This window comes from Pagrus major, chromosome 23, assembly GCF_040436345.1.
Source record: "Pagrus major chromosome 23, Pma_NU_1.0".
In the NCBI taxonomy this organism is placed as follows: domain Eukaryota; kingdom Metazoa; phylum Chordata; class Actinopteri; order Spariformes; family Sparidae; genus Pagrus; species Pagrus major.
Window position 1 is genome coordinate 11470510 of NC_133237.1, and position 69153 is coordinate 11539662.

At 42.2% G+C, this 69153-nt stretch overlaps 7 protein-coding genes across 9 annotated transcripts; 4 read left to right on the forward strand and 3 right to left on the reverse strand.

Annotated features, from left to right (window-relative positions):
- The first annotated feature begins 4415 nt into the window (after window positions 1–4415).
- On the forward strand, window positions 4416–5755 carry ppp1r27a (protein phosphatase 1, regulatory subunit 27a). The gene is made up of 3 exons (XM_073495345.1): window positions 4416–4851; window positions 4953–5103; window positions 5635–5755. The coding sequence occupies exons 1-3, from the start codon at window positions 4416–4418 to the stop codon at window positions 5753–5755; spliced, it is 708 nt and encodes a 235-aa protein (XP_073351446.1).
- Window positions 5756–7378: 1623 nt separating this feature from the next.
- mcrip1 (MAPK regulated corepressor interacting protein 1) lies at window positions 7379–11379 on the forward strand. 2 transcript variants are annotated; one of them, XM_073495299.1, is made up of 5 exons: window positions 7379–7456; window positions 8154–8247; window positions 8457–8575; window positions 10432–10536; window positions 10624–11379. In XM_073495299.1, exons 2-5 carry the CDS (start codon window positions 8240–8242, stop codon window positions 10686–10688), a joined length of 297 nt encoding a protein of 98 aa, XP_073351400.1. In that variant the 5' UTR covers window positions 7379–7456; window positions 8154–8239; the 3' UTR covers window positions 10689–11379. The 2 variants fall into 2 exon arrangements, with proteins under 2 accessions (XP_073351400.1, XP_073351401.1); XM_073495300.1 differs by having other exon boundaries at window positions 7382–7456; window positions 8207–8247.
- A 588-nt stretch (window positions 11380–11967) lies between these two features.
- alyref (Aly/REF export factor) lies at window positions 11968–15089 on the forward strand. 2 transcript variants are annotated; one of them, XM_073494531.1, is made up of 6 exons: window positions 11968–12329; window positions 13763–13921; window positions 14037–14184; window positions 14319–14382; window positions 14464–14656; window positions 14779–15089. In XM_073494531.1, exons 1-6 carry the CDS (start codon window positions 12090–12092, stop codon window positions 14791–14793), a joined length of 819 nt encoding a protein of 272 aa, XP_073350632.1. In that variant the 5' UTR covers window positions 11968–12089; the 3' UTR covers window positions 14794–15089. The 2 variants fall into 2 exon arrangements, with proteins under 2 accessions (XP_073350632.1, XP_073350633.1); XM_073494532.1 differs by having other exon boundaries at window positions 11970–13305.
- A 1783-nt stretch (window positions 15090–16872) lies between these two features.
- Window positions 16873–31851, forward strand: arhgdia (Rho GDP dissociation inhibitor (GDI) alpha). Its single transcript, XM_073494205.1, has 6 exons — window positions 16873–16954; window positions 27370–27565; window positions 28790–28873; window positions 29474–29550; window positions 29692–29755; window positions 30137–31851. Exons 2-6 carry the CDS (start codon window positions 27376–27378, stop codon window positions 30334–30336), a joined length of 615 nt encoding a protein of 204 aa, XP_073350306.1. The 5' UTR covers window positions 16873–16954; window positions 27370–27375; the 3' UTR covers window positions 30337–31851.
- On the reverse strand, window positions 30717–38438 carry cdr2l (cerebellar degeneration-related protein 2-like). Its single transcript, XM_073494204.1, has 5 exons — window positions 38133–38438; window positions 36001–36113; window positions 34764–34912; window positions 34075–34239; window positions 30717–33662 (listed from the first exon to the last, which is right to left on the reverse strand). The coding sequence occupies exons 1-5, from the start codon at window positions 38209–38211 to the stop codon at window positions 32741–32743; spliced, it is 1428 nt and encodes a 475-aa protein (XP_073350305.1). The 5' UTR covers window positions 38212–38438; the 3' UTR covers window positions 30717–32740.
- A 1050-nt stretch (window positions 38439–39488) lies between these two features.
- recql5 (RecQ helicase-like 5) lies at window positions 39489–52523 on the reverse strand. The gene is made up of 19 exons (XM_073495190.1): window positions 52416–52523; window positions 52080–52201; window positions 51435–51956; window positions 50066–50162; window positions 49863–49974; window positions 49625–49787; window positions 49449–49531; window positions 45091–45309; window positions 44912–45011; window positions 43632–43668; window positions 43490–43548; window positions 43055–43125; window positions 42861–42954; window positions 42603–42788; window positions 41862–42514; window positions 41678–41723; window positions 41381–41602; window positions 41221–41293; window positions 39489–41139 (listed from the first exon to the last, which is right to left on the reverse strand). Exons 1-19 carry the CDS (start codon window positions 52510–52512, stop codon window positions 41015–41017), a joined length of 3081 nt encoding a protein of 1026 aa, XP_073351291.1. The 5' UTR covers window positions 52513–52523; the 3' UTR covers window positions 39489–41014.
- Window positions 52524–53450: 927 nt separating this feature from the next.
- Window positions 53451–58918, reverse strand: LOC141019245 (uncharacterized). Its single transcript, XM_073494101.1, has 10 exons — window positions 58714–58918; window positions 57222–57304; window positions 56109–56207; window positions 55851–55952; window positions 55602–55736; window positions 55364–55501; window positions 55212–55263; window positions 55100–55126; window positions 54447–54473; window positions 53451–54360 (listed from the first exon to the last, which is right to left on the reverse strand). Exons 1-10 carry the CDS (start codon window positions 58916–58918, stop codon window positions 53804–53806), a joined length of 1425 nt encoding a protein of 474 aa, XP_073350202.1. The 3' UTR covers window positions 53451–53803.
- Between the last annotated feature and the right edge of the window lie 10235 nt (window positions 58919–69153).

Below are 69153 nucleotides of genomic sequence, written 5' to 3' on the forward strand. Positions count from 1 at the left end.
AATTTTCTAGTTTTAAAGAGTGCAGACTGAATATTAAGGTCAGCGTGCCTCATTTAAACTTTGAATCTCTGCTTCCCAACATGGAACCAGCTCCACAGCTGCAGGCGTCTGATGTCCCTCTTTCTCACCGAACGACAGAGGATTACAAGCTCCAGATTTAGATTCCAACTCCTCTTTTTCAGCCCAACACGCGTGCCGTAACCAGATACTTTTCTAGCCCGAGCGAGTAGCTCATCTCCTGCTGGGCCCGTGTGGGTCCAGACAGAGACTAATCCCTCCAGTGATCCAGGTGTGCGTGTTAAGAAACATATCACCGCTCCTGTTGTCACCCATGGGACCGCATGTGACATCAGGGTGGTTTCTGGGAAAAAGGTTTACAGAGCCTCTTGAGAGGGGCAGCAAAGATCAGGTGGTGTTTTTGTAAAGATGTACCTTCTGTTTGCTCTACTTCTGTTTGAGATTCCTGCTAAGAGTCCTCACAAAGCTGTGAAACTACAACATGTTCATTCACACATATTGATTGTTCTATCTGAATTTTCTCAGATACATCTGACCTGTGTTACACTGACCTTTTTAGACGTCAAAGTTTACGAGGATGGCAGCCTGCATTCACAGCATGCTATACGGACAGGACGGTTCGCAGCTCTTATTTTTAGGCCATGGAGTCACCAACCTGAATCCTACCTGCATCATGAGAGCCAGTTGAGTGTTAAGGAATGCATAGCTGGCTTTTTTCTAACATGTATAGCCGAGTGATAAGCCTCAGTGACAGGTCGCTATTAAAATTGTCATTCTTTTGGTTTCGGCTTCATGAGTCTGTTTGTCCTGTACTGTTTATCCCTGAATAACTCGGTGCACGGAGCCAAGGAACTGCAGCAAAGTGACGCAAATGGATCACCGGTGGAGCTGTCAACGGTATTTTGTTGATAATAAGTCAGCATTTGAGTTTTGATTGTTAAAGGTGCACTGTTTAGTTTTGGTTGAGAATTTATATTGATATTATGACATTTTAAACATTTGATATGAGAAGAAATTCATATTGTAAAGTCAAACGTGTGTCCATTGTGTTCATGTGTCCATATAAAAGTGAAAAAGAGTGTGTGTAAGCAAGCATGCATATCAGTAAATGCTCCAAACAAAGTAAATAAATGGTGGGCCTTTACTCTGTCAACTACTTGTTGTGTTTTACATGTTTTCTATGTTCACTGAGAAATGTGTTTCCTGTGTGAACTCTCTGAACTAGGGAGCTGCAGCAGGAGGGAAGCAAAAAGCTTGAGAAGAAGAGTGCTCAGGTGCCAAAAATCAATCCTACTGACGCTGGTATGGATTGTCGAAGCAAGACTGAGTCGATCTGCCCACACAGCGGGCTGCAGCTCCCATTGAGACCACTGAGGTCACTGAGGTCATGTCCTCTGTATTTTTTAGCTATTTTTTCAGGGAATGTGAGTTTTGTTAACATCCCTTGGGGGAGTTTACATCCCGCCATTAACAATTAGCAATTAGTGGATGTTTTATAAGCTAATTCCTGCACCTTTTGTTCCCCTCCCCTATGTTTGTTGCTAAAAACATAAAAGGCCCTCATCTAGAGCCACTGTTTGGTTTGTCCTTGTGGGCCACTGTAGAAACATGGTGGACTCACTCCCTCTGTCCACAATGAGGGCTCATACTAAGGTGACAAAAACACAACAATACTAGGTTTGTTGTGATTATACACTAAAGAAACCTTCATCATGTTTAAACATTATTCATAATTATGAATATGATATTCAATTTCTGCTGATAGATCCCCTCAAATCCTACATAATGGACCTTTAAATCTGACTCTCTAAAAAGGGCTTGGTAACTAAATCTAGATTAAATTAAGTCTCAGATTTGGCCCACCAGGGGAAAAAAATTGGGCACCCCTGCTTTAGACACATTGACCATACAGACATGGTCCTGTATAAATAAAGCAGGCATCCTTGCAACACATGCTTGGGACCATATGGAGTAACTGAAAGGTCACATTGAGGGAGCTGATATTGTTGCAAACAATATCTTTGGCGTTGTTCCACACACCTGAGCGTTTTCACCCCTGACTTCTTGGTAATCTGACAGATCATAACATATACCCTGAAGGCCTGCTGGGGAGGGGGGGGGGGGACAGCATGGCACTATGTATAGCAGGAAGTCCATAACGTGTGAGACCTCTCTGGCATTTGACCGCAAGAGTAGGCCTTAACACCAGGCTGTGACAGAAAAACATTTTCCCCACGCTGGGGTTCTTCTGGTGGGGAAGTCGCTGTGGAGAGGAGCGATGGAATCTGGAAGGAGTATCACCGTTGCTCAGGGACGCCCCTGCACCCCCTCAATACCATATAAGAGACTGTGAAACCCGATAGCTGCTTCTAAAAGACTCTTCCTCAAGCTGTGAACATTCAAATACTCTCACTCCAATTTGTCTAGACATTAGCTCTAAGCCTCTTTCCCCCCGTTCCCCATGTTTAGAGACCAGTAGTGCGGGGAGGTGATGAATAATAAATCGTGTTGTTATTCAGAGCCGGGGTCAACTCTTACCATGAGAGAAATTAATTGATCATTTCCTGCTGGGATAATCTGAGTCATGTGACTTGCCTCCTCTGGTTATATAACACAGAACTGGAAATATGTATAAAGTGTGTTGTTGTGAATAAATGAAGATTGTTGAGCAGGTGCCCTTAAAGTAATTCATTATATGATTGGATGTGCAGCAACGCATTAGAGTAGCTGCAAATTACAAGAGAGGGGATCAGTTTCTGGGGCAAGGTCATACCTTAAGTGTTTGGAGTCATGGTGAGAAACAAAAACTTGAGGATGGCAGCTACGCTATTTCCTCTGTCACATTGGCAGCGTCTGTGAAATGCCCAAGTCCTCTTCCAAAGGTTTTGAGAACCAGTAACAACCAGCTCGGCCCATCGAACAAGTCAGTCAGGGGACAGCTGGTGCCACCAGAATGAAGTTATAGCACCATTGACATGTGCTCAGTGATAAAAAATCTGTTATTTTTATCCTTATTCTGTAGGATTTTAGCCGTATCTGCATCATATTTTTAAATATTTTGTCATTTCCAATGTTTCCAAAGGTCAGTTTTGTAAATAGGCTTCTTTCTGGCAACCATGTGACTTTTCAGTGGCATTTGAGGGAAGAGGTTACATTTTAGTGGCTTTGCCCCCTCAGTTTGGTCCTGACTGCACTCCCACGCACAGCCTCCTCAGCAGACGAAGTTTATTGGTGTATCTGATGCAAAGGGCAAGTGTCACATGACAGACCTGCAGGTCAGCCGGGAACACGAAACAAGCTGTTCTCAAAGGAAAATAAGGTCCCCAGAACACTGTTTGAAACTAGAAAGGTGGCAGGGTCCGCCACATATAAACAAAGTATAATAGTATGAAATTGTGTTGTCCTTTAAGGTCAGTTTGTTTATTCAGTTTATGCAGTCATGAAAACAAAGAGAGTTTGTTTATTTAGTTTGTTTAAACTCAGTCAGTGAAGATCCTTCTTAAAACTACATAGTGCACCTTTAAAGATCTCCTCTTTCTTCTAACAGTAAAGAGTGTGTGTTTTTGATATCAACTTCTCACGTCTTTCTTAAGACATTATTGCAACATCAGGAATGACGTACGCAGAAACAAATCAACAACACATGCCAAAAGGAAATCATGTGCCATTGCTGTCTGCTGTTGTTTATGTGTCCATAAATCTTTTCCATTAATAGCACCAAAATAACGCCACTCACAGAAAACTGACATGTATAACTGCTTAGAAAAGCTCAAAATAGCGAAATAACTAAGCTCCAAGTCTTCTACACATTCTGGCAAAATGTAACTCTGATAATAATCATGGTTGTTTAGATGTTTATGTGGGAAGATGTGTCTCAAGTCGGACTCAAAGGGAACATTTTGGTTGTCAACATTTTTTATGATCTGGGGGTGGGTGCCGTGTCAGAGGGCATGTGACTGCACTGGGGGAGTGGCCGCACAAGGGCCACTCATTTCTAGGCTGAAGTCACTGGATCTTAGGCCCCAAAATAGCCCGACAGAGGGTATATAGGGCTCCTCTCCCCGCTTGCCCCATCAGACAACGGTTCTGTGCAACAGCAAACACACAGTGTGAAAAATAATTTCAAACTCAGATGGGAGAGACTCTCAGCGGGCGAGAGAAAAAGGAGCATACAAGCTAAAAGAAGGATTGAAGTGTTTGTACTCTACAGCCACAGCAGGAGACAACCCCAGCTGGAAACTAAAAGGATAATAAGCAAGCGAGGAGGAGGGTGAAAGGACCCAGAGCAAAGGATACTGCTCTTTGTTTGGATTGGTGTGTTCTCTCTCTTGGATTTCTCTCTTCCCTCCTCCTGGGCTCACGGCAAAGGGGGAGGCAGACTGGCAGCCACCGCAGGGATGAAGTACAACTACCATGTGCCAGTGTCAACGTACACACGCAGCTCACAGTACACACCAACATACCACACACCATCTTATTACACCCCCTCACACTACACACCAACGCACTACACATCCTCATACACCTCCACGACAAAGTACACACCTACACAGTACAGCACGACACACTACACACCATCGCATCTCACGTCCACCTACAAGGCCGCGTCAACGTACGTCCCTTCGTACAGCAAGGGCTCACGGTACAGTTCAACACAGCGCACGCAGGCACAGGAGCGTCCTGCGCCTGTGATCCCTGTCACGCCTGCAAAGAGGACTGTGCACTTCCCCAATGACATCATCTTCCAGGATATAGTAAGGCGGGGGGATATGGAGCAAATTGGTCGGTTCATGAGAGCGAGGAAGGTGCGCGTGGATACACTCTTCCACTCAGGTGAGCAAAGTCTCCACAGTGTTAACTTTGAAATTAAGAAGAATAAGAAATAGGCCTAATGTCAGTGCTGCAGCAGAGGAGTGACGGAGTCTTGTGTGCAGGTATGGCGGCACTGCATGAAGCCGTGCTGACAGGAAACCTGGAGGTGGTGAAGCTGCTGGTGAAATATGGCGCCGATGTTCATCAGAGGGACGAAGATGGCTGGACGCCACTTCACATGGCCTGCAGCGACGGCTACCCAGAAATTGCCAGGTGACACATGACTTTTTCAGCTTTAGGTCTTGACTTGACTCTACTTGCTTCGTCAGCACGGAAAATAAACCTTATTCCTACAAAACACATCTTTAATTTTAATACAGCACAGATAGAGGCATGTGAAACTGAAATGTTGCTACGTTGCATGCACATATTAACTCATTGCAGTGACATTAAAAAAAGGTGTATCTGGATACAGTTTGGCTCTGAACAATGAAACGTGAAACTGTGACATAAGCAACCAAGACAATACATAAACATGGTATTCAGCAGTGAGCGTAAAGAGATTAAAACGGGAAAATGTCAAAATATTAGATATTTTGTGTTGAATTATATCCATAAGGACAAATAAATGGATGCACAATACATGTAGTTTAACGAATACCACTGAATTTTGGCAGCTCTCTGAAACGGTAGAATTTTTTTAAAATAAATAAATAAAAAGATTGGTCGCAGTAATGATAAACTGCACAATTGTTCTTTATATCCGAGAACTTCTGTGTAACGATGCTCTGCTTCATTCTTCAGGTATCTGCTGGCGATGGGAGCCAGCACAGAGGCAGAGAATGAAAGTGGAGAGAAGCCTGCAGACCTCATCGACCCAGACTACAAAGAGCTGGCCAAACTGTTTGAGGCGGGCTGTGTGTGATTGGACACCGAATGAACCCGGGAGAGAAAGAAAGAAAGAAAGCCAAGCAGACACTTGGAGAGGAAGAGAAAACATCTGTAAAAGTGTACAGTATCAAAGAAACTTGTAGCAAGTTGGAAGAAGAGATAACGTCATGCCACTGATCCTGTAAAGCAAGATGGTGGTTCTGATGGTTACTTACAAGAGCGCAGCACAAGTTGATATGAGATTATTATTTTTTTAATAATAGCTTTAAAACAGTACTCCATCCAGCTGTAGTTATCTTTTTGGTTGTTTTAATCTAATTTTGTTTTACTTTATTTTGTGCATTTGTGTATTTTTCATAGCGCAATCAACAGATGTCTCCCTGTCTTCACTCTCCACCTATGTAACACCATACCAACAGTGTGTCCCTGAATCAAAAAGTCATCTTTGCTTGTGTGCACAGTTCATTTCTGAAGAAATTACCTGATACAGTTACATATCTTCACTGCTGGGCAGGAGGATCAGCCATTGTAAATATCTGATACTCTATTGGTCAAAATATCAACTTTATCCTCTACAAACTCTTCTAATGCTGCAGTTTTATCCCCTGATGTATCGCTGCTGTTTTCTGTAGTAGAAATACGAATGTCAGCAATGAAAGTCTTATACTTTTCTCTTCAATAATTATTTTTGTACGTTTTCATAAATAAAGAGACTTTTTTATAAATATGACTGAGTTGCTTTTGTATTTTCTGTTTAGGGGAAAAAAATAAGTGTGTGACAAGAACTGGAGACCACCATCACTTCAAGAGCTTTTCAGCCATCCTCTTTATTTAGAGCAATATTACTATGTTCAAAGATTTTTTATCTGTGTGGCAACCTGCGTAGCAAATTGTGATAGTAGGCCAGCGAAACTGGAATGAAAGTGGTTACAAAAGATATCCTGATGGACTGTTTCCAGACAAATGTGGAATTAAAGGACCGTGGCAGCAACAAAAAACATAACTGTGATGTTGTATTTTCATTAAAGGAGAGATTTTGGAAAGAAGTATATGAGAGTAGGGGGAAACAAGACAATGTAAATCAATGTGTGTGTGTAAAAATATTACTTTGGCAAAAGTGACAGTCACCCATACGAATAGTTGCCAACTCAAGTATCTGATATTAAAGGTACTTAAGTATAAAAAGTAATTTCCTGGCAATTAGGTATGAAAAGTAGAACATTCAAACAAAACATTCTACATTTACGTGTGTATATACTGTATACTATCGGTTGACCAATTATCTGGCTGGCTGAATATTGATTACTTAATGTCTTATGCCATCTGCAAAATAACAAGTAACTAAAGTAATCAAATAAATGTAGTGGAGTTAAAGTAGAATACTTGCCTCTAAAATGTAATAAAGTATAAGTAGCCCTCAAACTAGTAGCTCAAAATTGTACAAAAATAGCCTACAGTACTTGAGTAAATGTACTTAGTTACATTGCAACAGTATGTGTGTGGTGATTATTATTATTATTATTATTATTATTATTATTATTATTATTAAGGTTGTTGTTGTTGTTATGTAAAGCAGTGTAATATTTCAGGTCCTGTGTTGTGGATGAGAGCCTGAGAGCTCTTTCACTTCCGTGTCTTTTACCGGAAATGATTGGTTGGCATTGGCAACGTTTTAGCCAGGTCTGACGGCGTACAGTCTCTGAATAAAGAAATTGAAAGGAAGGGCCACAAAAAGGTTTGTTGAATAACTTAACACTTTGTCCTTTACTGGACATTTTTACATTTTTTAATAACTGCACCGTGTGTCTTTCTAAATATTATCTGGGACCAGTAACGCCGGCAAAATATTAGCTGGTTTAAGCTAACGTTACGACAAGACAATGCAAATCACCAGCTAGCGAGGCAGCTAGCTAGCTAAAGTTAGCCGAAATTATTGTGTCAGCAAATTTGTAGTTAGCTGTCCCTCGGGTCTAGGCTATAGGGGGACACGAATCCGAAAAAGCAGAATAATTGTATAGACAATACACATTTTTATTCACGGAAATCTGAGCAGTGGCTAACTTACTGTGTTTGGCTCTGTAGCTTGCTGCTAACACTACTGAAGTAAAAACGTAAACAAAAGCCTCTTGGCTAGCTAACGTCAATATTTGTTCATGTATTCCAGACGCACGACGTACCTTAGCGATATAGATGTTAATTAACGCTTCCAAATATGAGTTAACAACACTCGTATTGTTACTAATGTTATTTACATCAGAACTAGTCAGTTAATTGTAAGTGACTAATAAGTAGCTAGCGAAATGAACTGTGTGGGCTAACCAGCAGTGACACTAGTTTACTGTTTCTAATAGATCACTTTGGTGTATATGTAGTTTCGTGTAATGTCATTTAGAAACTGACTTCTTAGATCAAGTGGTTGTTGTAATTGCTAGAATTCAGCTGAGGACTTCTGAACCTTTGTATTCTTCAAATCCACTCACCATAGAGGAGCGAGGAGCGAGTACAGACTGCAAACAGAATGACCAGGTCTGTAACAAGTTGTGGCACACAAGTACAAATGAGTCAGTGTTAATAGTGATATTTACAATTCATTATTTGTAATTTTACGTACTGCTTTGGGCTTTAGAGGCAGACGTTTTTTTTATGTGAAGTTTAGTTTACAGTAAACAATTAAGTTAAAAGATCTGTGGATGTCTTGTTTCTGCTGCTAATGTTACTATTTCATGTTTGTTAAGCTCATCTGCTACCAGGATGGTGAATAGTTACAAGCGGACTTCAAGCCCCCGATCCCCTACTAACAGTGGGGAGCTTTTCACCCCAGCACATGAAGAAAATGTGCGCTTTATACATGATAGTAAGTACCCTTTCTCACATTGAGGTCTTGAATTTTCTTTCAAAGTAATTTAAGCATTTTTCCTTTATGATGATCAGAATAATAGACTTATTTCCTGTAGGCTGTTGACATTTGCAGAAACAGCAACAGGAAAACAAACTTTGACCTGTGTAGATGTTTTATATTTGAATGTCTGAAATTCATTTTCAGACATTCTGCACTTTCTTTCCTGCTTCATTTCAGCGGGTGATTATTGATAGGTCTGTTGTGGACGACTCGCCTTCTCCTGTTCCACAACCCCAAAAGTAGTATGTTCAGGCACAAAATGTTTAATGCAGACCTGTTAAACATATCTGACTGTGGTGGGCTTCTAGAGTATATTGTTCATTTTCATTCTCATGCCAGTTAAATTGGCACATGTAACTGCAGTGTGTATCTCTTAAATCGACAGGTACACTGTTATCAGTAGAGCGGTTGATGCCATAAACTGAACAGAAGCCTTTTGGTACTTTGTGCCATTGTCAGTAGAATACCTGTTAAATTCAATAACATGAGTGTGTGCATCTTTTACATTATTTTATGTTGTAGGTAATACTAAACAGAACATTGGATCATAATGGACTCTGATTTAATAAGATAAACATATTTTACAGCAAGAAAACAGGTTGTGTGTCCACTCGAATGTCAGAACACGACTTGTAAAACAACAATGGTATTACTGCTTTAAGCCTGCTGGTCAGCTTTCCCCCTTCACAACGCCAGAGGCCACACTATTGTTTGGGAAATTAAGGGAACCACACCTTGTTTATTGTGTGGATTTCAAAGGTGCCCTGTGGAGTTTTCTTCCAAACAAACCAAAATTATGTTACTCCCTAAAACTCATTGTGTGTATTCTTGAGGTCTGGCAAACATGTCGAAAGCAGTTCCTTCCTTTAAAGAAAAAAAGACAGCATTTGCATCTGGGGAAGTTACTGCCACTGTAGAGTAATGGAATAAACTGAAACCAATAGCAGAACTATGTGCCATGCAGGCACTTGCATGTGTGTCCACGAGATAAAAAAAAACAGGGACCCACCCCAAAACATGCCCCATAGAGCTACTAGAGGTCAAAAACAGGGGTTCCACAGGAAACCTTTTAGTCTTGAGCATTCTAGTGTCAATAATGTAAGTCTGAGTGCCTGGGTTACAGGCAACAGCCAATGAGAACAGCCTCTCCTTTCTTTCTGCCTCCTTCCTCCTCTTCTCTGCTGTCATCCGCAGTAGCTCTTTGAATCCTGTCTTGTCATGAATATATTTGTCTGGAGTGCGCACAATAATAGCCTACAGTTTCTGTCGTGTAAAGAGACGCAAGCTTTTCAGTATTTGTAAATGTGTTTTCCTTGCTGAAGTTTTCAGTGTGAAAATAATCCTTGCTGCCCACAATCCTAATCTATCTCTCACCAAATGATTTTCTTTTTCTTACTTGTTTTTTATGCAAATCTGCGCTCAAATTTGGACTGCTCGGACAGCATAGTTCCTGTGTCACCTCTCGCGTGTGTGGTCTTGTAATGTGTGACCCCCTGTCGCTGATCATTCATGAAGTGTGCAAACTGCAAGACTCCCAATGACGAGAAAGTCATGTAGTCTGACCAAGGCATTCATTTGCTCAGTACAAGAACAGGCATTGAAGCACTTACTTTGAAAAGCGTTTAAGAATTAGTCTACAAGTTTCCACATGCAAGTAAACTCAGATGCAGTGATATTGGGATTGTCTCACCTTCATTAAGTTGAGCTTATTTACCTTCAGCCTGTCTTGTCATGCCATTGCTAACGAGTGTGCAAGGTAGGAGGAAGACTTTCTAATTGTAAAAAGCATGTTGTCTTTTACTCTTTCACAGCTTGGCAGTGTGTGCTTAGAGACATCAGATCAACACAAAATAGTGAACGTAATGACCGTGGACCACAGGAGTATGTGGAGAAGAACCCAAATCCTAACCTACATTGTAAGTTACAGTGTGGACAGTGGATTTTATTTGAGGATTAAATTAATCAGAGGCCAGTTAACAACTTGTTTCTGTCTTCTCTTGCAGCTTTCACACCAGTGGACCTGAGTGACCTCAAGAAACGCAACACACAGGACTCCAAGAAGTCCTAGTCTTTCCCATGATGGTCGAGTCGCTTTTTTCCACCCATTATCCTCAAGAACTTTTCCTCCATCAGCCAGAAAGTCAGCCCTGTTGGCCCTTAGCACAGAATGCCAATCTCATTTCTAAACTCTGGACCATAACAACCCCTGTCTCTTTCTTTATTCTCAACAATTGACTAAGAAGAAAAGAAGTGGGATTCCAGGGAGCACAAATTCTCCGGTCTCTTGGTTCATGTTTTCGCAAGTCATAAAAATCTTCATATGTTCATTCTTTATGTGGACGGGACTGATGCAAACTGTCATCAAAATTTGCTGACATCTGATGCTGAGGTACAAACTGTTGACACTCTCCACAGGACACAGAAGACTGCAGTCTTAAATACAAACCCTGTTTTCTTTACTTATATGACTTTGGAGGAAAATGCGAGAAGGGCTGACTTCTTTTCTTTTTTCAGTTTGTTTTGGAAATTAGTTGGATCAGTAAATTGTAGAGGTAATGTAAGGATCACATTGGATACACACTTTATGGGCAAGTTTTGGAAGCCAAATACAATGTAGAAGGCCAACATTTTTATTATAAATTTTCTTGCCCTCAAAAATGGACTTTACTAAGTAGAGACCTCCCCGAGTATGCTGCCCTTGGTTAACTTCCCTCCCCTAAGCCTTGAAACAAAATGTTGAATAAAAGACTTTTACAGTACTCCTGCTTGTATTGATCCTACATGAATAATGTTTTATGGAACGTGGAGAAAAGAAACCAAGTAAAACGTACACTGACGTTACACTGGTGGGAATTTCATGAAGCCAGATAGTTGGGCGAATGTATGCTGTATCCTGCTTGTGCTGATTTTAGAACTGCAGCCAATGATTATATTTCATGATTGTTAATTTTAAAGTTCAAGTCATTTTTAAAAACTTAGAGCCAAAGTTTATATATTTAAATTGCTTGTTTTGTCTGTTGATTGATATTTAGTATGATGCCATTGAAGGATCAAAAAAAGAAAATAATATTCACATTCAAGAGGCTGGAACCAGCTAAATGATTATCAAAAAATCAATTTTCTGCGATTGATCAACTAATTGTTTAGCTCTAATTAAACCAAAAGTTTAAGCTATATGAGTTCCTGGGGAACACGGTCCAATCATGCATGCTAATTAGTGCTGATAGTACATTTTGAAACCGTAGAATGGAGTTGCTGTGTCTTTGTCACGCATATTACGTGATGACGTTGTGTTTACGTCCGGTACGCACCGAACCAGGTTGTCTACATACTGCGAGCGTCGGCTCATTGTGTCTTCTCGTCGGTGCGGAGAGGGTTGATCTGTGAAAGGACAAAGAGAGGGACCAATCGAGGCTAGGGTGTATTTTTTTATATTTTGTTGAAAGTTTAGCACTATTGGGGCAGCATAATGGCCGATAAAATGGATATGTCTCTAGACGACATTATCAAACAGAACAGGCAGCAGAGAGGTGGAGGCCGGGGAGGAAGAGGTCGAGGCCGCGGAGGCTCAGGCGGCGGCCGAGGAGGAGGCGCAGGACGTCTTGGAGGCAGCAGCGGAGGATTTGGAGGCCGAGGCGGCGGATCCGGCCCCATGAGGAACCGACAGAACCTGAACCGCGGTAGAGGCAGACCAACGCCTTACAGCAGGGTATGAGAAAATTTGAGGAATGGGCAGAAAAAGGAAAAAACCTTCGGCAAACCTGAAAATGCCTGGGTAACATCCTTCTATTCTCCAATAGGCTTGCTAGCTAACCATCTAGCCAGTTTGCTAGTCAAGCGAATAAAATGATTGCTATAACCGCTGAGTGTCCCTCTAATGAGAGCCTCATGGTTTGCGGTTAAGCATTAATGGAAGTTGTATGCATAGTGTGTCCTTTCTCCCACAACCCATATGTGTTGCATCATTTTCCAAGAAGAGTCCCTTTGGAGAGAGTGAGAATGTTAGCCATATTGGCTAACTAGCTAAAGTTGGATCGCGAAGGCCTTGGCGGCGCCATTTTGAATCCAGCAGCTTACGTTAGAGCTAGTCGACCGGTCTATAAGAGAGCTTTCCATCCCAAGTGTCAAAATGATGGTGAGAGGAAACCAGTTCATCGAGAAAGTTCACCCGCAAGTGATTTTTTTTTTCTTCTTCCACCACTTTTGGGAGCATAGTAATCCGGTTCAGCGACCAGGCGGCCTTTTGTTCGGGAGTGGCTGGCGGGTTTCACAACAAGGCCTGTTTGGTGGCTTTTCAACCAGTGTGGCTGTTACTTATGGATGGATCAGTGGACTTCAACCCCCCCTGATAGTATTCCAGTTAAGGCCTATCATCACCCCTTATGTGTGAATGAGTATTTAGACGAGCCTAACACAACCTCAATCAAAATGGCGTGGTCTCAAAATGGACGCTATAAATCCACGCTCGCATAGAGGGGGTAGCAGGCCCTAGTTGTTTTTCCGATCCACTTCTCCCTCATCTAATGGACACTTTCCCTTCATGAAAGCCCCTTTCGTGGCTCGGTAAAGAACTTTTGGGCGGGCCGGGAAACATGGTGCAACGCTGGAGGCAACTGCTTCAGATGGCGACTCCCTGTGTACCCGAGGATCTTATCTGGAGAGAGCGTTTGGTGGAGGCACAGATGGCAAGAAAACAATGGGCAATGTTGGTAGTTAGCTGGGGAGGGCAAGTTGTACAGGGGCTAGTACAGAGATTGTGGGTGGGTTTGGGATAGTTAACTGCTGAATTTTGATTTAGTAGTCTTGAGTAAATCTACAGTCACAATAGATGCTGCTAAACCTCATATTGTTTGAAAATATATGCATTGTGTGTATACAGAGGTGACTTACAACACATCCCCTTGCTGTTTTAGTTAAATTGTTTGTCATGTGCATGTCCCTCTGTGTGTGAACTGATAAACCTGCTTGTAGTGATGGGGTGGGCAGGGAATATTGGGGACCCTCTTGGGGGGAGTTGTGCACCCTGGCCCTGTTGGAAGTGGAACCCCTGCTTGCCCCAACACCCAGCCGTGTGGACTCTGTGATTGACAGAGGCAGGGGGATCCTGAAGTCAGCAGGTGCGTTCTCTTTCGTCTGTTGCAGCCTAAACAGCTTCCAGATAAGTGGCAGCACGACATGTTTGACAACGGCTTCAGCGGCTTCAATGGTGCTGCTGGGGGCGGCGGAGGAGCTGGCGTGGAAACTGGAGGGAAGCTCCTCGTCTCCAATCTCGACTTTGGGGTCTCAGATGCAGACATTCAGGTACTTTAATTTTCACCACATCGATATGTTTTTTTGGTTAGTTGAGCGTGTTGAACGGTGTGTGTCAAAGGGATGGCTATTAAGGCTTTTTTTTTTTTTTTTTTTCTGTCCCCAGGAACTTTTTGCTGAATTTGGGACCCTGAAAAAGGCTGCAGTCCATTATGACCGGTCGGGAAGAAGCCTGGGAACAGCAGATGTCCACTTTGAAAGGAGGGCAGATGCCCTCAAGGCCATGAAACAGTACAATGGCATCCCACTTGATGGTATGTTGCAAACTCCAATCATATCAATCATGCTTTGAATTATTTGCGCACGCGTTCACTTCTGATCTTTTGTTTATCATTGTTTGATCATTAATTTGAGAACGTTTCATTTATTATGCCTTTGTCTCTTTTAGGGCGGCCTATGAACATACAGCTCGTTACATCACAGATTGACACACAGAGGCGACCTATGCAGGGGTGAGTCTGGCAGCCTTTTGTTCAAGAGACTCAACTTGGAAGCACTGTGGACACGATGTGTGATGGGCATTCTCGTTTCAGTCTGAACAGAGGAGGTGGTGGAGGCATGAACAGAAATCGTGGGGGCGGCTTTGGAGGCATGCAGAGAGGACGTGGAGGAAGAGGAGCAGGTGGTGCCAGAGGAAGGGGTCGAGGCGGAAGAGGAGGCGGCTCTAGCAAGCAGCAGTTATCAGCAGAGGAACTCGACGCCCAGTTAGACGCCTACAATGCCAGGGTATGTTCGGCTGTTATACATACATGCATGCATGCATGCATACATACATGCATACACTGCCAGTGATCAATAAACAAGCTGTGTTTTTGTAGTCGTCTAATTTCATTCTTCTTTTTTTCCAGATGGACACCAGCTAAGAAATGAAGCTTTTCAACGTCATCGTCCCTTCCTGTCTGCACAGAAGGGTGGTTGTTACAGATGTGCAGAATATTTTACACTCGGTTGTCTTCTGATGTGATTGAAATTATTGTTCCAACCTCTTCTTTTAAATGCTAAAGTGTTTTTTACCAGTATTTTTTTTTTTTTTTTCCATTTTTCTGATGAAAATGGTTTTGGCTGTAGGTAAATGTGAATTGGGTTTTCCCCAGTTCTTTCCTCTACCCTGTAGTTAATGGAACTCTTGTAATAAAACCTGCAGTGCATATTAACCAAATACCGTCCATGTCTGTTCTATGTCCATGTGTCTGCTAAACTCTAACTTTAAGCACTTGTTAAATTCAATTTTTACAGATTCCTTAGTTATTTTGTGCCAAATATATTGATTTGGGTTTGGGGTTTTTTGGTGCATTCATTGTCTTGCCTGGTTATGAACAGTAAAGTCCATAGACCACCACTACATTTACTATATTGTGTTTTACATAAAGTGATTGCCATTTAGTAGCCAGAGCTGATCTTTTGGAATTAATATTTGAAATTTATGATCCATTTCAGTGGGTTTTTGTTGCGACGTGTGCGGCACCTGAAAGAAACCCACTTATTAGTCTGTTAGTTCTGAAGAGATAGAAAGCTATGAAATCAATTTGTTTTTACAGAGATAACCAATGAAGTACAATTGACCCAAATCCACAAATCTGTTGCAAGTAGCCACATATAGTATAGGTCTATGAGTTTTGTGGGTTAGTTAGCCTAGCAGTCTGAAGAAGCTACATGAGAACAAACTGATGGAACAGAGAATAGTCAAGGATTAACTTGATGTGTGTTTGGTGGCTGGCTGAGTCAGCAACTTCACATTATTTGGAAAAAGATATTTCCTGCAGCTTAGCACAAACATGATTATCTACCACTAGATGTCGTCCTACTCTGTAGCCACCGTATACAGTCTTATACGTTATCTATACCACATAAATCGAGATTAGTCTTTAGGCCTACTGGATTTTGAAATGTACTTCTCACTACCTGCTTGCCACACCTATATATAATGAACTGAATCGTGCATTGTGTACTTCATCGTTGGATAAAGACCTTCTTCTTTGTTAATAGCCTGCGGGGATGTCTGCTGAGCCAAAACCTGAGTTTAAACTGAAGTGAACAAAGTGTGAAAGTGTGGAACTCTGAGCTAAAGTATGTGAGTGCAGTACAGGTCTACATGCCCACGCGTGTTGCAAGAAGCCGGAAGCGTGTCTAAAGACAAATGTTAAAAATGTTAACAAACACAGTTTCCGGTTGGATTTACTGGATTTCACAAGTAAAGCAAATATTCTAGTTCCTTTTGTTCTTGGTGGATAAAAAAAAATTGAAACACCTGACATTATAGTCTCATCGAATCGCTCGTTGTGGTTGAAAACGTAATCATATATCCTTTACAGTGATAACAAAATGCATACATATTTTTACTATAATGTTCTACTTTTTTTAACATAGAAGTATCATCGCATAATATATTAATAATAAAACTAATTACTTATTATGCAAAATGTCTATGAATGATATATATTTAACATTAGATTTTCTTTCTTTTCACATGCGAGTGATGAAGCCCGATTTAACTACTTTATACTGTTGGTAGTTTTATCTATAGCAATGCCTAATATTTTACAAAATGATCACATGTTTTGCATGTTAAATCTTAATCTGAGAAGTAACCATACATAGCTGGAAATGTGGATGGATGTCATGGAGTGAAAATACTATCTTCTCCTGTAGAGCAGAAGTATAAAGTGACATAAAATGGAAACGCTTCTCTTCAGTAAATGCTGAGTGTCTGATGATAGTCTCACATTAATTAAAAACTTAATGAACTCGAAGGTTTGAAAGTGCAATAAAACTCTGCTTAAACTTGAAAATCTACTTCTTTTTTGAGTGTATAAAGATCTGTGTGACACTGACGTCGACTTTTTCTGACATATTGTCACCTGTGGAGCCCCGTAAAAACGACACCTGCTCTTATTTTGAAGGCAGCGCACCGGAAGTTGTGCGCTCTGTTGGCGGCACTTGGCTCAGATTTTCCTCCGCCGCTTCACTTCTCCCCCTCTCATCACCATTCACAGGACACTGACCCAGCCTCTCAGTGGTATAACGGTAAGAGTTGATGAAATACTTGTTAAACTGCAACAATAACTCGCTTTAGACGCTAAACATACATATCTGAGCTCATGTGGCGCGGTTAGCAACTTTGTCGGCACTTGATAAGGAAGTATTAGCAACTTACCCCCATGAACGTCAGTTTATTTAAGGAGGAATTTGTTTAGCAAAGAGCAACTTCCTGGAGTCAGGGCCGAGGCTTTTTTTAAAATATAGGTTAGTCAAATAGTAGACGTTGTAATAGTGTATCTAACTCTTACCAATTTCTTGCTAAGTGGTCATGAAGTTATCCGGCGGCGGTGAGAAGTTAAGAAGCAATCATTAGTTCATTTCCGGGTGTTGAGCCCGAGCTGAGCTGCCCGAGTCGTCCGTTAGGTACCCAACATTTCATCCAGTGCATTTAATTTTTCACAATGACAAGATGCGTTGATTAGTTAACCAAAAGTGTATTCAAGTTAGCAATTTAGGTTTCTTTCAAATGTGTGTGTGACCCGGCTGTCATGCGGAACATGAGGAACATTTTCGTCCACTTCCTGGAATTTTTTTTTCAATTCGCCTTGAGGGCTCACACCTTGAATCAACCACCATCTTGGCTTTTTGAGGGCTTTTACGCCCAAGTGCACATTGATCACATCTGCTGAGAGCCAAAGTGCCTCAAGTGGAAACTCACTTTTGTGTGATAAATATGCGCTGATAACTGATTTCTCAAAGAGATCACCCAAACCGCAAATCCTCCCTTTCCTTCCTTTGTGTGTGTGAGAGAGAAATTTTTTACTGCCCTGAAGGATTTGGAAAACTTTCAGATGATACATTTCTGTCACTGCCTTCTCATTTGCTCAGTCTTCACCTGGAAATGAGCAGCGGTGCAGCAGGCCGGATGTCTCATTTTGCAGTTTCTGGCTCTGTAGTTGTAGCTGGTTGATCTTGAGTAATCCTAAGGAGGGATATTTGACTCCTAAAGGACCGGCATACAGCTTTTCACTGTATGTTTTTCCCTGACATCTGTATTATTAGCTTGGAAGGCGTTCAAGCAGGAGTTCAAGGTTCAAAACCACATGCCTGAACTGTTAAAAGTGTTACACAAACTAGCTTGTGTTCAGATGGAAGTGAAAGTGTGTACATCCTGACTACAGTGCTGAAGATCAAATGCTCAAAATAGTCAATATCTGCTGCAATATGACTATCTGATTCATTCTGGCGACCACAAAAGTTATGTCTTTTTCTGTTAGAGTTACGGCTGTACAATTAGGCAAAATATTATCAAAATCACGGAGGCTGCAATTTTTTGATAACGGCTTTAAAATGAAGCACTGTAGTGCTGCAGAGATTCATGGCCCACGCATCTTTTTCTCCAGATGTAAGAAAACTTTTTTTTTTTTTTTACTATGTAATTCAGCCCTCATTAGAGTCAACAGTATCTGTATGCTTACAATTTGGTGACCTCTCTTAGCCTGCCATGACAAACCATGTCAGTGGCCTCTTCTGTTTTAGCTCAGTCTCATAGGGGAATAGTTGCAGGGACACGTACACATTGTGTGGTCTTCCTCAGCCCCAACTGCGGCCTTGGATTCACATCCTCTCAGACCAAATGGGCTTCAATGCTGAGAAAAGTTGGCGACATACACTTTTAAAATTTGTTTTGTACTTTTAAACCCCTGATTTTTACCAGTTAATCACCAGGGCTGCAGTATATTGTAAAATAAATCATATTGTGATTTTTTTTAAAGATAAAAATCATGACGAAGTGACATTTTTTGGGGTCTGTATCAAACAAAAATGTTTCCTTGCATCTGGAAAACCGTATTTGTAGGCCTGGACGTCTTTGCAGTACTACGGTGCTTCATTGTAATGCTGTTTTGTCACACATTTTCCTTTATCAAACAATTTCTGATGATTGCGATTTTGATCTTGCACTTGGTGATATTGTGATTTTTGATAGTATTTGGATTAATTGTACAGCCCCAATTTGCATGTAACATGTTTACACCACCTGTAAGATTAGACCCTTTATACAGCTGCACTTCTGCACTGTGAAGAGCCCGTCATCTCCACTGAGGCTGTTGCCCAGGGAGGCAGACTGAATCTGGGCATGTGGCTTAAACTCCTCCAGCGTGGGGGAATAAGCCCTGACCTTTCAGCTGGCACCTTGGCTATCCCATTCACTCGCAGCTTCCTGCTGCCGCACACAGGGATTTCTCACCAGCTATTTTTAAAGCTTCGTATTTGTTCTGGGTCTTCCTGGGATAGCGCCATGTTTTGTTTCTTTTTCTCTCACATCCTCCTCTGTCTGTTGCTAATTTTTTTTGCGATCAGATAACTCTTCTCTACTTATACAACACACTCTGTGAGCATCCTGCAATCATTATCTTGTTTCTTAATCAATGCATTTAATCAATTAGCACAAGCTCATAATAATCTTCTAGCCTTCTCTTCGTTAAGTTTAATCTCATTGCATTTCTGTTTCATTCTTAGCCCTTTTTCTATTTCTGATAAAGTTGGGTTCCTGTATATTGCATCAGCTCTTGCAGTAACACTTCCTCAAAACTTTGGTATGTGCAGCATTACATCCTCAACTTGGTCAACCCTAATATGATTTTATTTTCTTAAATAACATCTAGCCAATGCCAGCTACCTTTTGCATTTACATTTTGTCTTCTAAATATGGTTCGGTTGGGTTAGCCTCACAGGTGGAACGTTAGGAAGATGAGTTGTGCTTCAGCTTTGCAGTCTGTGGTTTAAGCGCTCGAAAGGATATGAATCATCAAGCTCGCTTGAAAAAGGAAGTTTGCAGTCAATTCTTGACAGACAAAAAAGGCTTGGTGGTAGCCTAACATGCGACTTTGTCACTGTATCATCAAGTGTAAAAGCTTGGGCGGTATCCAGATACGCTATGTACCGCAGCATTTTAATATTTTGCTAATGTCTTTGGTAGGTGTACAAAATTGCATGCAAGTCAATGGATTTTGCTGCATTGTCATTTTGCTGGAGGATGTACTAACTTTAGCAGCTCCAGTTGCATTAGACTGGGTGTTGCAACTCTACTTGATCATAAGCTTATTACTTATTAAAGCAGCATGACAAGGATACATTAAAGTGTAGAGAAATCGTGCAGATAAAAGGGACAGATGCAAAGGTCTCCAGCTGACTTGAGTGTTGCATGAGAGAGGCCAACAGAGACATCAAAGCAGCCATAGATCTGCTGGTGACATCTTCAATAGGGAGGCGAGGCTGAGAGCTAAATGTCACCTCACAAAGGTTGCCAGTTCTCACTTTTAGTGAAGCGACACTGGTGACCTGGTTCGGTCTCTAAGGTAAAAGTGTGCCCACTCTCTAGTAACACTAATTCGTGTGATAATCATCAACTATAAGACTTCCACTTCTCAAATTATCGGTACAGGTGGCTCTGCTGTGCACGACGACAGTGGCTTTGGTCGAACCACAAAATCAGATTTCGTGATTTTCTGTCCTCTGGGTGCCATATGGCTGTGATATGATACAATTGTTTATCCCTTGCAAGAAAAGAAGCTGTGTACTTTGTAGTGAAAGTCGCAAGCATGGCTATTTTCAAGGTTTTCAGTTTACCAATGTTGCACAAGCTCGGCTACTTGTTGCTCTCGCTCTGCTGCACTTTAGTCCTCGTGTTTTCCTCCCTTTGAAAGGCCTGACCAGTAAAACCTACTGTGTGGTCAATGGCACCAGAGTCTCTGGTCAGGATTTTTAGAATAAATGAAACAAGTCATTCATTGCTTTATTGTAGTATTTCTTTTTTTTTTCAGCTTAAGCTAAACAATATAAATTGGGTGACTCTAACCAAAACTGAAATAGTTTCTCCAGCATTGTTGTCCTTCAATGAATGCAGTTGGAGCTCTTACATGTAGTGCTAATTACAGACCTGCTGCCAGATGTATAAACGGTGCGTTTGCACAGAAAACATGCATGCGTCTTGTGCCCCACATAAACTTTTCTTTTTAAAGAAAGAATGTGTGTTGAGAAGAAGAACCCCTCAGGCGTACTTCAGACCAGGTGTATACACATTTTTCTTAAGACAAATGATGAGTTGGAAATGAAAGATGTAACCATATAATTAAGCATTCAGTAAAATGTCATCCAGACGGCATTTATAAACTTAATTTTAAAATGTTAAAGCGGTTACTTTTATAATTTTGCTTATTTACATTGGAGCCATTCCTTTCCTGTTAACAAACTTTTAATTTGATCCTGAACTGTGAAGCGATTTGTAAACTCTGACCTATACATTAATCATTGATCATCCTTCTGACATTTAATAATGATGAGATGATGGTTTACAGGCACTATAAATAGCCACAGCCATGCGTAATCATAACAAATGCAAATTACAATTTCACCAGGAACACATCTGGTTAAATTGTATTTTTTTTCTTCTTTGCCATTTTTCACATTGACATGTCTAATAGATGGTGGAGCAGGCAGAAAGTATCGATGTGAAACCGGATGTTTAAGAGCCTTTCTACATCCATTTATGGCAATGCAGCTCCTGCACGTGCACCCATTGCCACAGTGACTCAGATTTATAAAACAGAATCAGGCGTAAGCACAGTTTTATAAATCTGAAAAGAATGTGTATACATATTTGTGTGTTCGTGTGTACACACAGTTTTAGTTGTGAATCTACTACAGAAGCCAGAGACGCAACATTTTCCACAAATAACTGATGACTAATAGCTGATTTCTCAAAAGAAAATAAACACTACTAATCTGCTGAAGATGACCCGTTAGTCAACTAACTTTTATTCATTTTCAGTGTTTGATTTCAGTCAGCTGCAAAAGTTTATGAGAGACAGACTGTTGGATAAGATCAGGAAAGACTCTTTTTGCAAAACTGATGTTACAGGAGAGTCATGGCCCTAAAACCCCCTCCCTCCATAAAGCCTGTATCATCCCACAGGGATTCCCTGGTCCTCACTGAGCTCACTGATCAATTATCTTCAGCAATGTTTCAACGACACTAATGACTCCTGTCGAGCGAATCCTCTTGATGACACCGTCACACACACACTTTCCTCTTCGGTCCCTGAATGCCTCATTAGCCATAATCCCACTTTCTATAATCTTACAGCTCAGCAGTGTTGCTAAGGAACGGACCTAATCTGAAGCCTCAGCTGATGCCAAGCCTGTTGTGTTTGTAAAACTGTGCTGCTGAGCCCTGTCAAGCAAACGGCTTATCCTCCCGGACTGTGCAGGTGGAGGTCAGGACACAGAGGTGGAGAGGTTCAGCATCACGTCCAGTGTTTGTTTGGCCTGTGTGTTGTCTCCCAGCAGGCTGAACAATGACAGGGCCTTTCCCCGTCAGCTCCGCATGTAGCCAGTTAGCCACAGGCCGCATTGTTGGAGCAGAGTTAGCCAGAAAGAATGTGCATCATTATGAGTTGGTGACGTCAATATTGTTAGAACTAATCCATTTTACTGAGTGCACGAGCCTTTAATTTGCTGAATCAACAATTTCATACTTGGTTAAGATGGCATCTCGCAGTGATGTGGCTGTGTGCAGGCATTGTATAATGCATTCGTAAACATTTTTTTATGCAATGTTGTTGCCAGTGAAAGACTGCAGGAAAGCAACACTGGCTGATGCACACAGTAAGCAATTAAACCCTGGTGCATCTCTATAAAGAGGCCCATCATTCACCACGAGTCAATACAGTGTTACTTCTACTCAAACATTGCTTCATGAAAACCACTGTAGTTTTAAAACTTGGGTATAGTTTTCTGCATTTATTTTGGCCATTGTATTTACTGATCAGTGTTATTCACTCTGCCATCAAAAGGACTGGATATCATTTATGAATTTTCTAAAATAGTAATGGGACAACACCTACCTCGGCCACAGTCTGTTCCCCTTGCTGCTGTCTGGAGGATACAGAAGTATCCGCTACCACCAGACTACGAAGCAGCTTCTTTTCTCAGACTATGAGACTCCTGAACGCATCCTCCGCACTTATCATAAAAAAAAAATTTTCTTGCTTTTCGTGTAGCATAAAGGACTAAAAGTTGCTTTTCATTGCACAACCCTGTGTTGTAGAATGAACCTTGAACTGTGAGATTTTATTTTGATACTCAACCCTTTTTTTTTAACATGAGAAATATAAACATGTTTTTCTCAGAGACACTTAAAGAAGCAAAAGGTCTCATGTTGTGTAAACACTAGCAGCTGCGCCAGAACATCATAAAAACTGTTTGATATCAACAATAACTATTTAAACTACTTAAACTCACTGCACAACTCGTCTTCAACACACCTCAGTTTTTCCTACAGAAAGACAGTGTAATAGTGGCAGGGACGGGGAGGTTTATATGTGTCTATTAAAATATAACTGAGGGAATATGTTGTGTTCTCTTGGACAGATTTAAAAAAATACCCAAAAAACCCTACACTACCCACTAAATGGGTTGCCAAATATACTTTGGCAGCCTGCTCAAGTAAAGTCTTAGTGTGGGAAACCCTTCTCCTTGCTTGCACTGTGGAGAGGAGTAGATCCTTATCAGGGTCCTCATGAGAGATAATGCGAGAAGAGTTGAATTTTGATAAACTTGTAATGAAGGTTACATTTCAAGGTGGAAAAATAAATTTCTTAAATCCAGCCGGGCTGCAACTAATAATTATTTTTACACTATCTGATCAGCGAATCAGTAAAACAAACTTGACTTCACCATCACCAGGTTTTTTCATTTTCTAACTTGTAGTCGTCCTCCCCAACTGAAGCTGATTCAAGTGACATCACTCGAGGCAATTTATCAATCTTTGCAGCTTTCTCTGGAGCTAAAAAAGCTTAATACAACTTTTTAAACATAAGCAGTAATGCCCCCTGAGACCTGTAAGCACACATTCATTTGTAAAATAAGTGGATTTTCCTCTTTAGGCCCTGCATCTTTATACTCCATTCACTTTCAGTGTAGCTAACTACTGTAACTACTATAAGCCCCCTGTTTGTTTAGGAACTTCGTAAGTACAGTGTGTATAATGCAGTATTTATAATAGGACCAGGCACTTCCTCCTGTGACAGCTTGGCACACTGCATTCGTAGTGCAGCTTGCTGCAGGAGACAGCTCGCACAATAAGAACCCAGTAGAGGAAGTGAGAAAAACAACCTGTTCCTTGAATCTTAAAGAATGATATGACGGCATTGTTGTGTTATCTGCTCTTGTTTTCCTGCCTCTCTCTCTCTCTGTGAAACAAGGAGCCTCTCACTCTCCAACCAGAAACACTCACACACAGCTGACCGGCCAAAAGCCTGCTGTTGGCAGACTGGGAATTTGTGCTTTAATGGACTGACAGCAGTCCCATTTGGAAAATTGGAGCTGCATTCTCAGTTCCTGCTTGGCTAACACCCAACTATATATGGCAGACACAATAGAGCAGAGACGAGGGTTAGTTGGAAGGCCACAGAAACAGGTTTTTGTGTTTGCACTAGAGTGATTTATTGTCGTTCCTCAGATTGTAAATCCTGTGTTGGGGTATTATTTTTGCAGAGAGTTTCCACCTTTGTACAGCATGTCATCAGTTACGATTGTTGATCTGGTGTTTTTCTCGTGTGTTTGCTTTATACTGATTTGTTAGCTTGCCTGCGTTGATTTATGTTGGCCTTAAACTCACGTTAAGTCACGTAACTCATATTAACACTGACTAGCAACGGCAAATGAAACTGAGCTAACAAATGCAGGTAGGGATAATTGATGCTAACTTTCGGTTGGCTTCAGGGTTGTTTGTTTTTTCTGTACACAGGTTTGATCTTTGACATTCAAGCACCGATCTTCTGTTTTAGCTCTTTAACATAAGGATACAGTTTTCTTCTTCAAGAGTTATAAATTCCTCTTCTATAGTTTGAAGGTAGGGACTGCAACTAACGATTATTTTCACCATAAATTTAGTCTATAAGATATCAAAAGATTTTAAAAAAGCTCATCACAATTTCCCAGAGCCCAAAGTGACGTCTTCAAATAGCTCTTTTTGTCCACCCAACAGTCCAAAACCCAAAGACTCTACTTTTACTAAATCACAAAGAAAAGCAGCATTTTTACATTTAAGAAGCTGAAACAAGCAAAAATGATAAATTAATCATTAATTGGCACAGTACAACTCTACTTGAGAGCATGGCTTCATGTTCTGTTGACTTCAGATACAGGAAGTTGGGTTTTTTTCGACATGAGAATGTCGAAAACATTCAGGATGAGAAGTTTTAGGGCGTAGTTGCCTGCTGACTGAGAGGAATGTTTCCTCAATGGTTCAAAAAACAAGTCAGATTGAATAACTATAAACTAAATGTGACCTGACAATGTGTTGCTTATTTGATCACTAAGTAGTCTCAGTTCTCCTCATAACACATCAACGGCTTTGTCTATTATTGCCTGCATCAGGAAAGTGCTGTATTGACAAGCATTTACTAACTCAAACACCATTAGACTGCTGTGTGAGGACTACATGGAGGACAAGTGGAAAACAGACCACACAGAACAGTGTTATGAGAGCACCATCATCCAGCTGCCTCTTTGCTTTTGCAGGTGTGGATTAGCTATGTATTGCTTTGCCCATATGTGCACCATATGTTAATAGATAGTGCTTTTTCCACAGCTATTTTGTGAGCAGCAATCGAGTTTTGTAGAGTCCTCTAAGCGCCTCTATGTTCTCCGAAAACGAAGATGATCTCACCACGTTTGTGTGTTGTTCCCTGCTCAGAATCAGCATTCGCAATCCTAATCAGTAGTGACTGGTGTGACGGTGCAGCTGGGTGTAGATAGCCACATTAGCACTGCTGTTTTTCTGTTGTCTGGCAGCAGTTTGTGGTATGAGGGGAAACAAGTGAGAGAGAAGCCCTGGAGCCCAGATAAGCTTTCAGACCACTGGTCTCTGCTGTATGTCAGAGGGCTGTCCTTAGCCCAAGGCTAAGAAGTGACTCTGGGATAATTTTGGCTCTTTACACACACAGATTTTTAACCTAGGGCTCTGCACATCTACTAGCCCTGGGTTAAATGTCCATTGGATCGTGCCAGTGTGAAAGCTTTCTTAGGGCTAACAGCTCCCTTTGCCTGGGGCTAAGTGCTGTGTGAAAAGCACTTGTGTATGTTTGTGGGGTGTGCAATATGGCCAAAATCTTCTGTATCCCAGTAATAAATAGTAATTTTATTTTTATTAACAGCATAGATCACGACAAAGTAATTTGTTCTGTAAATTCAAAGAAACTGTTTGAAATAACAATACTCTACTGTAGTACACATTCAATTAACATAAACAAATGTCAGGACATGTAGGGATGCAGTTGTTCAGGTATACTTTGGTATGAAAATGTTCGGTTATCATAGCATATACATTTGCATATCCAACCTATTGGATTCTACTGTCTGACTGTGTTATTAAATTTACATATATTTCAAGTTTATATCAGGTTTAATATCTGTGAGGACATCATATCTTGTGGATCATAATAAAGCTTTGGTTCAAGCCAAAAAACCCTTGTTTTTATTAATTTAACGGTAATTGTAATTGATAATAAATGTTATACTGTAATATTGTTCATATTTTCTATCATGCAATGAAAATAAGATACTGTTACAACCCTACTGACATGAGACAACACTTGAGTTTAAAACAAAAGACGGTAAAACAATAAAAAAAATTCAAAAGGGAAGCTCAAGCTTCAAGGTTCTGAATGAGCACAATAACTTCAATACAGGTTTCAAGGTTTTAACATTCAGGTGCAAATAAGCACCAGTCCAACTTCAGTCAGTGCAATACGAAAATCACACAAATTCCAGGTGCATTATCGTCACCAACTGTCGCTCTCAGGTCATGTGAACTGAGCTCTCAAGATCTTTGCGCACTTAAAAATAATGATCACGCTACCCATGACAATCCACACCCAGCTATTGTGAACTTTTTTTATTTTACTGAGAAATATTTTGTTGTCTGGTGAGCTGCTGTCTGCGCATGGAAAAAAAAAACTATTCACAGCGATGTCTGTGGATCGTCACCCTTAACCTTGTCACCCTGTCTGGACAGAGTTGCTGCCTTTAAATGTTTTCATACTGCAAGTTCCCTTATGCTACAGGAAGTATCTCCAAACGTCAGCAAATCACACTGAAAACATCAGGATGAATACATGACAAACAGACAATAAGAGGAGCAGGCGTTTCTTCCTCCATGAACTTCTGCTTTACATTGTAAGAGCCGCTCAGGTGAAAGTTCACTGAGGTTTCACTGTGGATAAGTAATCCATAATGATCATCCAGCTGGCAGACTAATAACCAAGCTGCCTAAGTCAGATTTCATTAAATCCAAGGGCAAAAAGGGAAGTGGACCCATGTCATCTGTCCTTATCACTTTATTTCCCCTATAGTCTAACCAGCCCTCTCTGCTGTCACTTTCTTTCTGTGATTAGAGCACGATGGCAGAGCAGGAGCCTACACCAGAGCAGCTGGCAGAGATTGCAGCAGCCAACGAAGAATGCACCACCTCAGTCAACTACAAGCCTCCTGCCCAGAAGAGCTTACAGGAGATCCAGGAACTGGATAAAGATGATGAGAGCCTGCGCAAGTACAAGGAGGCACTGCTGGGTAACCCAGCGGTTGCAGTGGGTAAGTGATCTCTGCTGAGTAACTCTTATGATCGGAACAACTGTGTAAATGTACTTTTAGCCATTAAGAAAGTTCACTCATAGATAAGCACACAGCTACACTCACTCATAGTATTGTATGTGTATGTGTTCCAACAGCTGGTAAAGTCAGTAAAGTGTGTTTACACTACCAATAGTACCAATAATGACGGCAGTTATTTGTTGTGAAAACAATTCAGTTACTCAGACTGTTGAAAACTTGACGTCAAATAATTGAACAGAGTCATACTCTTGGTCAGATGTCTGATTAAGTCATTTTAGTTTATGTTATACTGTCATTTTATTTAGGTAAGGCCCTTACAGAGGTCTGTAGACAGACATTTGCTTTAAGACTTGCATTTCAGACGTATGGCTTTTGTAAAATAGAAAAAAGGGGGGGTTTTAGTAGTATACAAACAAAGTAACATTAAAAATGATTTCATGTGTTGTATATTGAGAGTATTTGAACAGTATCTGCTCTTACAGGTACATTTTAAGGTCCAGGTCAATTCAAACGTTTTGAATGACTGACCTTAACACTGCACAAAGACATCAGATCATATCCAAATATGGAAAGTAAATGATTATTTGTAGATCATATGAAGTATAAAGATGTTTAGAACAGAGCGGTTTTATCTTTTGTCATTTCCACAGAACTCACAGTATGACTACACATTCTGTGTACCAGTATCGAGTGACTTAACAGATATTTTGCAATATTTGCTTTTGTGATGAAGAGTAGATTAACCAACCACCATCACTGACTGAAATATTGATTTAAAAGAAATCATGAAGTATTACTGAATTTGAATAGTTCAGCTAAAGCATATCCTGACACCCTCAGGAAAACACCTCAGAGGTGGGAAAGCAATCGGCCACAGCCTGGAGTTTATAAGGTTATCAGAGCTGTGTTATTAATAACCAGGTTAGTCAACACATTTTCCCTCAGAGGTCTGTAGACGTTTCCGAGGCCAAGTACTGTCGTGTTTTATTGTTAGAATTAAAACTTCAAAGTTGAATATAATCACATATATCAATCTGTTTTAAAATCTAACTAGTGAGGCGTTTGGGGGAAAAAGCGATACTGTTAGAATAAAAAAACTATAGTTGATGAAATACTTTCCTTTTTGCTAAATTGGATTCTCTTAGGTGCTATTATTTAATGATCTCATGGTCATAATTTTGGATACCTTTCTCCCTGTCTTAGATCCCAGCCTCCCCAACGTCCAGGTGACGAAAATGACTTTGTTGTGTGAGACAGCGCCAGCCCCTCTGATCCTGGACCTGACGGGTGAGTAGAGCAAACATGGCGTTTTAAAACTCAGCAACAGTTTTGTTTTTCAGAGTGAAAACACATCACTCATAAGTTGACATCTGAACGTTGGCTGCTCAGAAGTCCACATTTATGCAGCTGTCTTTCCTTACAGCAGACACACTGGAAGAATGAACTGTTAGCAACACTAATTGTGAACAGTAATCACTCCCATCCTTGTGTGCAGATGTAGACCAAATTACCTGCTGGGTCATTATTCTGCTAATTAATAATGACTTGACTCCTGTGTAAGTGGGTTAATGAGCCATTTCCTGATGGCACTCATGCCCTCCCTCAGTGGACACTGAGCCAGAACAGAGCAGGAGAGCTGTGCTCACTTTAGGTACTGTACCCCCTGGTGGTCAGTATCATTACTGCAGGCTGTTAAAAAAAATAACTTGACTTTTGAAAAGTAATTAATTTCTAGTAAGACTACAACATAAAATCCCTATGTCTCTTAAATTCGTTTTTATGATTCAGGGTGAAATGCTTGTATGTTGCTTCAAACTGACCGTAAGTTACAGAGCTTGAAAGTCTTCAGTCACTTGACCGTTGTTTACATGTTGTGTTCCCATTCAGGAGACCTGGATAACTTCAAGAAGACCCCATTCGTGCTGAAGGAGGGAGTCGAATACAGAATGAAGATCAGCTTCAAGGTAAGAGAGTCTGGTCTCTGTCAATCCCAGGATTCCTCTCTGTCTGTCTCATTGGACTGTTGGAGGCATGGACATGTTACTGTCTTTGTCTTTGTCATGGGAAACTGTTCAACAATATATAATACATGTTGCATTTTGCAGGTCAACAAGGAGATTGTGTCAGGCCTGAAGTATATTCAGACTTCCTTCAGGAAAGGAGTAAAGGGTAAGACAATGATTTCATTTCATCACTGCCATTCCTCACATGAATTTTGACATTGAAGTGTAATGTAGGATCCTCAAACATGAAGGAAATATGTTTAATTGCTGTCTTTCTTTGAGTTAGATGAGAAGACTAAAAAGTCAGCCATCATAGCTTAAGGACTAGAAACTTGTGGAAACAGCAGTGGTGAAGGTCACAAAATCTGCCTACTAGCACCTATAAAGCCCACCAATTTTTTCCAGAAATTGCCTTCTCTAGTTTGTAGCATAGGCGACATTATAAATGGCTACAACAGAGCAGAAGTTGCAAACAAGAAACTAGGGTGTGCACAGTATCTTGAAGAAGCCTCTCACAACCCCTCTTCTCTCCCTCTCTGATGCACAGTTGACAAGTCGGAGTACATGGTTGGCAGCTACGGGCCCAAACTAACGGAACACGAGTTCCTCGCCCCCCTGGAGGAGTCGCCCAAAGGGATGATGGCCCGCGGCTGCTACACCGTCAAGTCCAAGTTCACCGATGACGACAAACACGATCATCTCTCCTGGGAGTGGTCCCTCACTATCAAGAAAGACTGGAAAGATTGATTCCTCCTCGCCACCATGATTTCGTCTCTCTTTCGTCGTCTTGCTGTCATTTCATTCTTTCTGTCTGGATCCGTCTCTGGATTATGTGTTGATTTAAGCTTTTGCTCTCTCCGTCCATTGACACCAGCTATCTTCTCCACCCGTTTCCTTTTCTCGTTCTAAATTCCAATCACTTCATCATTCCTCCCATCAATAATGCTTTATTTGTTTGCACCCGCCCTTCTGTTTTAGTATTAAATCTTTAAATTGGAGAAAGCAAACAATGTGCACAATCCAGATTTTGCGGTTATGGTTTGTTTATAAAAAGAGAAATAAGTAAAAAAAAATATTATCTGTTAACGGATGAACTATGTGATTCCCTTTTCTGCTTTCTTTTCTTCCCCCCTTTTCGCTCCTCTATTTTGTACGATTACCGTGATCTGCCTTTGAAAGCATTGTACAGGAAGCAGTAGTGCTGTATGTGCGTGGCCACTGTACACTCATTGAGTATTCATTGCTGGACACAACTCTTGGACGCAGCCCTCCTAAAGCCGCTGAGCAGATTATTTGTACCAGGGACTTGGTAAATTATTTGGAATTCAGGCCACCTCTTTTTTCAAATAACGTAGCACCCGACAAAGTCTGCTGAGAGAACGGGGGAAAAAAATTACCTCTAACCCCTTATGACCCCTGACTTTAGGTGTGGCTGTTGCTCTCATGATCAGGGTATTTTGGCAGTTAATTTAGCAGCCACGTGGCCTTAACAAGAACCCTTAAGAAATAGACGACCCAGTTGAGCCATTTGCCTTCAGATTATATTTGCCAGACCATCATGTGAGCCTGTTTTTAACAATACTTGTAATACATGGACAGGGCATCAGGACTTTAACACCTTTATTTCAGGGTTGATGATTTGTAAAACCGTAACATGTCGGCGTCGATCATATTATCTCCATTGACAAACACCTTTTTCATCGCAGCACTTGTAGTTTTCTAAACATCAGATCAATTCAGTTGTTTTTAGATCATTTACAACAACTGTAAATACGAGTCCAGGCTGTACCGACGGCTTTTTGTCACCTCTCTAGTCCCCGAGGCCGTACTTCCAGTGCGTCCGAGGTGTTATCTTAGTTGGAACACAAGCGCTGTTAAACCGCTCACCTCGTATTACTCAAGTTGACAAATTCTGACTGTGCCTCCGGTCTCTTACAACCACATGCTGCTACTGCTGACTCAGTAGCACTCTGTGCTCAATATCAGTGAGATGAAACGTTGTCTGTAATTGACTTTTAAACCAGAACAGAGACATCAGTCCATAACCAGACATCAGTGGGTTAACACATCCTGCCATGTGAAAGTGTTTTCTTTTTTTTATTCACTCCATAAATATGTGAATGAAGTCTGTTCCTGCAGCTTCATTTAGCTGTCACGGGACTGATGTTTCTGTCTGCGGGTTGGGTTTGACTCAATGTGTGCTACTTGTATTACCTACAGTTTACTGATCTCCTGTGTTCACATTAAAGTGTTCAGACTGAGCCTGAGTGTGTCCCGTTGTCTTTTTTTTTTTTCTTTGCCTCCCTGAGCTCTTAAGAAATATATCAACCATGTTCTTTATTTGTTACTTTAATTAACAGAAAACATTTGAAATGGCCTACTACAGGATAGCACAGTGCAGAACTGATAATGTATGAAATGATCGAATCCCTGAAACAGAGATCATTCCCCTGCAGCTTGTAATGCATGCTGTACAAACACCACAGAGAAGTCACCTCCTCCAGATGAGTTGGAATAAATCTTGTAAGTAAACAAATCTCCATCAAACACTTACAAACAGAACACTTTGGCAGTTGTCTTGAAGGATTTGTAGCATCCAACAAATTAAAAAATGCGAGCCGGTCAGAAGCTTGAGTCATTTAGTTTCTAACCTGCTTTTAAAGACTAATTTAGCACTTAGTGTTTATTAGACAGATACATGCTTTAAATGCTGTAAGTAATTTCAAAGCCAGTGGCCTTTTTTTCTATTAATCACTTGTCTCAATTATTATTCTCCATAAATAAAAAATAAACGGTAACAGTTAAGTCATTTCTGCATCGGTACATCTCGATCACAAACACTACGTCACACACTAGACTCTCCTAAGATACAAACAAAACCGTCCATTCTGATTACTTGTCACTCAGAAAAAAGGCATTTCATCCACATCAATGATCTCCCATCCTTGTAGTGAAATATAACATTTGGCAGTTTCAAATAAATCAGCCCAGATTCCTTCCTTGAGGCGTCCACTGCTAAGAATGTGCATAATTTGACTACAGGCGTCCCCCCATGAGGTCATGAGTGGTTCAGTGTAAGACAAGACACCTTCAAAACAGTGAGGTAAAATAAGATGAAGTCACTGTTTTCAGAGCCTGTAGCAGCAGTAGCTCATTTATTCCCCTTCCTGCTCTTGGTGGAGTTCAAGTCACTCTTGGTCTTCTGCAGGCGGGAGAAGATCTCCTTGAACAGGGCCTTGTACTCCGGCGTGTTCTGGCTCAGCCGCTTGTCCACCTGCTCCACCTGCCTGCTGATCCCCTCCAGGGCCTCCGGGGTGGAGGGAGTTTGAGGAGGCGTGGGAGGTGTAGCGACGGCCCCCGATGTCGAAGGCCCCGCTGAGACCATGCTGTACTCCTTCATGGAGGGATCTCTGGAGACGGGCCGTGAGGTCTGCACCCCGGCGTGGCACAGGCTCTCCTCGTGACGCCGGCACTTCCCCAGCAGCTCCTCGTACTTCTCCAGCAGGGCGTGGTACTGCTCATCCACCTCCCGCAGGATGGACATGCCACGTTTGCGCACACCGTTGGCGTGGAGGGCGTAGCTGCCCTGGCGCCTGCCTGAGGCGTCGCGGGCCGAGATGGCATTCAGAGCCGTGTCGCTGCAGCTCTTCCTCACCGGGCCTCCCTGCTGCCCTGCGCCCTCTCCTTCACATCCCTCATCCAGCCCTGTGTCGTCCTCTGGGGTGTCCGTCTCAGGGCCGTTGTTAAGCAGCGTCTCTAGGCCGTCTTCCATGTTCCCAATCAGACACATCCTGGACTTCCTCAGCTGCTGCATCTCCTGGAGCTCAGCCTCCAGCTCCTGAACCCGCAGCTGGCAGCCCTCAGCTCCTAAGAGACGCTGCTCCAGGCGCTCAAACTCCTGCAGCACAGTGGCACACTCCTGCTCAGCACACTCCCTCTTGGACCGCTCTGTGGCCATGGCTGCACGCAGGGAGGAGACGATGTCCCTCAGCCGATCGTTCTCCTCTTCCACTGGCTGTCTCTCCGCGAGGTCCACACTGCCCGGGTTGGCCAACAGGAAACCATCCTCATACCTAAAAGAAACAAGAGTCACATCGCTTAGTGATCTGGATTTAAAGCATGATTTGTTAAATACTTTACAACTGCACAATCATCCAATCAGTGCAGCAACTGTGGTGTTCTGTAAAGGCATTATAAAACCTGCAGTGAGTCATGAGATTATACCAATTACTGCAGTCGACACAAAGGCAGAGAGCAGAAACTGCAGAGACGGTGAAGTCGACAAGAAAGGGTTTGAAGTCTGATAATTACAAAAGAATCTCTTTTATAAACCCACATGCATCCTGCAGAGTAATCAGTTCATCTGTACTGTATGGAGCCGGTATTAGCAACACAGTAATCTGTGTGAAGAAGATAAAGTGACAACAGAACCCGACTACAGTGTGGGTGCGTCCCGGTGCAAACAAACTCCTAACAGTTGGTGACCTTGGCGCAGTGCAGAGCTCCTTCAGGCAGGGGAAGGAGTGGACAGTCTTGCGCCGTTCCTTCTTCTCCCTGCGGACCCTCAGCTCCTCCAGAGTGCGCAGTTCCTCCACCCGAGTTGTCAGACTGTCCACCTGACTCTGCAAGGTGTGCATGGTGCCCATCAACCTGTGCACACACACACACACAAATGTTTGCTCAGTGCTCCTTACGTCATGATTGAGGTGACTTAATTCTGTCTTTGTTCAGCGCACTGTTCTCAAAGCCACGGTGAGTCACTGCTACCAAACAAAGAATGTGAAGCAGCAGATTTACAGAGGACAGAGGCAGCCATTGAAACTACTTCTAGACTTCAGACCAGTAATTTGATTTGTAAAGAACTTTGAGCCCTGATTATCATTATGTAAGTGCTAAAGACGGAAAAAGGGTAAAGAGGTTTAAAGTTGCTGAGGTGGATGGGGTGGCCTGTAAACAAACAAATGTTGTAACTTCAGCAAAAATGTGGAGCAGCGTACATTACAAAGCTACTTAATGGTATTATGATACATCGATGTACCAGCCTCCTCTGGGCCCGGCTTCACACAACCTTTTAAAGACCTCCTGTACGTGATGATCCGTAATCTGCGACGTCGTTCTTGTTTTCCTACATTGTATGATTTAGAGTAGAAGAAGCTGTTGAGGCTGATGTTCACCTGTCTATTTTCTGCTGCGAGGCCTTGCTCTCCAGCACCAGTTTCTCGTTGGTGATCTCCAGCTCTCTGGCCGTCACATCCAGCTGTTCATACACCTTCGCGTGCTGCTCGTTCATTTCCCTCAACATTTCCAGCTGCTTGGACAGGTACTGCAAGGGGAGGAGAGGTTAATATTGAAACCTGTAGATGAGTGACAGGGCGACCTCTTAATTAATATTAATGATTCAGTAAAAATAAATGTATATTGAGTTAGCTGTAACACCTGAACTCCACCTGCTGCGATAAAGAATGCATGTATAAATGATTAAATAGACAGGAATGAATAGCAAAGTGATTAGAAATAGTAAAAGTAACGGATGAATGTTGATGTTACAAAAAAGTAACAGACAAAATAGGTATCCAAAAGTAAAACGTGATAGATCAATAGTTGAAATAGCTACAAGTAAATGGTTCAGATAGTTAGCTGAAAGTAAACGGCTGAAGTGGCGAAAAGTAATAAATGGTAGCCTAAAAAAACTGTTTGAAATAGTTAGCTAACAGTAATGGATGAATGGTTTGAATAGTTAGCAGATTGTTGAAACAGTTAGCTAAATTGAAATGAATGAAATAGCTCAAACAGCTGAAATGGCTAAGCAATGGATAAATGGTCTAAAAAGGCTGGTTAGCTAAAAGAAAATGGTTGAAATTGCTAAAGAGTAATGTAAGTAATGATAATTGTTGAAGTAGCTTAAAATAATGCAATAACTGTTAGCTAAAAGTAATAGATGAAATTATTAATAGTACGAATGCAAACTACCAGACAAAAAGGTTAAGAATCAAATTCTACAGTGTAAATTCAGCATGTAGCATGTAGCATGTAGCTCTCGTTTCTATGGGGGTTGAATGCACTTATTTTAAGTAAATGCACTATGATGTAAATGTGTGTATTTGGCTGCAGGTCTACAGGATATAGAAATGTTAATTCATTTAAGCTGGTTTGTGTTTGTGTTTGATGTGCTTCCTGTGTCGTGTGTCTCCAGGCCTCTGACTAATGAGTGGCGTCTTTGAGCTGTGGTGAGGTGACAAATTCACTCATTTTGCATTTCATTTCATGCTCGCAGAATAATCTCTTACTTTCCCTTCCAAGTGCTGCGTGCTTTACAGTAATCAGCTTGATACAAACTCAACGAAGCCAATTTATGCCAGCTGTTTCAACTAGGACGTGCATGAAAGCGCTGCCCTGATGAAACAAGCGTACCTCTATCTCGTGCACTTGCTCGTCATTGTTGATGTACATCTGTTGGAGGGAGTCCTCCAGCTCCTTGTTGCGTTCCAGGAGCGTCTTGCCGAGCTCGGCTGCCAAGTGCAGGTCTGACGGGAGCCAAGAAGAGAGAAGAAACAGAGGTAAACAGCAGAAAGTGGTGGAGCACAGGACTTCACATCATGCAATCATCAGATCATATCGACGCAAACCTGTATCCACCTGCAAACTGGGGGCCACCCTCACAAGCTGCTGTTATTTTACAACACAGCTTGAAGCATACATTATTCATCTGCTTTGGTGAAAAGAAACCTAGCTGCTCTGAGGAGGAGGAGGAGGAGGAGGAGGAGGAGGAGCAGAATCCTGCTGGCTCTGCATACTTAGAGCCCATAACAACACGGCACTGGAGAACGATGGGAAGGAAACAGAGAGCCATTGACATCCAGTTCTGGACAAGAATGCAGCGTTTCATCACCGCAGTGACAGGAACACACACACATGCAGCATCAAGTGAGATTAGAGATGATTTACAGTCAGTGTGTCCGTGTGTAAACCCAGCAGGAGCCCCCTCAGCTTGATATCATTAACAAGCATCATGAGGTCACACTGTAAGCGCCTGTGTCGCTACATTTGCAGAGGGAGACGGGGACAGGCTGTTATTTCCTGTCTCGACAATGCAGAACTGATAACACAGCACCGGTCTGAACTGCCGAGCGATAATGAGCTAATAGTTGGGGAGTGTGTGAGGGGGAGAGCACGGCGAGCCTTCACCCCGAGGTCCAACTCAGTCACAGCACTGTTTCTGCTCCCCCGGGGGGGGGGGCGACACGTGCCGAGTATCAGTTATGTAATTTCAGATGCGAGGCCATGTCGAAGAAATACATCACCACATTTGTGCATTTGCTCTCCGCACGTGCATCCATGTGATGCTCCTTGATGCGTGAATCAGATGAGGCCTCAGCTGTGGACATGACATCATCACCACGCTGCACACCATCCTACGTTTGCCAGATCACAATGAAAACAGGGGTCACCAAAATCTCAGAGCTGGCAGACGACAAGTTGCGTAACAGCATCATTTCTGGGGCAAAATCAAGGCCGACTGTGAGTGCGTGCGCTGTGCAGGATGGAGCTCGTTTGGCAGTTGTGTCTGCAATCTGACCCCAAAGCCTGGAATCTCTGATCCCGGCTAAGGAGGTCTGGTCTGGGGCTCCCTAATCAGATCAGCCAGGGGCTTAATGACTTCAGGCTGGATGCTGAAAAATGGTGAGATGAGATACAGACACACATACTGTACACACACACACACACACACACACACACACACGCACACACACACACACACACACACAGAGAGAGAGAGAGATGAATCCACCTGTCTCTCTCTATGACGAGACACAAAGCTGCTTTAGCTCTCTGGGTCAGCAGGTAATCAGGGGGTGGGCTGATGCTCAGGCCAGCGCTGCAGGAGGACGCACATCTCTCCTCGGAGATGCACGAGAGTGCATCCATTTAAGTCATTACCGAGGAGATGCAGCATCCCACCGTGGAGGCAGCACAGGAAGTGGAGGAGAAAACACTTAGGAGACTCTGTGCCTCTGCCTTCCACGTTCATTTGAGGTCACAGACATCACTTCCCACTCAGATTGTACAGTTTTATACAGACAAACAACAGGACATGCAGGCTGTAGTCTGAGCTCTGTCCATTTTTTCTGCATTTTGGCCTCACACACACCGAATGATGTCACTACCTCCCAGTGCTCTCACATCCCACAGATCTCCAGAGGGAATACAGTGGGATGGATTGAACAGAAAAGAGGAACTACAGGAGGAGAGGAGGGAGATCAAACAGCAACGTTCACTCAGTCAGACAGCAGGACTATTCTGGGAAACACCACTGACAAGATCAAAATAATTGGCAGAGCAGGAGATCAGAGATGAAGGGTAGAGACAGACAGAGACATCACAGTTTCCACAGAAATGAAATGAAAGTGTGACATGAAGTGTTTGACAATAGATGCAACCATCCACCCCCTCCTCCTCCTCCTCCTGCAGGGATCCCTTCACCCCGGGGTGCAGGGACTGTGGATGGAGGCATTGTTACATCGTGGGAGAAAAGGGTGGCTCACCTTGCTCCAGGTCCCGCTGGTCGTACCACGGCTCCTCTTCCTCCGTGACGAACTCCTCCATCCTGCCCGCACGAAGCATCGATGCCGGGGAACTTCTTCTCCTTCTTCTTCTTCACCGGCGATGTGATCTGCTAATTCACCGACTGGCTCGCCCGGAAGTGACAACAAACAACAGCGGCGCAGCCTCCCCCAGTGAGACAAATGGCTTCAAACCCCCGGCGGTGCACCTGCGTCTCCATCCATCTGCGGGTATAAACCAACGGACCCGCTGGTGGAGAAGCTCAGAGTGTGTGTTGTGTGGTGTGTGGTGTGCAGCGGGGCCCTGCTGGCTGCAGACGCAGGTTGACAGCAGCACGCTCTGTGGCTGAGCGCTGCTGCTGATGCCTTCAAGTGCAGTCGGAGATTATGGCTCAGATGTGGGAAGTTTTAACTCTTTACCCCGCTGCTGCAGCAGATCGTGTAGTAATAAAACATCACTCACTGGTGAATTAACTTGATATTGTACGTGTTCATTTCATACTGTTTTACTTTGTTTATATGTGGCGGACCCTGCCACCTTTCTAGCTTCAAACATTGTTCTGGGGTCCTTATTTTCCTCTGAGAACAGCTGGTTTATTCAGTTATGGAAAAGATAAATATTTCTGTTTGTATTATTACCTCATTAATTTTGTAAATATTAAAATTCTGAGTTTGAACCTCTTCTCCAAAACAAAATTGTATATTATAATATAGATTTTTGGGGCGGATGCCAATATTGTGGGGTAATAAATTCTGATACCGACATGTCGGCTGATATTCAGACATTTTGTTGGCATGACATTTAAGACAGGGCCTCATTCAAATGATATAACAACAGCAGATCCATATTAATGATCTCATCATGTCACTTGATTTTCAACGTAATCAGCCAAATCCAGCTGTAACAAAGAATGACTTGAGTTTCCAAGGCCCCTGGGTGCGGTTGCTACACATTATTTTGAAAGAGTAATATTTTAGTGTAGCTCTCAGTAGCTAATCTGACTTATATGTACAAAAATTATAATAATTTAGACTTCTTCAGTCCTCAAATGTAACTTTTAAATGGGACACCGCAAACACTACTGCCATGTTGTTCTCAATATTTATCATCTTTTAAGATCTCATTGTCTGAATGTGGGAGATCAAAGCTGTAAATTACAAGGGGCACCCGAAGGCAACACCACTGGAGATGACGTCACCTTGTATTTGTCAGCGTCCCCGGCACGGACATCTCCCCCCTCCTCCACCTCCTCCCCTCCTCAAGCCCCAAAGCTCCCACATGGTTAATTGTCCAATTGAAGGCCTGGATTAAGACAGTGAAGGTCTCACACTGTGGTGCTCTGTTCCCATTCAGCACAGACTTTATTGTAAATATGTAGGAGCAAGGAGCAGACAGGCTGTGGCTGTTCACACTCTGCACAGCCAGGCTTCTGTGTCCATCAGTGCTTTAACTAGTCTTTGGGTCCCGACTGTGGAGACGGACTCTGTGGCCTCTCACAGGCCTGACAGGCACTACAATTAAGGAACATATCCCTCATTGGAAACCATGTTTCTACAAATACAAAGAAAAAGAAAGAAAAACAAGATCTAAGACACAAATCAATTTTGTTTTGAAGTAAAGAAAACACAAACGGGACAGTTTTACTTCACACAGGATCGATCATTTACATCAATTTTCTTTGTTCTTTGTTCTGCAGTCCAGCAGCCAAAGACAAAACATGTAGCAGCAGTAAAAAATATCTACAGTTTATGGCTCCCACAACCCAGAACCATCTGGTTTATGTCAAATATTGAAACCTCGTTCCAGTGTTGTTGTGTTTTTTAGCCCCATTTACTACAAAATTATGTATTCTTTACAATTTCCACAATGTGCTTCTAGCCGTGCTGTTAGTGTGGCTGTATGGATGGATAACCATGTACAGTACATACTCACATTGTCCCCAGAGGATGAACCGTGGTGACTTCTCATCTAGCAGTCAAGTCAAACTTTCAATGTGCCCAATACTTTGGTTTACGAGCAAACACCAGCGAAGCGAATGACATTCCCATCAGCCTCAGCTTTGCTTTGAGTTCAGTGCTAACTAACAAATGTTAGCATGGTGAACATTGTAAACATCAGCATGTTTGCATCGTCATCGTGAGCCTGTTGGCATGCTAACATTAACTTTTAGCTCAAAACACCACTGCCTAAGTACAGCAAGAAATACATGCTAGCATAGCCTCAGCTGTACTTTGAGTTCATTGATTATCAGCAAATGTTAGCATGCTAACATTTTAAGCTATAATTGTGAATGTGGTAAAAAAAAATAATAAAAAAAGATGCCTGCTTAACATCAGCATATTAGCACTTCTATTCTCATCATGTTAGCATGGCTATAGAAGAGGCCTTGGTTTCCACTCATTTCAACTCAGTATGAAACTTATTAGAAATTAGAAACATATTTTAGGTTTAAGTGCAGACAGACATGAAAAAAGGAAAGAAAAGCTCCACGCTGTAGTGAAATGAATGAAAACCAATCTGCCTGCCTGTAGAATAACATTTAAAATCACACGCTACGGTCGTCAGTAATGTAATTCATACACAATTTCCAGTAGATGGGCTGAAACATAAAGTACCCATGGCCTTTTAGTATGCATGGTTTTACCTCCGCTCTCTCGGGCTTTAACAGTCTACGTTATTGCTTAATCATTAGCTACTGCAGCAGCAACAAGCCTGAAAAAAGCAGAACTCTAGCAGCAAATCAACCATAAATCTGGTCAGCAGGCGTCTGCGGTGAAGCCCGACATCACAGGAACAAGGGAAGCTTAGGCACTGACAAAGAGGAAGGGTCTGACCCTTAAAAATGGCTGTATTTCCCTTCCCATCATTCCTTGTTCTCTGTGGTTTTACAGCTGTGTGGTCTTTTAAGGTGCTTCCAGTCTGCCTCGCTCTCACAGCGCTTGACTGTGCTGAAGAACTTCTTGATGAGCGCTTTGGCTTCTGCTTTAACTGAGGACACAGAGAGGAGCGTTAGAGAGGAGTCACTGTGTGCAGCCAAGCACAAGTTTTAGATGATTATCCACTACTTACCTTGGCCTTTCCCTTGACTCCTCCCCTCTGCAAGAAGATGAGATAAGTAGCGCGCGAAGGACTTAAACAGCTCCTACAACCAAAGAAAGCAACAGCTAACATATGATACTTGATATTTTCTTTTGCAGACATGACATGTTGAGATATCCGCCTCTCTCACCTTGGTGGCAAACTTTCCCTGAGTGTAAAACGGGTCCAGGTAGCGGACCACGATATCAGCCGCTTCCTTCAGCGTTACAGGCTTTGGCGGCTCGTTGACGGGGAGCAGGGCCCTCTCCTGCACGTTGGGGTTGAAGGTCACTCTTCTGCCGCGGCCATCTGCAGGCCGGCTACGCTTGGCGGGCGGGGAGGACTCTCTGTTCTGTTTCATATCATCTGTCACCTGGACACACACATGTACCATGAGTCACTGAGTGGGAAATAAATTGCAGAGGCAGGAGAGGAAACAGACACTTACCGCTGCTATTAGAGGTGGTTTAGCTTCTTCTTCTGGTTTGTTTTGTCTGTATGAGAAGACATTGAGTTAGAGTTGAGAGAGGAAGAGTTTTCCATCATCTTAAAATACAGCATTGAGCGTGTCTTCTTAAATCCATTTTGCTCTCTTCAAAGCCACACTGCACTGACAAAAACAGTCATTTTACCTGGCAGAGCATGGGAGCTCCTGTTCTACCACAGCTTCAGACTTCATATCCTCTTTCTCGGTGTCTTGAACCCACTCCAACTCCATCATCTCTCTTTCAATGTTTTCCTCCTCGTCAAAATCAGGTATAACTATTACTTCTGTTTTACTTTCTACTAGGATCACATCCTGAGTGTCTGACTCCACAGGGCTGATCTCTCCAGCCTCCACAGCGACAGGTGAGTGTTCCTGCTCGCTACTAATTTCTTGAGGAGCCACAGTGGTAGTATGAGATAATGTAGCATCAAGTCCCTCCTCCACCTCTTCCTCCTCCTCCTCCTCCTCCTGGCTTTTGTCCGTTTTTTGTTTCTTCGCAAAGTACTGGGAAATGTTGCGGGAGCTCTTTGCCGCTTCCACCAGCTTCTGCTGCTTCTTGCTCATGGCTCTGCCGGCCTTCGTCGGGCTGCTCAGGGAGGCAGCGACGGCCTTTGCTCTGGCTCTGATGGATGACGTTACAGCCAAAGATGCATGTGCGTCTGTGTCTCCAGAGCTGTCGTTGTAAAACCCGCCGCTCTCAGACAAAGAGTCTGACATGGAGGACTTCAGCAGCTCCTTGGCCGTCTGGAAGGGGTTGGATGAGCCCCTCTGGCCTGCACCTACCCTCTTACGCTTCATCTGGGGGAATAATGGAAAGAAAAAGAATACATGAATAGTCTGCAGCCAAAACAATCATAATGTGTGTATATCACAAAGTGGATCTTACTGAGTACATCTCAGATGCAGATGTGAATCCGTGCAGCTCCTCAGGAAAGTTGGAAGAAGAAGAAGAAGAGGAGGGTGCTTCCTCTTGGAGTTTTGCCTCAGTTTCTCTGGATTCACTGCTGCTCTTCGTCTTGTCACTTTCTCCTCGTTCTCCTCCAGTAGAAGCTGATTTCTTCATCTCTGATACCTTTAAAACAAGATATGAGCTCAGCAGTATATCCTCCACTAATGATGCTGCGTGCCGTCCTAAAGTGCTTACCTTCTTTAGGACGGCAGCTTTGTACAAGTTTGATGACTTGCTGCTCTTGAAGACTTCGTGTTCGAGATCCACCGCTAAAGACAGGGTGTCGCAGCTGGGAAAAAGAAGACACAAAAGACAGTGTAGAGCTCAATTACTGCAGGAAATGAACTTTCTATATGAATGATGTTTGAGGCTCATGTCTGCACACTTACCCGAATGCATCTTCTGCCCCCTGCTGGCCGTATAATGTCTCCTGCAAGAGGTACAGGCAGTGCTCTCTCGCCTGAAACAGAATATACACAGTTTATGGTTAAATTCAACGATAATAAACTTGTCAAGTGTTAATCAATCATCAATCCTCCATGTATTAATAATAGAAGGATCCTCAGATACTGGACACGGATAAAATACTGTACAAAATGTTGCACTGTAATACCGTACTGCACTTTAACCTCCTGCAGTCTCATTCTTTTCCTCTCAGCTGCTGTATATACACTATATATACACCATATACACTGTTATCCACATCAACAGTGCGGCTCCCTTCCCCACCAATGACAGATGAGTCACTGGATTCCTGGAGACGTGTTAATGAGTGCAGCAGGTATGAGGAATGTGTTGCGGTGCTGTGCTGTGCTGTGCTGTACCTTCACAGTGAGCTTGGGGATCCTCTGGCTGCTGGCCTCTCTGAGTCGGCAGTTAGCATCTACACAGTAACACACATGGATTATACAACAGCGCAGATGAGCCTTGAGAATCGCTAATCATTTGATCTTCTCTTGATATTACCTGGGAGAACGAAGTCTTCCCTCCGACCGTCAGCTCCCTGAAGACACACGAGCACAGACAGAAGTTATTTGTCGCCAAAACAAACAAACAAGTGACACACAGCCTTGCTGCTCAGCTCCTGTCATGCCGTTCAATATCTACATCCACTCTTTACACTTACACCACCAAATGAAGCTATTTGAAGATGTCTTTTGTAGGATGTTAAAAACACCATGAACAGCAACATCGAGGTTCAAGCTCAGCTGGAGAGCTTTGTTGTTTCTATTTCCTCTTAATTTCCTGTTATCTCGCTCCTGTCACTGTCCAGTAAAGGCGCAAAATGTCCCCGAAAGAAAAGTCAAGTAAACAAATGCACCCTTTGAGTTTGCATCATGGAAGACTTAAACTGCCAAGATCAAAAATAAATAATAAATAAATGGCCTGATAAATAAATAAATAAATGTCATTAAAAGCACCAATGTATTAAAAAGAAATGAAGGCATTAATAAATTGATAAAATGTGACATAAATTGATATTTCTGTTGTATTTATTCATTTTGAAATGTATTTATGTACAAATTTTCGTCTGCATTATTTCCCCCTTTTACTTCCACAAACCAATTTATTTCTGTATCGTCTTTGCAAATGATACTTTTTGATTTTGTCTGTCTCAGTTCTCCATATATATATGTATATATGTATATATGTATAACAAGCCCTTCTTTGGCCTGACAGTGGATTTAAAAGTTAGTCATTTCCTCATCATGAGAGAACAGCACCTGTGGTCAGCTTGAATCGAGTCAGTTACGACAGTTTTCACAGCTCATGTCATGACACGGCTGAGGCCACCGTTTAAGTCCACACGGGATTATCATCTGATTACCAGAATATGTGTTTTTGGGTGGAATATCACTTTAACTGAATAGATTAATTATGTAAAGGGATTTAAATGTTGTTCTGAATGCTCTTGGAATCTCTCATTTGTCGTTTATATCACCACTATTTTACAATCGTTGGCATTCCTGCTTTTATAGATGTTGTAAACCGGACAAGCTGCTCTTGGACCTGCTGAGGAATCGTTTTACTTCAGCGTTACGGCATTCCACCGAACATGTGGGAGCGATTTACCGCAAACCTCACTTGCGGGGGCCTCAACAGGCCCCATACCTTCCTGCTGCTGCCAACAGTTGGTGAGCAGATGTGTAACGACACAACACAAACAGTTATCGGAGTTGTTTTTCTAGTCGTTGAAAATAAACGTTTTTTAGAGGAGTTTGTGTGCGCTGATGATCATGAGTCACCTTCCTCAGGCTCATCTGCTTCTTGAAGAGGTCAGAAAACTCCTTTTTCCTCTTCGGGCCATCGTCTTCACTACTGCCTCCGCCCTCCGCTTCATCAAACCTGCAAGGTGTGATTTCAGCATCAGTCTTCAGCTTCAAACAAAAGCATTACAGATAGTGTCGCTGAAAAGCCTTCCTGCCTTTCAAAGCCGTAGCCCTTCTTTCCTCCTTGGTACTGGTCCGCCAGGAAGCCAAATGGTCCTTTGGGCTCTTTGCTCTGAGCTTCTGTCTTGGTGCTGAGCGTTGCCGCCCTCTCCAGCTGTGCTCGGACAAGTTTGGGGTTCCGACAGAAGTCGCAGGCTCCGGCACAGTTTGGCGTTTTGTCTCCAAAGAACTTGGAGATGGTGGCATGGCGACAACTAGAGGGAAGATAAGAGACACAGCTAATCAAAAAAAACCCAGTCGGAGATTGGTTTGTGTAGAGTTTGCATTTAGAAAGGTCAAACTTCTCCATCATACACTGTCCATGTAGTTCATTATTGATCTATTAGCGATTGTGTAACCATCCCACGCGACTATAATCAATGTTGTGATAAGTCAAACAGTGCTCCTTTATCACATGAGGACGCTAGGAAGGAAAAATACAGTTGTTTAACAAACTGCAGCCGTGAGCATGAGCATTAACTTCATCTATTGCTTAAAAGGAACGCACTACAGCAAATACAATCTTCATTTGGGAAGTAATGAGTCTTATTTTCCTACAATTTCAGGGTTTTTAAACACAACAACTCTATTCATTTCTAATGAGAGTGGAATTTCTTCCTGTATTTATGTTTTCTGATTAACATCTCGGCTTTAGATGTGATAGTTGCTATTTTTAAATACAAAACAACCTCACACTTATGTATCCAGTGTTATGTAACAGCCCAAGTTCACACGTAGACTGTGTTTGGGAAGCAGCCCATTAGGCGAGCCGCTCCAACAACATACTAACCACCTTGCTGGCAGTAGAATGAGCCCTGAAAGAGAGAGGAGCAGTTTCACCACCAGAGGAGGTGGGGAGGCACAGAGAGGCACACATAGGCTCTGTGAAGTCACTCCCAGAGAGGACTGCTACGGAGGAAACAGCCCTGGAGGCAGACTAACTTCGGTAAAGCACAGCAGATAACTACTTTCTGCGTCAGTACCAAGAACTGTGAAGAAGAGCAAGAAGAAGAAGAAGAAGAAGAAGAAGACAACAAACTTGAGGACCAAAGGAGATAAAGATTAAAAAGAGCATGAAGGAGAACAGAAGTGAATGGGATTTGTTTTTTGATGTCATGCAGACACTCATCAGTACCTGAAGTATTATCCCTCCTAACCCTAATCTCAAACTGACTGCTAATCTGTGTCTGCTGGTCTGAGGACTCCTCCTTTGGATGACGTAGCGCACGTTGGAGCAACAAATAAAGACACTCGGTGATTAACGTGTCATTCCCTCCCTGAAGGAGCTACCTGCCGTTACCTCCTCATCAACCTGTCTTTTAGACAGTCAGCCTGGGCTTGGCTGAGCGTGAGAAAACAACAAAGACTCTCGCAGGTAAGAACCTTTAACTGCGAGTGTGCAAATGCAGTCTGAGAGGCAAAGCACCTGAGAAATACTCCAAGCTGAGAGGAATGTGGTGAATGTGTTCTGAAAAACTTGTTAGTTGCAAACACACACTGGAGAGTTAAACCAGTCTGCTTTAAAACAAGGATTCAGGGTTACTGTTTAGGTATACCAACTGGGTTTTAACAGCTGGATGTCTGAGGGGTTTCTCACTGTTTGACTACTGTGTGTAAATGATAATGTTCATCATTACAACTAACAGAGTCAAAGATTTAATGGGGAAATATCTGAAATGGGTAAGATTATAACAGAAAAGTCAGATCAAGTCCCATAATGTTTTGTCCTGGATTGAAATGATTTTTTAGTGTGAATTTAATTTTCAAAACTTTTTACAAACATGATCTAAAACTGAACCCCAACAATCAGTGACCATGCAGAAATCAGTCAGGGTCAAATGCAAAATTACCTAAATAACTAATTATGTTTCTAAAGTGATGACAGGTGGCTCAGGTTTGGCATCGGCATGTTCCTAAACTCTGAAACCGCACTTTAAAAAGGCTCTTTCATGCCAAAACTGCTTTCACGCAGCATGAAAACATTCAGTCGCACTGTAGGTCTGCAGTATTACTGGACACAGCAGCAGCCCTGCAATAAATGTGAGCTTCATGAAGGTTATAATATTTAAACTGCTTGATATTCAACTTTACGGCCATTTTGTTTACCAGTCCTTCATAAGGAAGCAAAACATTTAACTGACGGGTGTTATTATGACACGATATATGTATTATAATATACTTATAAAATACGTAAAATATCCAAACTATTTTTTGGGCCCGGATAACGGAAAAACCTTTAAAGGGATATTTTGAGAGTTTTATCTTTGCTTAACAGTCGGAAACCACTTGCCTATAGCTGTCGAAGGGAAACAAAATCTGCACATCAGCACCTCTAAGGATCAATAATTAACATGTTAAATCTTGTTTGCTTAATTTAGATAAAAACCAAAGTGTGTAAACAGCAATTTTCTATGTTACACTTAGTTATGAGATGTATTATTTCTTGACCTGGATGAGGTCCCGACAACCAGTGTGACTCCAGGAAGTTTTGGTTCCCAGTGAAAAAATAATCAGACCCATAAAACCCTGTAGGCTGAAACGGAAAATGGCTGTTTTCAGCCTTCCGTTTCTGTACCAGTTGAACACAAAAGACATTAAATGTTAATGAGTGCGCTTTAGAGGTGCTGACAGGCGGATTATGCAAGCTAGGCTAGCTGTTTCCCCTTGTTTCCACTCTTTGTGCTAAGCTAAGTTTTCTATTATACAATCCAACACAACAAACTGCAGCTTCCAAAACCAGCACATAGCTGAGCCCACAGACTGTCACACCCAGTGCCATTTCTTTTACTGGAGAGGCACGATAACACAGTCACCAGTAAATCATGTATAACTTGACACATGAACACCACCCATTAACAACACATTACGCTCTATACACATTACACACAGTGACACTGAAGCCTTCTGTTCAAACAGTTTACACAGAAATGGACTCCGTTGTTACGTCGTCTTAAAGAAAGTCTGACAGAGAGTTAACCTGAAACACCCCAACCCTGCAGCACCAGCCCCTGTAAACAGATTCACTTTCAGACGGGCCAGTAAAACCACATGCTTTGCATCTGTGCACTCCCAGACAGTAAGACTCTACAACTTTTCTTTCTCTCTATAGACCTTCCACTTTCTCTTAAAAAAAGGTGCTTTATCTTGCTCATAGATAAAAGCTGAGCATTATGAGCTTGTGTCAACACACAGGCGATGTTGTCTCACCCACTCAGTGTGTCGAGCAACAGGAGTTACATCCTGATGACACTGAAGGCAGGCAAATAAATGTGATACTGTGTAAACCAACTTCAAGCATGACCATAATAACTGTAAATGCCAACATTTTATTACACAAGGATGGATCCCGGAGAGGCGACGCTGGAACTCTTGAACAGGGTATGGTTCAAGCTGCAGAATCTGCCCAACGCCAACCCTATAGACCTGGCAGCTTTCTTCATCATCCTAACCTTCATCTGTGAGTCTTCACTCTCTACTATTACTCATTTGTGTGTCTGAATTTGCGGGTCATGATCAAGCTGTTTTAATTTTCCTTCCTGCAGTGGTGGTCGTGCTCATGTCGGTGCTGGCCTGCGTGACGTGCTGCTGTCACAAGACAAGGATGAAGAAGTCGGACATTTGAGCGAATGTGTTAAACTGAACGGGACATGGTGCAAAATGTCCTCCAGACTCATGGTCGTGTAATATAAGACAGACATTCGAGGCATTTCAGTGAGCCATGAAGCCACATACAGGGTGTGTTCAGTGGTACTGGAGGAGTCCAACCCTTACACAACAAAGCAGCTGACAAACACAGAGAAGGATGTCCTGACCGGCTGCCAAACACACCTGCTTACAGCTGCCAGGTTTTCAGGAGAATCTACATTCCTTGGAGCATCCCCACACTGAAACAACCGCACCCCTGGCACGCCCCCAACCCAAAGTATCTTTAATAATGTGGGCAAACACATGGAATATGAGCAATAAGAATGTGCAGGATAATCTTAAAAACCACAGCAAGTTCATGTTTTTCTAAACTTAATTGTGTCTCATTGTTAAGGAATGAGGATTGGCAGCCAGGCTTAGTTAGTTAGATACGATCCTCCTTCAGGGGGAAGCTGTTCTCAAACCTGAAAGTGCTCCCTGACACTTCACAACAAAGCCTTGAAGAGAGCTCAAGTCTGCCCTCTGCTGTGCCCAAACTGAAAAGGACTATGATTTTATTTTGAAAAGCAGAGCATGTAATGAAAGTTTCATGTATAAATGAATGAATATACTGCATGCTATACTGTTTATGTGTGAGGGGTGTAAATATTATGTAAATTTGTGATTTATATGCAATAAAAATACAGAAAATTATTTTGCATTTACTTACGCTTCCTGGACACAGAACGACACCATGGCTTCAAAGTCTGTTATGGCTGTTTTGTCCGACTCCTTCGCAGTGCCGCGTTTTTCCTGGAGACAAATTCACAAAATGTTCAAAAACCTTTAAACAAGTTATATTCATGAGCTTCCTCACAGTTTGATTTTGTCTGCTATTGTGCTGACCTGTTTGCGCCCAACCTCCTGCCGGATGAGGAAGTTCATCTGATCCCTATCTTTCGGGGAGTAGTACGTGCGACAGGAGGAGGGCAGCCCGTCTCTCCCAGCTCGCCCAGACTCTTGGTAGTAACTGGCCAGCGACTTAGCCAGGTTCCAGTGAGCTACAAACCTGTAGGATCAACAAAAACATTAGCACATGTAAATTCTGTAGCCAATGCAAAATAATAAAACCTCAGAGCCTCACCTGACATTGGCCTTGTCTACTCCCATACCGAAGCTGATGGTGGCCACAATAACCAGCACCTTCCCCTGCATCCACTCATTCTGGACCTCCGTGCGATCTCCTCCCTTCAGACCTGCAGTGTAATAGAAGAGGTCAAGAATATGAGCCCAAATCTTTCTGTGATGTGTAATCCTACAGCATACAGAGAGTTAAAAAAGGCTAACCTGCATGATAAGCCTTGGCCAATACTCCAAGCTTGGTCAGCTGGTAAGCCACAGTTTCACAGCCGTCCCTGGTCCGACAGTACACAATCCCACAGCCCTGTCCACAAATATTACAGACAGGAGGTTGAAGGAACTAGGATTCCTATGCCCGTGTTCACAGGAACATATCAGCTAACTGGGTTCTTATATATTTATTGGGTATTGCCTACATGACAGGTGGCATGAAAGAATGAGTTTCATGCTACATAAAAAATGAGGCTAATACAATTATTGGTATTTGAGAGTTCAGAAATACATATTCATGGGCAAACAAAACATAAAGAAATATCTTCATAAAGGATCATTTAAAGACTGACCTGATCAATTTAAAGAGGAAAATGTTTCTGAACGATCTTTAAGACATTTTTGACAATTAATATAAATTTCTTGTTGCTTATCAACTGGCATGTATGCACCAATATCAATATATCTATATTAAGTTATTATTGCTTGATAAATTGGCTCAGGCTATTTTTCAGTCAGGTTCCATTCCGGACAAAACCTGTATCACGTCAGTTTAATGTTGGCGTAATCTTTAAACTATTTTATTTTTCAACAGTTATATGCCCTATATCCTGAGATGAATTTGAGGGAAATTCCTGGGCTCACAAATCTTCCCCAGAATTTATGTTTAAATCCATCTGCTGCAATTTGAAAGCAAAGATTTGAAGAACAGATTCAGAGAACTGACACATTATTAGGGGGGGTTTGTTTTTGTTTTTTTAATTAAACCAAATATTGTCACCTGATTTCAGCTTATCAGATAATTATTGTTACTGGTGTGTATGTTGGCTTACAAGTAACAAGATATTGCTGCAGAGAAATTAGTGTGTTTGAGCAAAACAGCACAGAAAATATATTTTCCAACCGTAAAATGTCCTGCTCAGTACCACATATTACTGAATATACTGTTTCATGAGGCATCCTTAAAGGGCATTTATATGTTATGTGTTTATGTACATAACTAAATAAATGCTGAAACATCATTACTGAAATTTGTTTTAAACTCTGAACTATAGGTACCAGTATTGCCCCCAGTATCAGTCTGGCTCTGGTAAAATACATTTTAAGTTTAGTTTATTTTAAGTTCAGAGCAACCAACTTTAAAAGGGTTATTTTGCACACAGGAAAAGTAAGAACTAGTGTTGTGAAGACATTTGGCTAACCATGTCTATTCTATTCAGACATTTCTGTTTGTGTCCTTTAAAAGTAGCTATTTGTCTGCTGCTCCTACACAATTTTGAGTACTAGCAGCTGGTGATTTGTCATTCAAAGACAAGGAGCACTTCCACTCACACAATCCCAACTCCTCAGAGTCAAGTCTACCAACCTGTCCATTAGCCCTACTGTCTAGTGCCAGCGCCTTCTTGATGAAGTCGTAAAGGTGGACGTAGGGGTTTGGCAGCAGCTCCCTGAAGATCACATCATAGTGCAAGTTACTGCGGAAGACAGGTGTGACAAAAGACAGTGGCGAGCTCAGCCCCAGGGATCGAACAATGTCCTCTTGTACATTCTTGGGCGCTGTCGCCGTCAGGGCCAAACAGGGCACTCCTGGCATGAGAGCACGCAGCCTGCCCAGTTTGAGGTAGTCTGGCCTGAAATCATGGCCCCACTGAGAGACGCAGTGAGCCTCGTCCACAGCCAGGTAAGACAGCAGACCGCGGGAGCACAGGTCTGTCAGGGTGGGCTGGAACGAGGGAGAGGCCACCATCTCTGGGGTGATGTAGAGCAGCTTCAGCTTGGGGCTGCTGCTCCCCAAGTCAGTCAGGATGAGACGGCGCTCGCCTGCTGCGAGCTTGGAGTTGATGGAGCAGGCAGGGATGTTCAGACTCTTCAGGCGGTCCACTTGGTCCTGTGGAGAAACACAGGAAGAGATCAACACACAACTGAGGCTTTACACAAAATATTTGCAATTACATGTATTTACATGTATTTAAAGGGTTTGCATTAGAGCAAAAGAATGAGACAGACTGACCTGAATTAGAGCAATAAGAGGGGATACAACCAGAGTGATCCCCTCAGCCAGCAGTGCAGGCAGCTGGTAGCAGAGGGACTTTCCTGCTCCAGTGGGCATGCACACAAACACATCCTTGTCTCCTGCAGGAAGACAACAACAGTCACCACTGAGCCACACATTATTCTGTCTCGGACAACACAACCAGGGAGGGATAATTCAAACTGAGCCCCATGTTTAAATTTGTCGTAAACATCAGTTAAGTTTTCCTGTTGCTACGAGCCAGCTAAGTCTGCTAGTTAGCATAGAGATAAACTCACGTTAACACCGCAGATAAACAGACTTTCGTGTACTTACTTCTGACGACCGCTTTGACGACATCTTCCTGTAGTTTGGACCTAAAGTTGTCGAAGCCAAAGTGGGTTTTTAAAGCTTGTTTTAAAGTTGTTGTCATGTTCTTAATCTCTGCAAAGAACTCATATAAATCTCTCTGGCTTCGGCGCACGCCGATGACGTCATCAGAGACGCGGAAAACTTCTTCTTTTTTTTTAAACATTTGTTTTTACCAACACTATGTGGTGTATTCATGTCATCTAGTTAAGTTTTTTCTTTGTTGTCATTAATTATTATTATTTTATTATGTTTTCTTTTTATTATGTATTTAGTGACAGTGTGTTAGAGCTCTCTGATTGGTCCAGCTGGTATACGCCTTTCAGCTGTTCTGTCTTAAATATATATACATATATACATATATATGTATGTGTGTGTGTGTGTGTGTACTAGATCTTTTACGTATTAGTATTAGTATTAGTAGTAGTATAAATATGGTACATATTAAGTACAAAAAGTAGTATTATGCAAATTAGCCCATTTCAGATTAATGTATATTATATTACTCTATCATGATTATCAGTTCATTCATGTGTACATCATTTCACGGTTGCAGCTGTGAAGATGGGGCTGATTAATTATATTCTGCTGTATGGTTTGTCAATTCCCCCGAGGGAACAATAAAGTTTTATGTCATCTTATCAACCCTATAATAAGACATCATTTATTGATTATATTTTCAAATTTGCACCTATATAATACTTGAGTAATTTGCATTTTCACACTGGGACCCTATTTTGAAATGAAGTGTCAAGATAGCAGAGCGCACCTTGACATCCCTATCATGTTGGTGTTGTTTTAGTATACCATAATTATTTTTAGTTAATTTAACACAAACTAGTAAACACAGTAAGACTGGCTGCCTGTGCATGGTTGCTAATCCAGCTATATATAAATGCTGTCTCTGTGTATCAACCGTGTGCCACACACTTCAGCTCTTCTCTTCAAATTCCTCTTCTGTGTATGCTGCAGAGTGATTGCACTAATAAACAGACCAAAAAATAAGACATGGATTTGGTTTATTCATTATTCACAGCAATGCATTCTTAATGCAGGATTAGTATTGCACAGTACATTACATTAATACTACAGGGTTCCTTTCAAATATATGAAAATACATCATGTATGTGAGCGAAGAGCAGCGTGAGAGCTCTATAGTGAGGGACAGGATGCAACGATCACAGTAAAGCAGCAGCAGCATAGAGCGTGGTCACTTAGTGGAGCTATTCAATAGCACAATGATGGTGTTTTACATCAGGATCTCTGATTCATCCCAGTGATTATTATATAACCTGATTGTTAGACTTTATAATGATATCTAATGGATTGTAAAGGAGTAGGTGGCAGAAGGAGACTCAACCCCAGAAGCAGGGTGAGGGGCAGAGACGCTGGGTCTTAGCTGCTGGAGACTTGATCACCAGATCCTTGACGATCTCCACCGTGCCAAACAAGGGGAAGAGCTTCTCATCAAAGCTCTCGTTGTAGGTGTAAATGTGGCAGTGTTTGTCCACGTCATAGAAGGACAGCTGGCCACGGTCGTAGTCGAGGTAGATGCCCACCTTGCGGGGGATGAGGCCGGGTGGAAGGGCGGTGAAGGGCACCGTCAGCGCCTTCAGCTCAGTGCCCCTCTCCAGCCGCAGGGTCAGGTAACCCGTATTCGTGTTCAGGGACTTGAAGCCTTTCCTCAGGGCCACCTCTTTGGCCACGCCCAGCCTCCAGTCCCGCTCACCCACCTCCACCTCCCAGTAGTGGCGGCCGGAGCTGAAGCCCTCCACAGCGGAGGCGCACCACCAGCCGTCGAAGCGTTGGTGGTAGTTGGGAACATCCTTCCTCTCAAAGCCACAGCGCATCTTCTTGTCGTCAGTGATGAGCAGGTCAGGGTTGGCTGTGTCCAGATCCAGAGTCACCTCCACTAGAGGGAAACGTTGAGAGGTTTAAATCACCAGATAGGATCAGTAAATTATACTGACTGTTAATTTAATTAAGTGAATGCTGTACCTGCAGCATCTGAGATCCAGTCCCACACTGCAGAAAAAAAAAGGGAGGCACAGACAGCTGATGTTACAGAATCAGAGAGCTGTGCAGTCAGTGTGGAGATCTACGCTGTATCACCAGTATTCAGGGGCATTACATAAGCTACTGTAATGATGAGAATGTTTCTGTCTGCACTGAAAGCTCCCAAAATTTTAACTAATGCTTTGACAGCAAACATCCATGTGAACAACAAGGCCATTGTAGCGCTACACACAAAAGATGAAACCTCCAAACAATTTATAGACGTTTAGTCCCTACATTTTAGCACAAATATCTGTACTCTCAACCCCTTACATTTTCAAATCAGCCTCAGAATTATGGATGATTTTTATTTCCTGTCATTGCACGTCGCCTTCTCAGCATCACAAGACTGATTCCAACCTATCAGTGCACATCACACACGGCAGACATAGCATGACGCCACAACGTAAAAGACGTAACAAGACAGAAACAGACAGAGAGGGAGACTGACGTGACACATAATGTCCTAAAGAAAGCACTGTAGCACTGTTTGTGTCGATAACTATGGAAAGCAGTCAGAATGTAACTCAAACCAGTGAAGTGTGTATGCAGGGGACTCATCTGGTTTTCAGTGTGGATGCTGATATATCGCTCACCTGGTTGAGGAATGTAGGATATGGCACCTGTAAGGAGATAATAACAGCATCATAAGGAGGTAAAAGTAGATTCGTGACAAAATACAGCTAGATTCAGCATTGATTTACAAACCGATCTTCTGAGTCTTCTGCTTCCACATGAGCCACTGCTGCGGTATGGTGTCCTGCACGGTCACACCAAACACATTTGTATTACACCTGCACAATAAACAGATGGACCACAGGAGTTGAGAATGCTATATGAACTATTTCATGGACTCCTACCTTATCTGGGCGCTGCACGATTAAAGTCCACATAACCAGCTCCATAGCCGTCAGCAGATTGGGCGCTCGGCCCCAGCGCCAGGCTGACTGCAGGTCGTCCAGGACCTTTGCCACAGGCTCCCCAGGCCACACACTTTGCTGCAGGATGATCAATGTGAATAAAACATGTCTATTGAGTACATCTGTGTGTGTTTAAAGGAGTCCACTGAACAGGAAGGGTTATTTGAATATTTCCCACCTCAGGCTGAGCTCTCAGGTCCTTGATCCAGTTGAGGATGACAGCTTTGGCCTCCAGCAGGTCCTGCTCGTTGATCATATCAGGGTGTTTGCCCTCATCCATCTCGGGCCAGCCATCTGTCTGCATGGGCCTCTTCTGCACACAGAAACACACATACCGTGAACAAAACTCCTCTACATCTTGAGTCAGTATCGTCATATTCGGTCTGTATACTTTCTCCTGGAAATAATGATATTCTCAGATAAGCACCTTGCTCTCCAACATGGAGGCCCACTGTAGGATGAAGGCCCTGCAGAGAGAGGTGGGCCAGGTGTCATCCAGCTTCCAGATGTTCTCCAAGACTGTAGACCTCTGCAGAGGCAAAACAGACAAAAAGCTGGGGTTGGTGATGGAGGCAGAGACAAACCCTTGTGGTCTCCCGGCCCCTCATTTGTTATAAGTTGTTACAGGACAAAGGAAAGAGATGTTTTTTAACATCCATGGCCAATTGAATGAGGGAGTTGTTACCTGGCATACTCGGCTGAGATCTCGAGCCAGGTCCATAATAAACAGCTGATCCTCATCAAGAGGCTCCCTCTTCTCCGTCTGTGCTCTCTTGTGAGATTCCTGTGAGGAAATTCAAAGATCAAAGGGTTTTCTGTGGGAAACTGTTCAGGACTGTATGGAAGCCCAGTGCTGCCAATGTAACAAAAACAAAGATCCTGTACGGCTGTATTATAATGAGACACTGTCTCGAAATAATGACATGTATCTCAAAATAATGACATATTATCTCAAAAGTATCTCGAAATAATGACATGTATCTCAAAATAATGACATAGTATCTCAAAATAATGACATAGTATCTCAAAATATGACATATTATCTCGAAAGTATCTCGAAATAATGACATGTATCTCAAAATAATGACTTAGTATCTCAAAATAATGAAAACCTTTCTTGAAAATAATTACTTATGTCAAAATAATGACTTAATATCTCAAAGGTGATGACTTAGTGCCTCAAAATAACAACAAACTTTCTTTGACTGTCTTTTTTAGTGATTATTTCTAGATAAGTATGTCATTGGTTGCTCATTATTTTCAGACATCGACTCACGTTGAGATACTGTGTAATTATCTGAGATAATAACTTATCATTATAAGACACTGAGTCACTTTACAAGAAATTTTCCCATTATAATGACTTGCAGGATCTTTTTAATCACATTGGTGGAAATGGGCTTTCATAGGAAAAGGGAAGAGTTCTCATTAAAAAAAAAAAGTGACGTTTGAAGGACATTAATGCGGCCTTACAAGTGCCTTACAGAGTAATAAGGTCAGACTAGAAAGGAGCTGGTCACTCAGCCTGATCAACATGCACATCGCGGCTCTGTTTCTGTCAGCAGAAAAGAAAGACACCCCTCCCTGCCGGACTCTCTGCCTGCCTTGATTAATCTCCCCAACAACTCGCCGCACACAGTCGCTCTCTGTTGTTACATTAAACCAGGAGAGGAGAAACGTGTGCAGTCACATGGCATACTAAAAATGTTGTCATGTCAACTGCCTTCATAAGTATGAAGATGACCCAAAAAAACAGGTTGGTACATTAAACACACGATGTTGCAGCGAAACATGATACCTTTATCTTGGCCGTTAAGGTTTTGGCCGGCTCCACCATGAAGTGAAAACACTGCATCATCTTGGCTGGTGTGTAATAGGGTCCTGCAGTGAATAACAGAAATATGTGTTAGTTTAGAAAACTGCATGATGATCCACCTGCCAAAACTCCATTATTTGTTCTTGTTAGCAGCCTTAACAGCTTGGTAGGATGTCACAGGTTATATATATAAGACCAGTTGTACTTTACTACTGTTATTTAATAACTCACCAAGCACTAAAGGGTAATATATTCCAGATGCATTGTTAGTTTTGGTCTCGTCATCCTACTGGCCTTCAGTCATCCTGTTAACTGGGACACCTCTAATGTTTACTGCCAAAACACCAGTATGTCATGTAAATCATTAAACACGTGATGGAAAAGTTCACACGGCCCTCCAGAAAAACAAAACACCAGAGCGTGATCACAACAGCTTATTACAGGTCTGCGTGTTGTTAATATCTGTCCCAGCGGAGATTAAAGGTTTCCTCTGGTGAGACATGGAAGTTTTAATTCAGGAGGCCGCAGCAGAGTGATCATTAACTGGAGCTGAGTCCTGCAGTAAAAGCAGGCAGTCTGAAACGTGACTGGTACTGCACACTTCCAGGACCACAGTGATGATTACTCAGCTGCTGTCTGACTCTCTCCCTCTCTCTCTCTCTCTCTCTCTTTCTGTCTCACTCACACATTTACTCTTTTTACCCCTCTCTCTCTCTCACTTTCTCTCCATCCTCCTCTGCAGAACAAATACAGGAGCTCAGCCTGCGTCTGGTTGGCACAGAGAGGCACTCAGGACCACAAGCCTCAGCAGGTTTTCGTGCCAACCCAGACTGAGGATGATGACGAATTAATCCGCACTTGCATGTCAGTTGTCACCTCCATTTAATTTTTTACAAAAACATTAAAAAAAAACATATCATATAAACAGTCCTGATTTGATTGAAGTTATTCAGGATAATACAAAAAAAATGGCCCATATCAGCTCAGTCAAGCTGCAGCACTCCTCAGTAGGTGGCTCATATTTTGTCTTTAGGTACAGTGTCTGCAGCAATGCTGATTCACACAAAGCTGAAGGCCAGAATATTAAATTAAATCACATTTAAGTGTCCAGATATCACGCTATGACGACAGGAAACATGCTAGGAAGCATCTGAAAACCAAACGCTCCCTCAGACAGGTCTGTCAATGTCGTGGGAAAACATGACCAGGCAGTTTTTGCAGTGTGAGAGCGACCCAGTTAGAGGCCAGCTGATCACTGCGCATGAGGTAAACACACACCTGCCGTATGACTTTGCGGCAAAACCCGGATTAAATATGCAGTGCAACTCCTTACAGACAAGCTGATATATGCATGTAACAGAATGACATATTGGACAGGTTTATGTCGGTAATGTCATGTCAGCCGTCCCTGCAGTGCGTCCTGCGCATCAACACAAACAACACGAGCTGCGTCTGATCTTGACGCACAGCTTACCTCTCTGCTCAGACGTCTGGGTGACAAGTTTTCTTCTCCTCCTGCGTTTAAAGCGAGCAGCCGCCCGGTGCACTAAGTCTTCAGTCTGTGTGCTGCAGTGTCTGACCTTGTTTACATACCAGACTGACGCTCGGCTGCTCGGGCAGCTTCGGTTTTCTTCGTCGATGACGAAAGAGATTCTGCGGCGGACAGAGCGCGCCGCCATGTTTGTAAGGTCAGTGTGATGCTGGCAGGTTTAAAGGTGCACTGTGTAGTTTTTTGGGAAGACATTTTAATTAGAAGATCAACATCTTCATTGGCTGATTTTTTTTATGCCTAAGAAAACTGAATAAACAAACTCAAACTGACCTAAAGGATAACACAGTGGCATACTGTTTTACTTTGTTTATATGTGGCGGACCCTGCCACCTTTCTAGCTTCAGACAGTGTGCTGGGGACCTTATTCTCCTCTGAGAACAGATTGTTTATTCACTTATGGAAAAGATGAATATTTTGAAGTTTGTATTATAACCTCATTGTTATAAAATATTAAATTTTAACATTTTCCACAAACCTTTACTCTAAAAAACGGCATAGTGCTCCTTTAAAGGGAAAACCTCATCCACAGAAGAGTCTGGCTGTTGCTAATAACTTAGTAAATTTACTGCAGTTAATATAATTTTCAGGTAGTTTTATTTTTTTTTTAAAAATATATTTTCTGCTACTTTATTCCTCTTTTCAATATTTCAGAGGAAGCTATTGTACTTTTTACTGCACATCATTTATATCACAGCTATAGCATTGCGACCTGCCTGACAGCATATAAAGTTAAAATGAGCTCCACTTCAACCAGATATGACATTAAAATGCTTCTTACTTGTTTGCAGATCTGTAATAATAACCCTATAACATCATCAAATAAAAATATAACTCAAGGGACAGTCTGCTGCTTTGGATACCTTTAGTACATTATTTAATACTTCTGTACTCCCATCTAAGTAATGTTTTTAAGATAATGTGTTATTATGTTTTCTTCCTCCTATTGTCCATTGCACATTTTTTATACTTTTGACACAATTAAAATTAATAACTGACAAAAAGTGACTAAAGAGACCCACAAGAATGAGGAAGCATCTGAAGGGACACTGGGTTTGATGATGGGCCAGGAGTACCTGCTTCACGGCAGTCACACACAATATATTAAAGAGATGTTTATCAGACAGTTTATCCTTCCTAGTAGATTATGTCTAATATATTTTCTTGTTTCAGAGGCCTCTTTAAAAACTCTAACTCTTTTTAAAAACGCAGGCTGTCAAGCGCACGCCAAACCAACAGGTGGCAATATAACCTCTACTGTAAAGCCACGTTGGCCAATCAGAAGCCTGCCAAACAAAGGAGACAAGCCAAAAAACCCTGGTTTTCCTGTCTACACTTTAACACTGAAAACGGATTTCTGAATATCTTCACCCTGGCAGGAGTTATCCAAAAGCTCAGTTTTCAGTGACTGAAACGTTGTTTTCGTGTGTACAGAAGGCCACAGAAAATGCTTTGTTTTAAGAAATACCTGTGTACGTGTCTAAAGGCCTTAGACACCCACACAATGCATGTGTCTGTGTGGTTTGCTCATTGTTCCCCACATCCTCTCCAGCAGCTGGTCCCTACAAAGGGGTAACTTCTTGTGCTCTTAAGGTGTAATAATAAGTAACTTCAGCGAGACTTGAAGTGATGATGGTGTTCTGAATTTACACCTGATTCACATTCACAGTAGGTTGGAGTTGCTGCCCCCCTCTGGCTGCGTGATCATAGACTTGATATGAGAAACATCAGTGACACATGAAATATTTTTAAGGTTTGCTGCTTATTTCTTGTTAAAAGGTCAGGCTCATAATCACTGCTTTTGCAATTGAAATAGTTCTGTATCTCAGATCATCAAGTCAAACATAAAACTTGTATGTATTACACGTATGATAAAAAACATTTTAACTCTTCCAAGAGTGCAAAAGTAATTTCTTTTTTAGATAGTGACGTCAGAGATGATAAGGTCAAGGCGGTTTGTGAGCTAATATGAGACTCGTGTTTTATTCACATACAGTGATATCTTTGTCTCGGCTGAGGTCTGTGGATATCTTCTTTCACTTTCGACAGTAAACACGGTCATATGATCCATTATCAAATACCTTCTGCCAACAACAGGCTTTTCTTTACCTTCTGAAATCTAATACACTCTATATTTATATAGTATTCATCACGCTCCTTGTTTGGCTTGGATGTGCATGCACACTGCTATTTTTGCACAGGTATTTCTCAGGAAATTAATTTAGAACAGAGGAAGAATTCTTTTGAATTTTCCTCTCAGCTTTTCACACCCACACATGACGGATGTACTGTAAAGCCAAGGGAGTATAACAAATACCTCTGTCTGAGGTCAGCCTCACTATAAGTAATGTTGAAGTTGTTTCTAACTACTGATATTTATGCTTTTATGTTAATATTCACAATGTGCCACTGTTGTAATTACAATAGTCCATCAACAAAACAATAAAATGTTTATTACATTTGCTTTCACATGAGAAATAATGAGGAGCCACTCATCGTTCTTCAATAAATAAAGCACATGGCAATGTGCAGGACAAACATTTGGCATGTGTACACGAAGAAAAACAAAACAGGTCGTGACAAGAAACTCTCTGTTGTTTTCATTTCACATTCACCCGGCTTCACTCTGAAGCCTTCTGGAGGACAAAACAACAGAGACCACACTTAAAAAGGATCAAATGTTTGATACAAAAGTGAGAAATCATACAGTAATGTTGTGATATTCTTCTTTTTATAACTTCAGGGAAGGCACTCTCATTAGCACCTTTATAAATTCTCCCTCTCACAGGCTGAAGCACATGCTGGAGCAGTATGGCACAGATTCAGCAGTCTACAGAAACTTCACCGCAACTCCTCATCAAACCTGTCTATGATAACCTTCCTAAGCAAACAGTGAGGCCTCTGGCTCATGAACAGCTTGATAAACACAGCAAAGACAAGTGTTGACATATAATCACCAAAGTAAATAGTGGATCTCTTTTTGGCATGATTTAGACCTGTAGTCTTGAAGATGTACCAGCCACCTCAGAAAATGTTTATATCCAGTTATTTTCTTTAGAAATTCATCAACACAGTCAGTGTTTTTAACATTCAGATCTGCACAGCCAAAGGTTGTATTTGGTTGCTCCATGATCAGCTGTCTGTCAACATAAACTCAGTCTTGAGGTATTTGAATCAGCTTGTGACCCAATCTTTGACGTTCATAGTCCATCCATCCGTATAAGGCTATCAAATGTTCCCTCTCATCCGGCTGCTCGGTCACTTGATCAGAGTCACACAGGAAGAACGGTGCTGTTGGTGTCAGAGCTGACGGGATGAGGTGTGTCGGCCACTGCTGTGTTGGTGTAGATGCTCTGAGGAGGGGGGAAGTCCAGACTGGATGAGAGGATGGTGTACGGCAGCTCCACGGACTGGCGGATACTCTCTTCATACGTTGGAGGAGGCTGAACGAGACAGATTTTTAGGACAAGTTGAAAACACACCCACTTTAAGGCCACTTTATTAGTACACATGTACATATAGTGTCATGCAATCTAATGTAACTTCTCAGTCATAAAGTCTACTTTTTAGTATCTGGTATCTTTAAGTACAATGAGATGCAGAGCCGAGATCTGGTGATCTTAACTTTGGTTAAGCCAAGGGTGTAGTCAGAATTTTAGAAATACGGAGTCCAAAGTCCGAAAAATTGACTAAAAAACCCTGAATTAAGTCTCAATTCTTATATTATTTGGAATTTTTAAAAGGCATTTTATTTATTCCATTAACTGCCCAGTTTCATGTTCTGTCAATTTTATTTCCCAACATGTCTTATGTCTTAAACATAATTTTCAAAGATTACTACCTTCCTTAGTTAAGAAACATTATTTTCAGCATTGTGACAATTATTTTCAGATCATTTTTGTTTTTCAATTGCTTATTCAGACAAAGACAGAAGGAACATTTTCTCAACCCATAAATACACTCATCAATCTTTTATTTGGCTAAAAATAGTCTAATGTATAAAAATACTGGAAACAGCCTGTAAAATACCCATTGTTGCAGAAAGAAAACTCACTCCTGGTTCCTAAAACACCTAAATTCCTAGAAAGAATTACAGAGGACATGACCTCAGTGTCCTCAATGGTAGCTATCCATAGGTTAAGCAGTTATGGGTGATACAGGGCTATTGAGTTTGATATTGATTGATTTGATTGAATTAAAGGAGACTGTTGAGCCTTTGTGGAGGTATGAGCTCTACTGAGTGCCATTCAAGTTTCCTCAGGAGTTGGAGGAGACCAAAAACAGAGCTAAAAAAGAGTAAATGTTTGACTCACAACAAATTTTATTACTATACAGGATGCATAGCAATGAGGTTATATGTATCTAATAGTGGCGTTAAGGGTGAACCAGAGTAAACCTTGTTGTAGTCCCATCCCACCAGACTACAGAGCAGCTTCTGAGGCTCCTCAATCCATCCTCAGCACTCCATAAAAAAATACATTAAAGTCAGAATCTGTACCCGGTGACGGGCATTAAGAAGAACTGTAATAACTAGAGCCAATCTTCTCACTGATGTTTAATATGCAGGTCATATTGAGGCAGCAGTATTAAACTGAGACTGTTTCATAATTAATCGAAAGGAAATTTTTTTAATTTTAAGGGAAATTAAAGCATCAGAACAGCTGACAGAACGTTATCCTGGTAGGATGAGTGTTGTTATGAAAGCATCCTGAGGTCTGATATCTCTCCCTAAAAATAAGTGGAATATGTTTGTATTTACATGAACAATGAATTTGTCTCCACGGCGGACGTCTGGAACATGTTTCTTCCAATGCATTATCTTTCTGATCACATTGGGCAGATTCACACTGCCTGACTGAGTCTTCTTATCTTTTAATTGCTTGGGGACCCTCAGGCGACAAAGAGCAACCCTACAACCCTGCCCTCTGTCTGATCCACACACACACACGCCACACACACACCAGGCCGCAAAGTTTTACTACTATCCTGCCTCTGGCCACGGGACAGACAGGGGTAAATTAAGGGGCCATCATTTGAACTCTAGCATGTCTAAAAGAGGGGGGAGGGCGACTTCTCTAGTGATGGGTTGTCTGGAGAGTAACGTGTGTGAATGTGCTCTCTTTGTGTGTGTGTGTGTGTGTGTAAGAGATGGGCAGTCATGCTAGCGACTGTTTAATTAGGGAAAAAAATGGGAGGTCAAAGAAAAACAGTAGAAGACAGGAGCACAAAGCTGCATTCCCGTGTACTGTTTGCACTCAGGATGCAGGCTTTAATTATGTTTGATGTGCCTTTTTCTCATTACCTTGTTTGCTCAAGCGTTGTGGGAGTCAAAAGCTCAGCGAAAGATCAACACGGTAAAACCTTGAAACGCGACTGCCAGCACAAATCAGCTGTGAGCGCCAGATGAGCTGATAGTGCATCCTGTTTACTGCAGTCTAATCTGTGAGCGAGCTCTTGTTACAATATTGCATGACAGCGCAGTCATAATACTTCTTATTATCTCTTTTCGTTGTGAGGCAACAGATGAGGGGGCCCCATTATAAGATTCAGCATCCTTTGAAACTGTAATAGGAGTAAAATATCTTCTCTATTGCCAGGCTTTACAACAGCACCTGAAACACTTCATTGTCAGAGCATTTGTGACTGTATCGCGGTTCTAATCCCTAAATTAACCTACCTCAGTCACAATGGGTCCATTGAGACCGAAGCGGTCTGCGATCATCATGTGGATCTGCCTCTGGCGGTCCTTCTTTCGGACGCTCTCGTAGGAGGGGAGCCTCGGCATGGGGGCCTCCAGTGTGGGCAGGCTGTAGCTGGAGGGCAGGCCAATGTAGAACAGCTGACCCGCCTGCTGAGGCCCGAACACAGAGTGACAGTCATGAGGGACAGGAAACAGAAGCTTTTATGTGCTAACGATTCATGGATAATGGTCCAAATATACCATGTCACTGAGACCCACTTTGAACCCTAAGAGAGCCAGATCTACCCACTGATGTGTGTGATGTTGGGTTGTGTTGCAAGAGGGGACTGAGAGTGTGTCTCAACAGCGAACACAGGAAGGAACAATGATGCCAGTGCACTGATGGGCTCTCTCACCTGAATGTTGTTGTCATCCAGGATCTGAGTCTGCTCGAGACAAGAAGATCCCACCAGTGTCTGCCTGCTGCTGTAGTACTGAGGAGGAGCATCCTGTAAAACAAACAGTAATGGCTGTCAAAAGTGTGTCTCAGACCCTGTTTACACCAACATCGCTGGGTACACTAGCATAATGTTTTTTTACACAAAGACAGAAATAACTTAATGTATTACATTTGCCGAATTTTCCAAGAAGTCCCAAATAATTCAGAAGTTGTCGTAGACAAAGTTTAAAAGGTTTTTCTTCACTCGACACCTCCCAAAATTGTGCAATTTTTCAAGGGAGTCTGGGGACACACTGGTTACTTTTCACTGTATTTGCAAAATTTGACATGTTTAGATCAAATGGTGGAATCAGTTGAGACAATGTTTTAAAACAGCTGCTAAATGTTGGCGAGTAAGACGTACTTTAACACAAAAGCAGACGGGCCAGTACAGCGATGCTGCAACAAACTGACAAATGACTCAATGTGTTGCATCTAATGCAGAATTTGCAAGAAGGCACGAACGATTACGAATTTGCTGTAGCTGTTTCACAAAGTTTGCTACATTTCTCCTCACACTACAACTCTTGAAATTGCACAATTTCTTAAAGGGAGTCTGAGGATATTAGAGTTATCAGACAGCATGTTTCCTGTGTATGCTATGTTTATCCATTTTGCCTGTTGCTGCTGCTTCTTGTTGTTTTGTAGAGGACTTCAGTTGAGTGACGCGTCCTTCAGTGTGTTTAATTATTAATTAAACTGTTTGTACTCATCAGTTTATGTTTTAATTACATGTTCTACATGGTGGTTCTTTGTCGCTCTGTCTAATACAGCAATTAGTCAGAAATCCACTCATTTCAGCCCAATTGACCAATTTTCATGCCTTGTTTAATCGCTGTAGACACTGGGTGGTTTAGCAATACCATAAATTATCCAATCAATAAGACGAACACCCTCTGATTTCCGTGTCTCCTCCCTGTCCCACCCCCTGTAAAACAGGACCTGCCAGAGTCTCACTGTATGAGGTTCAGGAATCCTGAAAAAAGGCCGCCAGGAAAGCTAGGTAATTGCCTCGGGTCTAAATGAGTCTCCTTTGTGTGGAGAACAATGTGATGTCCTACTGTGTCATCAGGGTCCCTAGGCAACAACCACACCGTGTGGCCTTTTCAGCGTCTCTCTATTCCCCTTGTAAGTGCAGCAGGTACCTCTTAACGAGCACACTCCAATACACATTAAGGCCTCCTATGTCATCAGGGAAGGTATTACAACAAAGTCAATTTGTTGCCTGACTGAGATTTAAATCCAGCATGAGGATAAGAGCTCTCAGGTCAACATTTACTGAGCAGATACTCTCGGACTAAAAGGCAACAAAAGTCAGAGCTCACACTGAGAAGTATTGAAATATCAGATTTATCATTTTCCCAGGCTGCTTAAACAATGACATCACTTACACTGAGAGTGACGCACTCCGACGACCTTTGCCATAACCCTCACATCATTTCAGGGAGAGAAAGACGACTCCAAAAAGGTGATGTCAAAGGTCACTTTCCCTCACTGGTTTGTACTTTTAAGAGTCCAAAAAAAAAAACTCCTTAGGAAGAGAGGAAAAAAAGGAGACTTGTCCTTTTGTCTCCTGCCATTGATTCAGCCAGTGTGAAAAAGCACAACCGTGTAAAATCAGTGTTGAAGTCGGGGGAGGACCCCAGCGGCAGTGTGCCTTTTTCACCACAGCAAACCTAAAGGAGATCCATTGTCCCCCTTGTGTTCCCAACACCCACAGTGGGAGCTGCCCACTATTCATGGTGCAAACTGAAGCAGGGAAAGGTATGTGACTATGAAGTTGAAGACATGAAATGTTCCACAGGAACACAATGACAGAGTGTTTGTGTGTGTATCCCTCGGGGAATTACTTCACTTTCTGTCCCCTTATAATAAAAAGCCTTTTTCTTTTAATTATGTCATATTTGAACGTCTGAAAACTATATTTGTGAAGACCCTTACATTCTCACCACACACAGCCAGTGTTATCTTATCAGTCACACCGTGTATGGATACAGCTGTAACTCAAGGTCAGCTTGCACCAGCTTGTACCAGTGAAACGCTCCGTTAGTTCCTTAAATGGGACAGCGCTGAGCTTCTCCATTAAAACCACAGCTGAACAGAACTTCCTGTCTGTTGAGGCGGGGGGTGGTATGAGTTGTGCCTCTGCAATCCGAAGATAACACTCAAACTTCACCCCCGGGACTCACGGAGGTGAGAAACGAGTCAGGAAGAGGAAGCAGAGAGAAGGGACGACCAATGACCAGTCACCATAGCAGCAGTGTGTTTACATTTCCTTTTCACCTCATCCTGCAGCACAGCTGTCTTTAGTAGATGGAGAGATATGTGTAATGATGTAAAATGTCAAAAGATTAAGTTGTTGTTGTTAGAAACGGGATCTGATTTGTAATGATTTCCTAACACTGGTGCTGAACTAGCATCATGTTAAGTGCTAATTTTGTCCATTTCCATTAGAGTGGCTGTGGCGCTATCTCTGGAGGGCAGCTAATTTAACTGAGGCAAATTCATTCCCTGACAATGATCATATCAAGTTTATTCTAGTCCTTTTTCCCACAGCCATGCAAATTGAATCCGACACTTCTCTCCCTCTCAGTGCGATCTCAACAAGTTAACACACAGGTCACTTTAAAAGAGAAAACTCAGCACAAAAGCCACTTTCTCCCTTTTGTTTTCTCTCTCTCTCTACGGGCTTACCATATCTGCATGTGGCCCCTGATAGGAGCGCAGTTTGCAACACTGAGGATCCTTGCGATAAATAATGGACAGCAGCACCAGGATAACCCCGAAGAACACCAGGGAAGAAACTGCAGGAGAGAGAGAAAGAAAGGAGGAACTGTTTGTTAATCACAGCCGAACAGACGCTGAGTCGCAATCACGTCAAAACAACTCGGTCTGCTTGCGAAAGAGCGGCGTCAGAGCACTTTTAACAGTTTTGAATCAGCGGATTCTTAAAGTTTAGTCGAGCGGATTCACTTTGAGGACTTCTGATTGACAGCCTGTCTGTGCAATTTAAAGGTGTAATCGCTCTCTTTCACTCTGCCTGTCTATCAGAGACAATGACAGCCTGAAAATAATAGACTTGATAGACTTATTTTGTCATTACACTGATTAGAGCTTGTGACAATCAAATTAGCTGCTGTCTACTTTCACCACATGTGAAAACTTGGGGGGAAAAACACTTAAAATGCTGCAATGTGGCTGGATTAAAGGAGCAATACGTAGTTTTGGGGAGGACATTTTAATCAGAAGAGAAAGATATATTTGTTTTATGCATAAACAAACTGACTTTAAAGGACAACACTGTTTTACTTTGTTTATATGTGGCGGACCCTGCCACCTTTCTAGCTTCAAACAGTGTTGAGTCTGAGAACAGCTTGTTTATTCAGTTATGGAAAAAAACACATTTCTGATTTTGTATCATTACCTCATTAATATTGTAAATATGAAAATTCTGAGTTTGAATTTCCTCTCTGAAACTACATCGTGCCCCTTTAAGTGCAAATCCTTCTCAGCGTGCAGACAAGTAAACATCTGTTGGATATCATATGATTCAAATGACACATTTTAAAGGATGTCTGGCAAAATCTTCTTTCTCTATAGTTGAAGAGTGTTTACTTACAGGATGCAGCGAGCACTGTGAGTTGATCCGATGTCAGCAGTGAGGAGGGGATGGTTGGACTTGCAGTTGTGGACATTTCTTCTGTGTGAACTGTTAATGTTGCCCTCAGAAACGCTCCTGAACTCACCATCTTATATCTCAGAGGAGAAGAAAGCTTCTCTGTTGCCCTTCTCCTTCATCATCCTCTCCTCTCGCTCCAGGGCAGGCTGACAGTCCACATGTAGATGTGCGCTCCGTGAGTCGGACCAAACTCTGCTCCTGCTCTCAGTAAACATAAATCTCAGCCTGTGTGTGTGTGCGTGGGGATGAGGAGCTGGTGAAGCTCGCGCACTGACGCCCTCTGCGCTCCTCCGCGTGACGTCGCTCCGGCTCCGCAGGGTTTGGGGTTTATGGGCTGGCACTGTTAGGAAGCATCCGAAGCCAAGGAACTTATCACTTAGGCTAATTGACGTGGATTTTTTTTTTTTTTAAAGTCACGAAAATGTGCGGAGAGATTTCTTCTGACTTGTTAAAAAAAAAAAGAAAAGCTTCCAAAATAACATTTAAAACAAATTTTTACAACATATA

Bases quoted from the DNA above. Each gene is read 5' to 3' on its own strand.
- ppp1r27a (XM_073495345.1), top strand. From the start codon at position 4,416: ATGAAGTACAACTACCATGTGCCAGTGTCAACGTACACACGCAGCTCA. The intron at 4,852-4,952 runs GTGAGCAAAGTC...TCTTGTGTGCAG, and splicing joins GGATACACTCTTCCACTCAG to GTATGGCGGCACTGCATGAA. The intron at 5,104-5,634 runs GTGACACATGAC...TTCATTCTTCAG, and splicing joins GGCTACCCAGAAATTGCCAG to GTATCTGCTGGCGATGGGAG.
- mcrip1 (XM_073495299.1), top strand. The intron at 8,576-10,431 runs GTAAGTACCCTT...ACTCTTTCACAG, and splicing joins TGTGCGCTTTATACATGATA to CTTGGCAGTGTGTGCTTAGA. The intron at 10,537-10,623 runs GTAAGTTACAGT...CTTCTCTTGCAG, and splicing joins CCCAAATCCTAACCTACATT to CTTTCACACCAGTGGACCTG.
- alyref (XM_073494531.1), top strand. From the start codon at position 12,090: ATGGCCGATAAAATGGATATGTCTCTAGACGACATTATCAAACAGAAC. The intron at 14,185-14,318 runs GTATGTTGCAAA...TGTCTCTTTTAG, and splicing joins CAATGGCATCCCACTTGATG to GGCGGCCTATGAACATACAG. The intron at 14,383-14,463 runs GTGAGTCTGGCA...TTCTCGTTTCAG, and splicing joins CAGAGGCGACCTATGCAGGG to TCTGAACAGAGGAGGTGGTG.
- arhgdia (XM_073494205.1), top strand. From the start codon at position 27,376: ATGGCAGAGCAGGAGCCTACACCAGAGCAGCTGGCAGAGATTGCAGCA. The intron at 27,566-28,789 runs GTAAGTGATCTC...TCCCTGTCTTAG, and splicing joins TAACCCAGCGGTTGCAGTGG to ATCCCAGCCTCCCCAACGTC. The intron at 28,874-29,473 runs GTGAGTAGAGCA...GTTCCCATTCAG, and splicing joins TCTGATCCTGGACCTGACGG to GAGACCTGGATAACTTCAAG.
- cdr2l (XM_073494204.1), bottom strand. From the start codon at position 38,211: ATGCTTCGTGCGGGCAGGATGGAGGAGTTCGTCACGGAGGAAGAGGAG. The intron at 34,240-34,763 runs GTGAACATCAGC...GTGTGTGCACAG, and splicing joins TCGCAGCAGAAAATAGACAG to GTTGATGGGCACCATGCACA. The intron at 33,663-34,074 runs GTCACCAACTGT...TGTTTCTTTTAG, and splicing joins GAGCTCTGCACTGCGCCAAG to GTATGAGGATGGTTTCCTGT.
- recql5 (XM_073495190.1), bottom strand. From the start codon at position 52,512: ATGACAACAACTTTAAAACAAGCTTTAAAAACCCACTTTGGCTTCGAC. The intron at 43,549-43,631 runs GTAATATCAAGA...GTTACTGTGTAG, and splicing joins GGAAGACTTCGTTCTCCCAG to ATGCTAACTGCCGACTCAGA. The intron at 41,724-41,861 runs GTAAAATGACTG...CTTCTCATACAG, and splicing joins GAGCTCCCATGCTCTGCCAG to ACAAAACAAACCAGAAGAAG.
- LOC141019245 (XM_073494101.1), bottom strand. From the start codon at position 58,918: ATGGCGGCGCGCTCTGTCCGCCGCAGAATCTCTTTCGTCATCGACGAA. The intron at 56,208-57,221 runs GTATCATGTTTC...ATTTCCTCACAG, and splicing joins CCTTAACGGCCAAGATAAAG to GAATCTCACAAGAGAGCACA. The intron at 55,502-55,601 runs GTGGGAAATATT...ATCATCCTGCAG, and splicing joins ACCTGAGAGCTCAGCCTGAG to CAAAGTGTGTGGCCTGGGGA.